General features: G+C 39.8%; 1 protein-coding gene across 1 annotated transcript; it reads left to right on the top strand.

Moving 5' to 3' along the window:
* Positions 1–30199: 30199 nt before the first annotated feature.
* LOC145107246 (uncharacterized) lies at positions 30200–50347 on the top strand. The gene is made up of 2 exons (XM_079044090.1): positions 30200–31013; positions 49627–50347. The coding sequence occupies exons 1-2, from the start codon at positions 30335–30337 to the stop codon at positions 50268–50270; spliced, it is 1323 nt and encodes a 440-aa protein (XP_078900216.1). The 5' UTR covers positions 30200–30334; the 3' UTR covers positions 50271–50347.
* The last annotated feature ends 21742 nt before the right edge of the window (positions 50348–72089 follow it).

Here is a 72089-nt window from a genome sequence, read left to right as displayed (position 1 = left end):
ATGCTAAGTCACATGTGGCACAGACTGGATGATCTTAGAGTGATGGACTTGGCCGTATTGCGCAACTCTCGTCTGAGTCCAACCGTTCTAGGATTGAGTCTTTTACTCGAAGGATTATCTGATCTCTATTGCATGTGACTATATTCATGAGGTAGCTAGTTGACATTAATGGGAATCCTTCATCAGCTGAGGGTCGGGCGAGGTCGGGAACCTAGGAGAGCCTAGGATGTGCTTCAGCGAGTGTAGTGGTGTGGTTTAGTGAGTTTTGGTGCTTTTGTTGAGAAACTGACTTGGAGGATTTGGGATGATTGTTGAGGAAAGTATGGATAGATGTGGAAGGTAGTATTGGGCCCGTACTACTGAAAGCACATGATCCATACTCGAATTAGTGAGAGTCTTGGAGAATCTAAGAAGCTTATGGGAGAAGGATCCTTGGCTATGTTTAGATTATTGGCATGTCGTATTTCAGTTGGAGATGAGCGCTCAGGGAGGCGGTTCTGGTTCTGTTTTTGGTTCTGGTTCGGGTTCTGGCTCCGGTGCGGATGCAGAGCCGATTAGAAAGCGGTTGCGGGAATTCATCTCATCAGAGATTTATCACTGTGTTTCGGAGTTTTGGATGAGCGCTTGGGAGCGCTCCGTACGGAGGTTAAGGCTATCATAGGAGCTCGCACTTTGTCCTTTCGGGAGTTTCGTGCTTGTGGAGCTCCTTCTTGCCATAGGGAGAGGGACCCCATTGTTAGTATAAGGTGGTTAGAGGATGTGGCTAACGCGTTCAGGACGAGTTTCTTCCCCGGGGAGGCGAATGTCAGATATGCTTCCTGCTTGTTGAAGGATCGGGCATGTGATTGGTGGGAAGGGGTTGATAGTGATGTTGATGTTCATGCTATATCATGGGAAGACTTCTGACCAACGTTCGAGAGGCCAGCAGGGCCGGAGTCAGTGCAGCACATGCGGGAAACGGCATGATGGAGTTTATCGTTCCAGTGGTATGGGTTGCTACAAGTGTGGCAGGGTTGATAATGTCAGCAGGGATTGTCCTAGGGGGCAAGCCCATTATGTTTTCACTGCGGTCAGGTGGGCCACAAGGAGGCCGGCTGTCTGATGTTTAGGGGACGATCAATGAGCGCGCCTGCTCCGACTACTTTGAGGATCACCGATAGATGATAGGGTATGTCAAGAGCCCCAGCGGAGAGGAGTCGGACTTTGCAGTGATAGTCAAAGGAGATCGGGACTCCATCATGTAATGTTGCGGGTATGTCTCTTTTGCTTCTTTTTCGGTTCCATCTGTATTTTATTGTTTTGCATCGGTTTCGGTAAGTGTATCTCCGATTTATTTCCTTGATTATATTTGGATTATATCTTCAAGTAGTGTCATATGCCTTTTGCATACCGTGAAATATTAGTGGGTAGTGAAAGGTTGTTTCCCTTTTTGCGGGTTGGAGTGTTTAATGTTATTCTGGGTTGTGGCCGAGGATCGGTTCAAGGGTGTTGTGTGGAAGGTCTGCGGTTAGGGTTCAGCGGGGGGTTATCCAGCATCGTCAGAGTTCGATGAGTTCAGTCTTTGTGCTTGGATTGGTTTTTCGAAGCGTCCAGGGAAGTGGTCTATTGCTGAGGTTTTGGTCAGAGCATAGGTTATTTCGAATTCAAGATTTGAGTGTGGTACCATTTCAAGGCATTTGGGGTTATCAGTTTCGCTAGGATTCGGTAAGTGTTCATCTAGTCTTTAGAGGTTGTGCAGTCTTTTGAGTTTGGCTGGTGATGGAGCATTAGCATTGGGAAGCGCATGATGTCAGCAGTTGGTTGTTAGAGGGTAAAAAGGATTGGGAATCCTTCAATTCTCAGGTGTTGTGAAGACTTAGTCGAAATCTAAGTGGGGGAGAATCGTTCAGGTGTTCAGGAGCATAAGCAGGTGCGAAACTAGGATGAGCCTCGCATACCCCATCAAGGGAAGGAAGGTGGCCAAGAGGCCGTCTGAATGGCGGATTACATGAGTTGGGAGTTTAGGAAACTTCCCAACATGGGTATCGTACCTCCTTGGCGTTTGATAGCAGGAGTTGGGGAACCAGGTTAGGGATTCCCGTCAGGACACGAGTTCAGTCGAAATGTTAGGCTGTGTGCGTGCTTGAATTTGGGTACGGTCGTATCGGTAAATTAGCGGTAAGGTTATGGCCGTTGGCTGAGATAGCGAGGGAAATTATTGTACGGCTGTGTCACACCCCCAAACAGGAACGGCGGAAACGTTCGGGGGCAGACGACGTCATGTTTAGTATCACAAGACATGCATCATAGTAATCAAAGTAACAAACAACCATTTCATTAGAAACAAAGTGTTTACAAAGTATGTGGTTCACATAAGATAGACTACAAAAGTAAATAACATAACAAGACATGAAGCTACTATGCTCCATCTTCTGAATCCCAGTGCGCGTACCTGTCTACTAGTTTCCTGAGAATACAAGTTATTTTGAAAGATTAGATCAACATTTAAGCTGGTGAGTTCATAAGTATCTTAGTGTCATTTTTTGTATAAGTTTGTAAGTGTTTGATGTAAAAGTTCGCCTGTTCCTCCACAAAATCCTATATTTCCTAATATGATGAAAGATAAGTAAAAAATGACTCTACAATCCCTTTTATGAGTACTAAATGGATACAAGTTATATAAAATCCAGAGTAAACAAACAATCGATTGTGTGTATCTGCCCTAAGCCCACAACCAAACAAGGAACAGGAAATGAGGCGAAAGTCACACATCCCATTGATTGTTAGATCTTCGTTGTATATAACCCTGGTGTATTCACTTGGTGCTCACGGAGTTAACTGTAATAGTTCCTTTATATTTGATGAAAACATTATTTAAGAAAAACCCTTATTTCCTTTAGTAAAAATGGTAACCACAATATCTCCTTCTATAATCACTTAGTTTATACTAGCTATATATAATCTAATATCGAACGGATAGTTAATTGTGTGAATCTGCCATAATCCCATAACCAAACAAGGAACAGGAAGCAAGGCAGAAAGCACACATCCAACTATCTATCGGATATTAATTAGATATAACCATGATGTATAAACTAAGGTATTATAGAATTAACCACTAAAGGTCCTTTAAGTTATACTGGTTTAATAAAATGGATTAAACCCTTTTACTGGTAAGTTTCTAGTTTTGTCTACCAAACGTTCTACTTGAAAAATATGTTTTGTACTAGAAAACGGTGTATTGAATTAGTATACTATGACCTGACCCATACCTGGTACTCCTTATGATTACTTGGTGTATACAGAATATATATAGCTAAGATCGAATAGATAGTAGACTGGGTGAATCTGCTCTAAGCCCACAATCAAACAAGGAACGGGAAATGAAGCGGAAAGCACACATCCTACTACATGTCGGATCCGATTAATATATATCCCTGATGTATCTACCGAGGAATCATAAAGTTAGCATTATAGGCCCCCTTCTAACTGAATGTACTAAGACTTGACTCTTCTGTTTGTCGCTTGTAATGATGTAAGTTTTCCCTAGTTTATAACTATCTTTACTCGAAAATAGTTTGCATTACCTTTTATGTGAGAATACCACAATATTAATGTAATGGGAAAATTAAAGTATGCAGTAGTCTTTTAAAATGACTACTGAAGTACTGACTACCTTAAAATCAGTTTGTTTAATTAAGGTTATAATGTGATGTGGTTGTAACCATACTAATTACGCTCTCCCTCCAGGAGACTCTGGTTACAAAATGCGACTTCAACAAACGAATTGCTAAGCCGTGAAGTAGTCTCACATTAATGTTATCTTGTTATTGTTTTAATATGTTCCGCCCTGTTCTAGTGTATAGTATGTTATCTCTGTTCTAGTGTATAGTGTTTTCTCTCTGTTATAGTGTATAGTATGTTCTCTCTGTTACAGTGTAGTATGTTCCTCCTTGTATTAGTTATAGTATGAACTGAACCCCTAAACTATACCTATTATAGTTTACTAGTATCTTTACTTTGAACTGTTACTGACTTGAAAATACTCATTTATCTACTGAGTTATGATTGTACTTTAAAAACGGAGTTTTATAAACTATAAAGTAACATAAATTTAAAAGAGTTTTTGAAATGATTTTATCACTTATAAGCACATAAGCAATCCTTTAAAATGATGTTTATCACAAAACATTTACACAATTATCATTGTGTTCAACTTGTATTCCCCCCCTTAAAAGCATTTAAAACCATTAAAAGATTGATTATAGGGTTATGAATTCACCTTATGTGGGTGATTCAATCGAATATGCGCGTAAGGATGAGAAGTTCCATGAATGAAGTCCCGAGACACAAACGAGTCCTAAATGACATATAATGGCATATATAGGCATGTTATTACTGTTTAAAAGCAACTAACATGCAAGGAAACTACCTTAGGGACTAGGAAACACTTGGAATGAAGTGTTACAATCACATGTGATTGACTAAAGGGAGTTTACGGCCAAAGGAAGGTGTGTTTACGACCTAGATGTGTTCACGGCCAAGGTGTTCACGACCATGGGTGTTCACGGCCTAAGATGATCTTGAGAAGGGTTTATGGCCAAGGGTGATTGCATGGCCGTAAACTTTCCAAAATGATGCCATTTGGATCTTTATCTATGTTTATAAGGTGTTGGTTTCATGAGGCTTCAATAGTTTCTAATGAATAACAAGATTATGGAAGAAATACTCACTTTTGGAAAGCTTTAGGGAGTTCACGGCCCAAGAACTAGTAGGTGTTCTTGGTGTTCTTGGTGGAAAGGTGAAGACTTGAAGATCTCGAAGGAAAAGTGATGAACTTAAGGATGTTATCACAAGATCAAGAAAGATATCATGAAACAAATGGAAGAATCACTTACAATATGAAAGAAAATGGAAGTGTTCTTGATGATACTTGAGAGAGAATGGAGGGTTTGCGGCTAGGACTTGGAGAAATGAAGGAAAATGAAGCAAACTCTCCTAAATGGGGGATAGTTCACGGCCACCAAGAGATTACGGCCGTAATCTCTAGTTTACGGTCGTAAACTCCAAGTGATAGAGTTTCCGGCTCGATTGCAACTTGAAGAACTTAAGCTGACACATCCATACACTCAATCCTTAAGTGTACTAGGCTTAAAACTCATTAGAATGACCTTTAACATGGCTAGAAGGCAATAGATATGAGTCTGACTTTTGGTTGATTGGATTGACTTTACAAGATAGAAATTTTCGGGTTGTCACAGACTGCGGGGCAGTCGTAGCGTTCTCTATGCAGCCAGATAGTATGGGAAAGTGTTGTAAGACTGCAGAATAAACCGTACATTCACAAATTCTTTCAGATGAGTTAGGCCAGGGTGGGTCAGTTGTTGAGATTGTGAAAAGGCCACAACATGATTCGAACCTAGAAAAGGTTAGCCGTTGGGGTTCGAGGTGGAGCTGGGTCTGTGTAGCCCTTGGTAGGTAGGACCCGTGGGCATGGCTGCTCCGTGGTATGGTTTGGGTAGGACCCGTAGGAGAGGCGTGTGTGCTTATAGCAGTGCAGGTGGGACCTGGAAGAGACCGTTGGGTCGAGGTATGGGATTTATGGAGCCAGGAGCGACGGCATGGATGGGGTAGTTTTCGATAGCTGAAGTTTTCTTCGGAAGTCGCAGGGAGCGACTGTGAGGGTGTTCTTTGGCTCAAAACCCGGGTGGGAATCCAGTATTCCAGATAGTTGGTAGATAAGTTGGGACCTGGGAGGTCTCGGTTCATTGGAAAGTGGATAAGAGGCAGCATGATGTTTCGGGTAAAAGTAGTGATGTGAGGATTCTTGTGTGTGGAGTAGCTTGCTGATCGAAAGTGCTAAGTCACTTACATTTGGATTAAATAATCTCAGAGTAATTGATTTGACCCTGTTGCGCAGATCTCGTCTGAGTCTAACCGTTGTAGGGATGAATCTTCTACTCGAAGGATTATCTGAGCCTTCTATCGAATATAATTGTTCTGCACATGGCTATTGTTAGTGGCTTTGTTTTGGTAGATTGCATCAGTATATTCAGGATTGGAAGTAGTATGGTTGGTCAGTTATTCGATGAGGTTTTTGCATGATAATATTTCAGCATGGGCGGTCTCTCGGGGAGACAGACCATTATAGATTTCAGATTTCGGATAGGCAGAAGTGTTTTCGTGAGAGCTTAAGGTTTGTTTCCTTTAGGATGGGATTTCGGATTGGGTTTCGGGTATATCGGGAAGGTTGTCTTATACGATGAATCTTCGGTTGCGTTGCTCAAATTGTTTGTTTTTTATATGGGTGTTAGTAAGGAGAGATTTTGAGGATGAAGTCTAATTTAAGTGGGGGAGAGTTGTAACACTCGGTTTCAGATTTACTTTGTTGCTGGGGCTGCGCCACAGTCGTCAGTTGTCACAAGGATTAGGGCTTCGAGAAAGGAAGGATTTAGCCAACTTCGGGTGTAGTTGCCATGATATAAGTGATCCATGTATTCGATTGTGTGTTCGGAAGCCAAGGGTATAATTTGATATCTCGGTCTTTTATGGGTTTAAGGTTTTGTTCAGGAGGTTTTAAGGCTTGGGTGTGGTTAGGAGCCTAGGGCTTCTCACAACCTTTTCGTGGATATAAGGTTCGTTGGAAACATACCTAGGATGAGGGAGTTATAATACTTTGAAGTTATTGGCAGATTTGGTGCTTGGTGGAAAAAGCTTGCATTTCAGCCAATGCATGCAAAGGTGGCTTGTGCATGAGTACGCCCAATGTAGGTTGGGGTACGCCTAACGTAGGAATGGAAAAGTGGAACGTTGGCTTTGAAGTTGTACACCCAGCGTACAGGAAGTACGCCCAACATATGTTCAGGATCCCAAAACCCTAATTTTAAGGGTTGGCTCATTATTTAAGCACCTTAAGTCCTAGGTGTGAGCCTCTCTTTCATCCTCCAGTGTCTTAAACCCTAAATCTCGAGCTATAGCTTCATCTAAGAGTGTTGTGAGCTTTGTATGTGCTTTTTTGGTGGATTTAAGTGTATTTCAAGAACTAGTGGCTTGGTGCAACGTGGTGGTGCAAGGAAAAGCTTGTGGATCTGGACTCCTTGCTTCATTTTCAGCTCATTGAAGGTAAAAAGTTCTTGGCTTGATCATTAGAAATTGAGATCTATGATTTTATGGTTTTGGTCCCATTTTGACCTCATGAGCAAGATCTGGTGGTTGGACACCATTTTAGAAGCTTTGAGTTGCCACTCTTGGCGGATTTAAGGTGATAAGTTCATAAAAATGCTTGATTGATGCTTAGATATGGTCCATGCATGTTCTTATTGGGTTTTATTGGATTAAAATGATTATTGGGTCTCTTTGAGTCATGTAAATGCATAAAGGTGCCGACTTTATGCATTAGGAGCTTAGTTGGAAGGTATTCTGAGGTTATGATGGAAGAACTTAAGGGATTAAGTCATGAAATAAGTCTTGGAGAGTTTGAGGATTACGCCCCACGTACTAAGGCCTTCGTGGTACGCCCTGCGTACCACTGTGTACGCCCAACGTAAGTGACCCAATATCATGTTGCGCTTTGCGGGCCGAATGGGCTTAAGCCTTGTGGAACCTTTGGGTTTTCTGAGATTTTTTTTTGGACTAGTAATTGTTGGGCTCTTGGGTAAGGCCACATGGAGTTGGGCCCAATTTGGAAAATTGGGCCATTAATGGGCTTTTATGGATCTTATAGTTTTCGGCCTTGTTTATGAGTCTTGATGGACCAGGGGTAAAATGGTCATTTTACCCCCAAGTTTGGCTTATGGATCATGGTTTGGAATTCAGTTGCTGATTGGATGTTGTTTTGGTAATTGTTAGTTGGGAAATCGCCAGGGCTGCAGCTAGGGATTTCGTTCAGTGAGCTTCACCAATCGAGGTGAGTTTCCTCCTAGATTGAACGGGTCGAAGGCACCAATACCGGCCCGTGTTTATGATTGTATGCTTTCTGGATTTCGGTCCGATGTCCGGCGGTGGCCGATGAATATTTATATGCTTTCCAGATTTTGGTCCGATGTCGGGCGGTGCCCGATGAATATGTATATGTTTTCTGGATTTCGGTCCGATGTCGGGCGGTGCCCGATGAATATTTATATGCCTTCCGAATTTCGGTCCGATGTCGGGCAGTTACCGATGAATATTTATTTGCTTTTCGGATTTCGGTCCGATGTCGGGCGGTGCCCGATGAATATTTATATGCCTTCCGGATTTCAGTCTGATGTTGGGCGGTGCCCGATGAATATTTATATGCTTTCCGGATTTCGGTCCGTTGCCAGGCTATGCCCGATGAATATTTATATGCTTTTCGGATTTCGGTCCGATGCCGGGCAGGGCCCGAGTAATAGTTGTATGTTTTATGTCTTCGTGACTCTTGCATGTGTCTATACTTGTATGTTTCGAGACTAAGGTTCGATGTCGGGCGGGGCCGATGAATATTTGTATGCTATGTATCTGTGTGATTAATGCATGTGTATGTGTTATTTGATATATGTTATTGTATGTTGGGTGGGGCCCATTCTATCAAGCTCAGCTCGATGCCGGGCGGGGCCCGATGTCGGACGATGTCCGATGTCGGGTGGGACCCGATGCCAGATATAGTCCGATGTGGGGTCGGGCCTGATGATAGGGCGGGGCCCACTATATGTGATTATATGTTTGGTATGTGGTATTTGGGGAACTCACTAAACTTTGTGCTTACGGTTTTCAGTTTTTGTTTCAGGTACTCCAGTTTTCAAATGAAAAAGCTCGTGACGATGGCAGTGCATACAACCATCTTTTCCGCATTATGTGATCTTTGGGATTAGACTCTGATATTTTTTTAATTGAAATGTTTTTCAATGTCTTGAACAAAGTTACATTAGTGTTTTGGTTATAATAAAAATGAAAATTTTATCTTGGATTTTTGGGTCGTTACACTGGAATTAGTCACGTTGTGACAACGAACCCGATCTTATTTGCACTCGACCTCACCTGAACTGGTCAACTCAATCAATGAAACCACCTGAGTTGGCATCACGACGTGAGCACCTATTCTCACGTCGTGAGCTTCAAGGGTTCTAACAGAAACGGGACCGCTCCGATTCTTACGTCGTGGGATCTAACACCTCACGCCGTGACCATTGTTTGTGGCTAAGGGTCACCATTTGAAGTCCTTATGCGATTAAGTCTTTGAGTCCACTTCATCAAGAAGATAAAGGGGAACCCTAAGGTCCATAAAAATGTTTCCTCTATTATTGTTGGGTCTAAAATATTGGTTTATACTTTACTTTTCTAGGAAAATGTATTTTCAGTCATTTAATAGGTATTTGCGGTTGTGTTTACGGCCGTGAACAGGTTCACAGCCGTGAACCCATTCACGGCCCATGTGTCATATATATAGATGTTAGGTGGGTGAGGAGTGTACAGCTAGATGAGCTTAACTGTATGAAACTCAATGTGTCTTTTAGAGAGAGAAAGTGAATCTTGTGTAAGGAGCCTCATTCCATTCTAATCAAATCATACAAGATTCATATTATTATTCTTCTTCTTCTCTTCTATTTTGATCTGGCATCATCTGTTTGGTTGGGATTCCGCACCATCAAACGGATCTGATTGATACACAAGCAGATTTGGGACTTACAATTGGTATCAGAGCTTGGATTGTATCAATCAATTTTTGCAGATCTGGAGCGTCTTTGATCTTATTTTTGAAGGATTTTTGCGTTTTTGGATAGATCTTGGCAAAATAAGGGAGGTTTTTTCTTTGCATTTTTCCTAAAAACGAGTTTTGGATCGAGTTTTGGAACAAAAAGGGTGAAAAACGTCGTTTTTTTCGTATCTGAAGCAGTGTTCACGGCCCGGAAGAAGGGTTCACAGCCATTGAAGCTTTCTCGGCCGTAATCAGTTTGTGGCTAGGGTTTCTCGGCGGTGGCCGTAATCAGTTTACGACTAGGGTTTCTCGGCGGTGGCCGTAATCACGAATTAGGGTTTCTCAGACGTTTATGGCTCACGAGAGTTTGCTGTCATCGGATAGTTCACGGCCCAACACGTGTTCGGCCCACTTTCTTTCAGCATTTAGCAGCCTCATTCAACATTTAGCAGCAGCCTCTGTCTCGTTCAGCGCTTATTAAAAAAAGGAGGGATTTTTTGGAGCTGCTACTAATCGAACCCGGGTGCCTCGCTACAACATCCCACGCGTCTTACCAGTTGGGCCAGGGTGCCTCTTGCTTCAATCCTCCCAAATTTAATTCAAAAGAACTCGATTTCGAACCTAATTTCGCATTTTTCACACTTTTTGCCCAAAATTAAAATTTTTAAATCTTAAAATTCCATTTTCAACCCAAGTTTTTAACTTTTTAATTTTTGACTTTTATTTTTGACTTTTGACCTTAAAGAAATTGACTTTGACTTTCAAGTTTGAACTTTGACTTTCTCGTTTAACCTTCAAATTTTCAAATTTAGCTTTTCGGTTTGACTCTGAAGTTTGACTTTTAAGTTTGACTTTTTAAAATTGACTTTTAAGGTTGACTTTCTCGGTTTTTAGTCAAATGGCATATTTAAAAAAACAACAACAATGAACTCCTCAAACATTTCGGTCAATGAAGTTTCATGCTCTCAAACTTGCATTAAAACTGTTAAATTTTTACGTGAACAAATTGAATTGATAAAGAGAGAGAACGAAGACCTAAAATATGAGAAGTATGAACTTAAGAAAGACCAGAGATCATTAAAAGAGAAATTAGAGGCTAAAATCAAGGACTTTCGAACACTTCAAGAACAATATAGCAACAAATGTGAAAATTATAACTATATTAAGAGACAACTTGCCTCTGTGACTGCCGAGCTTGACACATTGAAAAACAAATTTGAAAATGTAGATTTTAATTTTAGAAAATATGATGTGTCAAGTGAGGTGGTTGCCTCGAAGATTGTGAAGCAATTAAAATTTAAAGATAATCAATCTAAGGGGTTAGGGTATCACAGTGTTCCACCTTCCTTCAATGACAACTATATCGCACCCCTTAAAATTAATGAGGAAGAGACACCTGCTCAGTTTGGCCCACTCCCTGAACCAACTCTAGTTAAGACTGAACAATCAGGGCCAACTGAGGGTGTTGAGGTGAAGAATACTAATGTTTCTACTTCCTGTGCAGGTAAAGTAGCGGAAGATGAGAACAATGAGGACACTACTGAACTAACCAATGTCTCCTTGAACTCTGAATCTGTTGCTTCTAACTCAGTTACTTCTGATCAACCTGCTATTGGAAAATACATGCCACCAACACAAGCTAAACAGAGTGCCTGCTGCAAGTGTGCTTGTGGAAACAATCAGGGACGAGGCAAGGGTGTGTTTCCAGGGACAAGCAGAAACAACTTCCAAGTGAAGAAACAAACTTGTTTTCACTGTGGAACACTTGGACACATTGCCAAAAATTATCCAAATCGTGCATACGTTCCCTACTATACACAAGGCTGGCAGAACGCGCCAAGAGGGAGATACGCCAAGAGAAGCCCTTCAAGGCCACAATCGAGAAATGGTGACTGGAATGCAAAGAAGAGCAAGAAATCAAATCCCAAGGACAAGAAGGGAAAGTCAGCTAAGAAGCCAAGCTCAAGAGATGCTCCATTGAAGCCAAGACCGATTAGGTCAAAGCCATCTTGACGGCCGACTTCAAGCTCAAAAGCAAGCGATAAGGCACTCATCGGAGCGAGCAAGAAATGGGTTAAACCCGACTACAGATGGGTTCCGAAGGTTCACTCTCCCAAATCTTCAAATGATTCTAATATTTCTACATCTTCTAGTTGTGATAAGCAGGATATGTCATGGGAGAAAGTACCCTGCATGGATGAAAAAGGTCAGCGCGGTTTCAAAATGGACTGGGTTCCTAAGACCAACTGATCCCGCCCTGTGTCGGAGCAGCTATGGAGGCATATCATCAGACTTCGGTTTATTGGTAGTGGCTATTCCAGGCACATGATAGGAGGCATCTCTCAACTGTACAATACTCAGAACTTTGTTTGAGAGTATATGCCCTTTGCGGGAAACGAAGAAAGGAAGGGATCACACATGGGGTTAGTGCTTAATGACATGAAGAATTTTTGGATCTATTCTGAGATTATGCGTGCTGTTCTCAGACCTTCTGGATGCAAATTCAATCGGTGACTTACGGTTTGAGTTTTCTTCTCGGCACTCCTGATTTTATCTTATATTGATTCGTTTTGAAGACAATTTTTTAGACAATTTTTATTTTCTTATATGTTTATAGGGAAGTGATATCAAGATAAAGTGATAACGGGCAGTTTAAAACATGTGTAAGGGACTGAATCTGAATTGTCTAGACTCTATGTTCAATGTGCTGGTAGGCACGAAGGATTTAACAGTGTGGATTTAGATATTATTGTTTGGACTGACCATACGACGCTCGGGTAGATTGAGCAGTGAGATAAACACGGGAACCCACGGGATACACTAAATTAATACACATCTAGAACCGTGGCTTAACTTTTCCTTGATGTACAGACTTATGTCCTTAATTCTGGTTCTGATAGGGCGACTGGGGGGTTCTGATAAAGTAGGTATGTAGGAAAGTATGTTCTTGTTTTCTATCTATCAGTCATATGTTGCTTACTTTGCGTGATTGGAAGAGATCCGACCTGGAATGCAACATATGCAACTCTATTTCTACGCATCTCCTTATCTATGAAATTCTTTCTATATGTTAGCCATATGATGTCCCCTCTGCGTGATCGGAAGATCCGACCTGGGACACAGCATATGCACCCTATTATCTCTATAACCCTCTATCTCTGTTACTCATATGTTGTCCCCTCTGCATGATTGAAAGAGATCCGACCTGGGACACAATAAATGCACTTATCTCTAAATCTGTCTTCCTCCTTAATAGTTGTTTACTCACCTAAAGTAATGAGTTCTTTGGAAGTTCTTGATAACCAGAGTATATCGGGAAGTGGGGAACACGTTCTAGTGCAACTAAAATTGAACCATTTAAGAGGTTGATTGTAGATCTCGCTGCTTAATCTAAGTGGACAACAATACCCGTGGTCGTCGTCAGCTGAATGGTATATTTGGAAAAGTTTGTCAATATTCTTCGTGTTTAAGTGGACAACAATACCGGCAATTGACCAGATTTATTCATGAAGGTGAAGGTAGTGATAAACAAAGTTAAGATTGTCTCACAACTTTAATCCCAAATATTTTTGTTTTTGTTAAATTTGTTCATAGTTTTCCTCTATGCACAAATTTAGGGGGAGAATTAAAAAAAATTCAAAAATCAAACAAAAATAAGAAAATTAAAAAATAAACAAAAATCAGAAAATTAAAAATCCAAAAATAGTGTTATTTCTGTTTTATTTCTTTTTCAGAAAAATCAAAAATCCAAAAATATTATGTGCTAAGTTTTCTTTTAGTTTTGTTTTGTCTTGAAAAGTAAATTCATATATATATGAGACTCATGGAGACTGTATCGAGAATTTCTGATCCAAGGCTTCGTCCGTGATCATCGAAGAATTCTCATTCGAAGGAGCAAGAAATGAAGATTATTCTTTAAACATTCAATCCTTCAACCCCAGAAGCAAGGTGAAGTTGCACTTGAAGATCATGTGATAGATTGCATAGAAGCCTCCTCAATTAATTTGTTGTTATTTATGAACCGGGTGAAGTGATCCAGAAGATTAGATCTCTCTGTTGTTCTCTCTGAAGATTCTCAAGCTGAAAGCGCTATCTTTCAAGAATCTTATCAAGAAGCCTCCTCACCTAATGTGCGTTCAGAGTCAATTTTTGAAGAAAATCCCAAGTGCTCAAGATGAAGTCATTTATTGAAGATTCATCATGTTCATCTTCGAGATGTGAATAAATCGAAGATAAATGCTGAAGCCAAGCTCAAAATGAAGATTGACAAGAAAAGGCAGCTACATTTTAGGGGGAGCTTGTTGGGTCAATTAGAAAAGAAAGCTATAAACCAAGGGGGATATTGTTGGGTCTAAAATATTGGTTTATACTTTACTTTTCTAGGAAAATGTATTTTTCAGTCATGTAATATGTGTTTGCGGTTGTGTTTACGGCCGTGAACCCATTCACGGCCCATGTGTCATATATATAGATGTTAGGTGGGTGAGGAGTGTACAGCTAGAGGAGCTTAAGTGTGTGAAACTCAAGGTGTGTTTTACAGAGAGAAAGTGAATCTTGTGTAAGGAGCATCATTCCATTCTAATCAAATCATACAAGATTCATATTATTCTTCTTCTCCTTCTTCTTCATCAGATCTGGCATCATCCGCTTGATCGGGATTCCGCACCATCAAGTGGATCTGATTGATACACAAGCAGATTTGGGGACTTACAATTGGTATCAAAGCTATAAACCAAGGGGGAGATTGTTGGGTCCAAAATATGGTTTATACTTTACTTTTCTACGCGTTAATAGTTTTTGGTCATGTAATATGTTTTTGTAGTTGTGTTTACGCCCATGATGGGTGTTTACGGCCGTGAACTGGTTCACGACCCATGTTCCCCATATATATATATATATATATATATATATATATATATATATATATATATATGTGTGTGTGTGTGTGTGTGTTAGGGGTGAGGAGTGGGGGATAAGCATAAGGCTAGGAGAGAGAGAAAGGAGAATAAGTGTGTGTAAGTGTGTGAATCTTGTGTAAGGGAACTTCATTCTAATCAATTCAAACAAGATTCATATTATTCTTCTTCTCCTTCTTCTTCATTAGATCTGGCATCATCCTCTTGATCGGGATTCCGCACCATCAAGCGGATATGATTGATACACAAGCAGATTTGGGGACTTACAATTACCATGCATGCACCAAACATGAACACCCATTCTTTAGGTCAAAAGGGAAGAAATGAGCTTCAAAGTTGCATGCATGTCTCAAATCTATACCAACTGGAATTGGTAAATCGTCATATACCTACCTTCATAATAATTTACGATTAGATTACGACATCCCTCTTCTAATTATGAGTTATTGTGTTGGAATCTAGCCTTGATATTTCATTTGGGTGTTATATTAAGGAATTCATATCTACTTAAAACTTGTTCTTCTTTTCAGATGTCTGGCCCAAACAACGCTTCTGGCTCAAACTCCAACTCCTCCAACAACTCCTTAAACTCACTCTCGCTCCTTAACATTTGTGGGAGGGTCACATTTGATGGATCCAACTTCAATGATTGGATTAGAAACATCAGAATGGCCCTATGATACGAGGATAAAGAAGATATTCTCGACAAGGAACTTGTCGAGGTAAATAAAGAAACTGCTACTGCTCAAGGAAGCGGCCAAATGCAAGGAAGTGGCAAAAGTGTCGTGCATTATGGTGGCCACTATGACTCCCAACTCCAGCAATTCTATGAAGATTTTTGGCCTTACAAGATGTGCCAAGACTTGATGGAAAAGTACCATCAAAGAGCACATCAAGAGAGGTACGAAATTGTCACCTCATTCATAACAACCAATATGAAAGATGGAGAGTCCATCACGACCCGCCTACAAAGGATGCAGAGGTATGTGGACCGTTTGCTCAAGTTGAATGTCAACTTTGATGTAGAGCTGGCTATGGACATAGTCCTACACTCTCTGCCTCCCTGCTATGATCAGTTTAAGATGGCGTATCATCTGAGCAAGGATGAAGTATCTTTGATCAAACTTCAAGGTTTGTTAAGAACTGCTGAAAGTGGAATGAAAGGAAAAGTTGTCGACTCCACTCCTGTTGCTGTCCTAGTCCTGGCTATTGGACATGAGAAAGGGAAAAAGAGGAAAGCTCCCTCGAAAAACTGGAAAGGAAATTCTAATGATGGATCTTCTTCAAGTGAATCCAAAGCAAAAACCAGTTCTACCACTCCCACCTTCGACCCAAAAGAATCCACTCCTGCTGCTGTCCTAGTCCTGGCTATTGGACATGAGAAAGGGAAAAAGAGGAAAGCTCCCTCGAAAAACTGGAAAGGAAAGTCTAATGATGGATCTTCTTCAAGTGAATCCAAAGCAAAAACCAGTTCTACCACTCCCACCTTCGATCCAAAAGAAACAACGTGCTTCTACTGCCATGAGAAGGGGCATTGGAAGAGAAGCTGCCCGAAATACTTGCAGGATATAAGGGATGGGAAGATAAAGCCATCTTTTGTAGGTATTTATACTATTCTATCCAATAACTCATCACATGCTAGTTCTTGGGTCCTTGATATAGGATGTGGTTTTCATATTTGTTCTGATTTGTAGGGGCTAAGAAGAAGTAGGGATGTGGAGCATGGGAAAATGAACCTGATAATGGGGAATAGGAAATCGTCGCCTGTCACAAAGATTGATTTTATTTGGTTTGATTTGTATTTTTTGTGTTTATTTCTTTAATTTTTTTTCAATGTTATTGAACTTTAAGTTTATGCACTATAGTTGTTTGATGAAATGCTCCAGAGAGTTTTTTCATAAATTTTGATCTCAAATATAGTGATTTCTAAACGATTTTGATATAATTTTGTTTGATTTGTACTTTTTTTCAATTATTCATGTTTTTAATAATTATTTAACTTAGATTTTATGCACATGAATTGTTTGATTAAATACTCCATAGAGTGATGTCAATATAGTTTTATATATTATTCACATGTGAATAATACATAACAGTTCATATTTATTTTCTTATTTTAATAAACATATATTGATTCACATATGAATATATTATTTCTTTATATTGTATATTACATTTGAATATTACATCATATTTTATGGTATATTCACGTATGGAGGTATATTTACATGTGAATATTTAATAAAATTTATATTCATAAATATAACATGAAATATTCACATATGAATAAACCATTTAATATTCACATATAAATATACCAATAATATTCATATGTGAATATAACAATAATATCCACATGTGGATATACCAGTAACATATATTGATAAAAGTTGTATTTACTTTTTAATCTTAATAAACAAATATTGATTCATATACAAATGTATATTTTCTTTATATGACATAATTACATATGAATATTACCTTATATCTTTTGTCAACATGGTATAATCACATATAAATATTATATGATATATTCCTTTTATGTGGTATATTCATGTGTAAAATTTTATTCACATGTAATATTTATCTCGTAACATTCACATATAAATAAACATGTAATATTCACATGTGAAGTCACATGGCTTATTCATATGTGAATATTATATGTACTTATTCGAATATGAATAAATAATTATTATTATGAACTAACAATATACGTGTATTAACATTTTTATTAGTATTTACATGTTAATCAGGGTATGGTTATACTTCAACACATGAATAACATTTCATCAATGTTTGGTTAATGTCACAAGCGTGATGGTTGGCTGGTCCAAAAGATAAGTCATTATTAGGAGAAGACAATATAGTTATCTTCACATGTGAATGTTGTATAATTTTATATATTTATCAATTTTTATCATGTTATATTCACATGTGAATGGTTTTCATAAACCAATATATGTAGTCTATCCTAGTATAATGTTTAATTTACACGTAACATACTATATTTAGACGATGTAAAATAATTCACAAACCAATGTGTCTTCTTCTCATGTTTAACATGTAAATACATATAAAACTTATTAATAATCATAATTTAATCATATATGAATGTAACTATTAATCATATATCAATTGATTCACATGTGAAGGCATACTCACACATAAATATCATATAGTATATTCACATGTGGTAATTGTATTGTATATTCACGTGTGAATATTATATGTTATATTCACATGTGAATATTACATGTTATATTCACATGTGAATATTACATGTTATATTCACATGTGATAATATACCTTATATGTTATTCACATATGAATATTATATATTGATAATTAAAAGTTTATTTACATTAACATTTATATATTGATATACATTCCCATGTAAGTATATGTTTACAATATACGAAATTTGAGGTATTCACATGCTAATCTCATATAAAAAATAAGTTTACACTTTGATTCATAAATGGAAATTTAATGTATTTTACTATTATACTCGCATGTTATTGACAAGTTCTTTACACTTGAATTCAAATGTAATTGTGAAATAAAAAATATATTTACACATATATTCACAACTACGAATTTCATGTACTTTACAGTTATATTCACATGTGATTATCAACTTTTTTACAATTATATTCACATGTTATTCATATATGAATAACAAGTTGTGTTCATATGTTAATATTATACCTCATTTCTTAATTGTTGTAAAATATAATGCATTTTTATAAAGAAACAAAAAAAATGAGATAAACATGTAAAACGAATCATCACAAGTGAATGAAATTTAAACTTTAGCAAAAATACATATTATTCACAAATAAATAGGTTGTAAAAAATCTACATATCATTTTTTATCTCTCACAAAATCTAGACAAGATTCAAAATTGAATAATATTTCATCAACTAATATGGTAATATCAATATCTCTTTCATCAAATTTGGTAATATCAATATCTCCATCACCTTAGAATATATTGTTGAGGTATTTCCTTGAAATCTTTTCTCATAAATATTTTAAAAGCATGTATGTATAATATACAAATACGATTAAACTGTTCACAACTGCATTTGATGTATTTTTCAAGAAGATTATTTCAACTTGTTACAATACAAAATCCCAAATAAATAAGTAGTAGTAATGCTTAATCACATGTGAATATCCCTAACACATATCAACATTTACCTATAATCATATTGAACATTCGTATTAACATATGAAAATTAAAAGGTTTGTATGCAATCACAGGTGATTATAACACTTGAATATACACATATGAATATGTATATATTGACAGGTAAAGATTCACATGTTTGTGTATAATCAGATGTGAAAATATATATTCACATGTGAATATGTATTGACATGTTGTTACAATCACATATGATATAAATAAACATACCAATATTCACATATGTATATTTAACATCGTAACATATATATTCACATGAAATAATTATTTTATGTTTCATTCAAATTTGAATAAAAAATCATTGACATGTAGATAAATAATTATATTTATATTCATATATGGTTTGAATAATATGTGAATATACATCAACAAATACAAATATGAATATTGAAAATTTTTATATATTCATATACGATTATAACAACATATGAACATATATAAGCACATACACGATCAATATGAATTCATCACCAGAACATATATATTCACATGTAAATAATCATCGAATTTCATATATAATATAACAAAACTCACTGTTTATTCACACGTAAATAAATATAGATTTACTTATGTGAATACAATAAAATATTGATTTCTTACTATTCACATATCAATACAAAGTATTAAAATATTATTTACCAGAAATACTATAATTTTGGTTCTGATGACTTGAAATTTCATCATCTTTATCATAATCTTCAAATGTAGAAGCAAAAAAAAAATAGTATCTTGAATATGTAAATGAATTAACATTATCACTTGCAAACGAAATTATCAAACAATAAAACCTATGATTAACAATAAAAAACAAACAAAATACACAACATTTTTATTCACATATGAATAACATTTAAACAAATTATATTTTATAACATTCACATTTGAACATGCCTTCTCACATGAATCAATATACGCTTACTAAGAGAATAAAAAAAATATACAATACTATATGTTATTCACGTATGAATAATATATAAAACTTATAATCCTAACTTTATGGAGTATTTCATAAAATAGTTTAAGTGCATAAAAGTTAACTTACATAAACATATTAACAAAAAAACAAACAAAACTAAATCAAAACACAAATATACTTAGGAAAAAAACAACAAACCCAAACCAAAAGCTAATTCTTGAGAAAAAAAAACTCTATGAAATATTTTATCAAACAGTTCAAGTGCAAAAAAATTGCCTTATATAAATATGGAAAATCTTCACATGAGATACAAAATCAAAAGCAAAAGATTAACAGTTATTAGACAGTCGTGATGACAACTTTGGATTAAAAGAATTGTAACGATAAAAACATGAATTTCATTAAAAATCAAAAAATTGAAGACTAAATCAATAAATTTACAATACCTGATGAGTTTTCACTGAGTTTTTGATGTTCTTGATTATGCTCAACTATATAAAGTTGGGATTGAGTGTCATTGCTTAAACTCAAATCAAATAATCTCGATTTTTTTAATCAAAAGAATCAACGATTTATAAAATATATTCCATCAAAATCTCAACAAAGTAGCTCCAGTTCAATAATTGCTTACTCGTTAACGAATCGATGAACAAAAGTTGAATCACAATCAGGTGTTAGAAGAGATTAATTATAAATTGAAAGAGTTTGAAAACAAAATCTTTAACATCGATTGCATCGAAGCCTACAATCTTTCTAATCTGGATGATTGGATTCAGATGAGTGTTTGCAAAAAACATTTGTTCCAATTTTACAAAAATACCCCTGAGTACCAAAAAAAATGACGTTTTTTTTTTCTTATTAGAATTAGTGGCTGAGATTTGTTCTTGCATTCTCAATTTGATAACTATTCTCATTAGAACCTAAGTCTATATATATATATATATATATATATATATATATATATATATATATATATATATATATATATATATATATATATATATATATATATGGTCCGCTTCCGGTGAGGACACCAAAAAAAAAAATTTTAAAAAAAAATTTTAAAAAAAAAAAAAAATACAAATCATAAACTCGAGCATAATATTACACGGCAGAGAAAAAAAATGAAAAAAAAATGGATAACTAAAATTGAATCATGGATCATAAGAAGTGAATCATGGACCATAAAAATGATCCATGCTTCGATTTTAACGATTCAAAAAAAAATTTCCAATTTTTTTGAGGTGTCCACACGAGTCATCACCGGAAAAAGAGTCCTCACCCGAAATATATATATATATATATATATATATATATATATATATATATATATATATATATATATATATATATATATATATATATATATATATCAGATTTTGCCACATGTCATTCTCTCATTCAATTTGTCAAATGTCATTATGTCATTGAGATATATTTATTTTCCACTTCTCATTTACTTCAATTTTCATTTGCAATCTATCATTAATTTAGTTTCCATAAATTAAATCTACCATAATGACTATTACTTTCAAATTTTAAATTTTAAATTTCAATTTCAAATAAATTTGCAGTTTAAACATTTCTATTTAACGTTTTGTTATAATTAACACGTTTAGTATACGAGTCTGACAAATAAACACATAATTTAAAATGTCTTTATTTTTCGAATGTTTTTTTCTCAAAATTTTCACTTATTTCAGATTTCAAATTCAAATAAACTTTCCATTTAATATGTAACAACGTAAATTTTCAAAACAATTTTTCATTTTTAAACACATACTTTTAATCACAAAGTAATATCAAAACATAATGTATCCAATGTTATCATAACAAAACATATCCCAGAATCTCAAAACATAGACTCCATGAGTGTGTACGAATCATGCCAGCGCCTTCCCGCGATCCTCGCTAGTACCTGAAACACATAACACAACAACTGTAAGCATTACTACTTAGTGAGTTCCCCAAAATACCAGCTACGCACATACGCCACTCAAGGCTATAAGACCTTCCGGTCGCTGTGTCTCAGAGGACTTCCGTCCCACAACCCTGGTAGACCTTCCGGTCCTACCCGTAATGACCTTCCGGTCCATATCATCTTGACCTTCCGGTCCATATCACAATGACCTTCCGGTCCTTAGCATAATGACCTTCCGGTCCTTAGCATTCATAACATACATAACACATCCATATCATATAACAACATACATCTCATAGCATATAAGACCTTCTAGTCACACATAGGCACCACTCTAGATACAGTATAGTGAGAAGACTCACCTCGTACGATGTCGGATAACCTCTTGTGCTCGATAACCCGACCTAGCTTCCTCCTATTAACATAATAACACTACTAATCAATACTTTCTCATAGACTCATCTCTAAAGATTGGGTAGAAGGCCATTCTACCCCTCCCTGAACTCTCCTGAATCAGCTTGACCAAAACCCTAAGGTCAACTAAAGTCAACGGTCAAACTTTGACCCGACTCGTCGAGTGCACATGGGCGACTCGGCTAGTCCATGCGGGTCCTCTGAATCCTTCTAGCCTCACTTGGCACGTCCAGTCATCCCTTCACTTGATGGGTTACACCTGTCACGAATCGCGGGGCAACCCCGACTCGACTCGTCGAGTGCACTAATGGACTCGGCGAGTTCCTTCCATGGAAACACTCAAATGACCTTCTGAGGTCAGATCTGTTTCTCTAACCTATAGATCTGACCTTACCATACCCAAAAATCACGTAAAGGTCCGACCTTTACACTCATGCAACGTCCAAAAAGCTTCTTTTGGTGAAATAGCCTCAAAAATGGCAACATAGGTTCATATCTCAAATGGAATAGCATAAAGCAAGATAGATAGGACTCTCTGGACCTCTTAAGGTCCAGATCTAAGAAGAACTCCACCTTGGGACCTCACATACTTCGAATCCAAGCTAAAGAATGCATAAGAAAACCCTAGATTCAAGTAGATCACCAAATACACGAGATTGAGCACAGATTAATACCTCTACCGGCCTCTTCTGATCAAATGGTGGTAGATCTGAGCTCCTCAATCTTCCTTGCTTGCCCTCCTTCCTTCTTTCTTGCAAAAACACACTTAAAATGATGAAAATGGCTTCTTCTCTCTCTCACAAAGCTCTCAGGTGCTCTGGTGCTCTCAAGGGTGAAGGTGGCCGCAACTAAGGGCCATAAGGTCCCTTAAATAGGGCACAGGCCCGGGGATTTAGGGTTTCCACCCACAGTGCCTACTTGGCGAGTCTACTCTTGGACTCGTCAAGTAGTTCATTAAATTTACGTGGCCACCCCGCTCCTACTCGACGAGTTATAGCACCAACTCGTCGAGTAGATCAAAGATTCTCAAAAATAAATAATTAAAATAATATACCTGGAAATCCGGGTGTTACATAATCGTTCTTATTTAACATTTTATTTTAATCAACTCATACAGTATATGGGTCTCACAACTATTATCTTTATATATATTATAAGAGAAACGTGATGACATCACCTTCAACAATCATGACCCTTGATTGTGTTTCATTTATTAATTTTACACCTTTAGATCAATTTGCTGAATTTGCTTACGTCACCAAATAAGAAGTCACCCCGTTTCTTTTGAAGACTTACCCGACTCCTTAATTATTTTAAAGTTTCCAAAATCAGATTTCAATACCTAAAGTGACCAATTTTCTTAACCCTAATTCGACTCCACCGTTCCATGAGACCGGCCATGCCTTCCCTGCCGACGAACTCTATCACTAAACTTTCAAAAGTTGCATCGATCAGACACTCGTGAAGTATGCTTCAAAGAATATTTGAGGTCTTATTGGAAAGCAAGAGTGGTGGATTTCGACTTACTGCACAAATCATTGATCACTGCAAGTTGATGGATTTCGACTTACTATACATGAGTATGTCTCCCTCTCTTTCTATGTTATCTATCTTTCTCTCTTCTCTGTTATCTTTCTTTTGTTTCTTCTCTAGTGAACAGATCGAGAAAGACACACGCTACAAACATAGGGTTGGCTACACCTTTCTGGTTTAACAAAGTTTGAGGTAAGAATTATTCAAGTTGAACTACTTGCTCGTGATTATTTCGAACCAATTTTAGAACAAATAAAGTCTTAATTATTAGAAGTTTCTAGGGAAAGTCTTAATTATTGGAAATTTGGATTGATGTAGCGTTTGGGTTGCACTCCGACTTCAATTGTTTATGTTTTCTTCTCTAAAACTGTGAACCCAAATTATGCCAATTTTTCTTTTCCCCTGTGCTCTTTCTTCATTGAATCTGGTAGAACAAATTCCCTTTTTTTAATCAAATTTAGCTCATATAATGGATATGCAAGATTTTCCTTTCTTATCAAATTTAGTTGATATAATGGAAGTTTAAAAATTTAAGTTTTGTTGCAGCTACCTGAATCACGACTATTGATTTGAATCAGGTTTTGCTTTCTGTTAGCTACCATGAATTGTGACTTTTAGTTTTACCATCTATGATTTTTGATCAATAACCAAGAAGGAATTTTACTGTTCTTTTGGGTATTTTTCTTTTCAAAGTGCAGGTCAAAGAAGGCAAAATCTGTGAAACTAGATCTACATTTAGACAATGAGCATAACAAATGTAGTGGTTTAGTACTTGTTAAAATAAACTATTGTTACCGGTTCTGCTTTACTGATCTTTTGACTACTTGGTTTAGTTTGGTATAATCAAATACAAGAAAATTACTGAGAGTATTGGTTTAGAGATTAAGGGGGTGTTTGGCAAAAACGCTTATTGCTTATTAGCTTATAACTTATTAGCTTATTAGCTTATAAGCTAATAAGTAAGTGTGGGGTAACTTATGAAAAAATGACTTATTAGAGATTCCCCACCGGAATAAGTTATTTTTCATCCAAAACACTTTTTAAAATTAAAAAGTAATTCATTATTTGTTCCAGACTATGAGATTCATTATTGAATCTTGATAGTTATGGTATGCATTTTGTGTAATCAGTAATCACATAGTGTAATTTGACTTTTTTTTTGCCTCATTTGTCACTGCTTCGCTCTCTTGCGTCACTTGGTCTCTAAATCATTTTTCAATGGATTTATCTATATATAAAAAGGAAAAAAATATCATACTTATTATTTCCCATTCATAGGTTCAAAATGCAATTGAGTATCTCAAGATTATTGGTGCTTTATATTAGAACGAAGATCTAACTGTACTTGGTACATTTTTTTTATATTCCAAAACTCTTATAATAAAGTTTTGGAAACCTACATTTTATAGGTTGTTATTTGACAATGCTTCATGTGGAGCACAAACTTGGAAAAATGCTAATTTTGGGAGAAATTCTTATTTGCCACGATCCAATACTCATAGTTGTTGCAATGTCAGAGATCATTTTTTAGCGCCTTTAGATAAAAAAGATGTAAGTCATTTTTTATAATAATAATTTATATTTTATGAAAATAATGGGTCTTTTTGTACAGCTAGCAGAGGCGGCGAAAGCACAATTTTTGCGAGATCATAGTGACCATTTTGCCCTTGTTAGGGCGTATGAGGGTTGGAAAGTTGTTGAACATGCATTTGGTAGATATGAATATTGTTGGAAGAATTTTCTGTCTGCTCTGTCCATGAAAGCTATTGATTCTTTGAGAAGAGTGTGACAACCCGAAAATTTCTACCTAGTAAGTCAATCCAATAAACCAAAAGTTAGACTAGTTTCTATTGCCTTTTAGCCTTGTTAAGGCTCATTCTAATGAGTTCTAAGCCCAGTACACTTATGGATTGGATGTTGAGAAGTGTTAACTTAGGATTAGAGGAATGAAATCGATCCGGAAACCCATCAAAGGGTGTTCATGGCCGTGAACCCAAGGGTGGCCGTGAACCCCTCCCATATATATACCTTTCTTCCATGTATTCCTCATTTCTCAACCCTTGGCCGCAAACACTCCATTTCTCTCTCAAAGTATCATAGTTCAAGAACACCATTTTCACTCTTTTCACCCTCTTTCCTTTGTATCTCCTTAGAATACAACTTAGGATCTTCAAACACTAGCCAAAACACAAAGATCTTCAAGTGTTCTTCATCTTTTTGGGTCGTGAACCACTCACCTTTGGGCCGTGAACATCAAGTTGGGTCGTGAACCATCATCTTGTGCCGTGAACCACCCATCATCTTGGGCCGTGAACCTTGTTGGGTCGTGAACACTTCATGTGTTCTTGGTCCGTGATCACACCATAGGGCCGTGAACACTCCTTTAATCTACTAACTTGCTTCTAGCACTTATTTGGACTCGTTTGTGTCTCGGAACTTCTCATCCTTACGCGAATCTTCAATTGAATCACCCACATAAGGTGTGTTCATACCCCTATAATCAATTTTTTAAATGTTTTTAAGGGGGGGAATACAAGTTGAACACAATGAATATTGTGTAAATGTTATTTGTGATAAACATCATTTTAAAGGATTGCTTATGTGTTTATAAGTGATCAAATCATTTCAAAAACTCTTTTAAAGTTATGTTACTTTATTGTTTATAAAACTCTGTTTTTAAAGTACAATTATAACTCAGTGGATAATCGAGTCTTTTCTTCAAATCAGATACAGTTCAAGTAAACACACTAGTAAACAATAATGGGTATAGTTTAGGGTTTCAGTTCATACTATAACAAGTTCAGGGAGGAACATACTATAATTAGTACAGGGAGGAACATACTATAACTAGTACAGGGAGGAACATACTATAACAAGTTCAGGGAGGAACATACTATAACAAGAACAAGATAACAATAATGTGAAACCACTACTTCACGGCTTAGCAATACACTTGTTATGTCGCGTTTTGTAACCAGAGTCTCCTGGAGGGAGAGCGTGAGTTTGTGTATAGATCTATACAGGATTGACACCCCACACCTTGCTGGTAGCTACAGTAGGACTTGCAAGTCTACGGGTGACAAATGTCATACCATTTTCGATGTCTTTCGAGCGTCGTGTTTTATACTAGTCAAATCGAGTATGGTTATAACCTCATCACATTTTAAACCTTAATTTACAAACTGGTTTTAAGGTAGTCAGTACTTCAGTAGCTATTTTATACAATACTATTGTATACTTTCATTTTCCCATTACATTCATATAGTGATATTCTCACATAAAAGGTAATGCAAACTATATTCTAGTAAAGATAGTTATAAACTAGGGAAAACTTACATCATTACAAATGACAAACAGAACAGTCGAGTCTTAGTACATTCAGTTAGAAGGGGCCTATAATGCTAACTTTATGATTCCTTGATGGATGCATCAAGGATATATATTAATTGGATCTGACAGGCAGTAGGATGTGTGCTTTCCGCTTCATTTCATGTTCCTTGTTTGGTTGTAGGCTTAGAGCAGATTCACACAATCTACTATCTATTCGATCTTAGCTAGATATATATTCTGTATACACCAAGTAATCATAAGGAGTAACAAGTACGGGTTAGGTCATAGCATACAAATTCAGTAAACTGTTTTCTAGTACAAAACATACTTTTCAAATAGAACATTTGGTAGAAAAAACTAGAAACTTATCCGTAAAAGGGTTTAATCCATTTTATTAAACCAGTATAACTTAAAGGACCTTTAATGGTTAATTCTATAATACCTTAGTTTATACAACAGGGTTATATATAATTAATATCATATAAGTAGTTGGATGTGTGCTTTCCGCCTTACTTCCTATTCCTTGTTTGGTTGTGGGCTTAGGGCAGATTCACCCAGTTAATTGTCTGTTCGATATTAGGCTATATATAGCTAGTATAAACTAAGTGATTATAGAAGGAACTATTGTGGTTACCATTTTTACTAAAGGAAATATGGGTTTTTCGTAAAGAATCTTTTCATCAAATATAAAGGAACTATTACAGTTAACTCCGTGAGTATCAAATGAATATGCCAAGGTTATATACAACGAAGATCTAACAAACAATGGGATGTGTGACTTCCGCCTCATTTCATGTTCCTTGTTTGGTTGTGGGCTTAGGGCAAATTCACACAATCGATTGTCTGTTTACTCTGGGTTTTATATAACTTGTATCCATTTGGTACTCATAGAAGGGATTGTAGAGCCATTTTTACTTATCTTTCATCATATCAGAAAATATAGAATTTTCTGGAGGAACATGCGAACTTTTCTAAAGGAACTTACAACTTACTTTACATCACTAAAATACTTATGAACTCACCAGCTTAAATGTTGATCTACTCTTTCAAAATAACTTGTATTCTCAGGAAACTAGTAGACAGGTACGCGCACTGGGATTCAAAAGATGGAGCATAGTAGCTTCATGTCTTGTTTTGTTATTTACTTTTGGAGTCTATCTTTTGTGAACCACATACTTTGTAAACACTTTAATATTAATGCAATGGTTGTTTGTTGCTATGATTACTATGATGCATGTGTTGTGATACTAAACATGACGTCCTCCGCCCTCGAACGTTTCCGTCATTCCGGTTTGGGGGTGTGACAAAGAGCGTTTTTATCTTTGCTTAAAGATACTGGTCTTGTCGAGGGTAATATGGTCATTTTCAATGTTTGGAGTTATGACAAAAATCTCATTCATGCAGTTATCTGCTACGGCTTGTATCCCAGAATTTCCTCCGTTATCGTAAGTTTTTTTTAATTAATTTCTTTATAAATGATAACTTGCTTTTGCTGACATCAGCATAACAAAAAGTCATTCTCGCTGAAAACCATGGAGGATGGTCAGGTTCTTTTACACTCGGTAGGTTCGTTTATCTAAATTCTAATACTTTTTTTAATATTATATATATATTTTTATTTTTATAATATGAATTTGTTTTTTTTTATTGCTATAGAACTCGGTTAATTCCAAGGATTTGAGAATTCCATTCTCGTGGTTGGTATTTAATGAAAAGATTAAAGCGAACTCTGTTTTTATCCAGGATGCGACTGTTGTTTCCGATTCCGTCTTGCTACTGTTTGTTGGAAGCATCTCAAAAGGTGATATGGTGAGTCTATTACCTTTCCTCATTACCTTTTCTTATTCCATTCGTTTATGATTCCATTCCATTCCATGATATGAAACACGATGGTCACTTGAAAATGTTGGGATGATACTTGGAGTTCTTCATGGATCATTGAAAAAGATGATTTTGAGACTGAAAATGTTGTGAAGTCAATGGCTTTTCTGTTAATTTTTTTTGAGATGATTGGAAAAGATGATATTGAGACTGAATCTAATGTTAGTAAAGCTATGGTTTATTATTTTTTGTCTACAAGCAAAACCCATGTTGATATTTTTATAATATTTCATTTTTCTATATATATATATATATATATATATATATATATATATATATATATATATATATATATATATATATATATTACAGTATGTTTAGTCAGTAGGTTATTATTTGATTGAATAGTTTTGAATAGCTTCCTATGTCATATATATATATATATATATATATATATATATATATATATATATATATATATATAAACTACATTGTTGTTTACTTTTAACATGTTATTAACATTTAAAAAAATGAATGAATTTTTAAATGATATCAATATACATTTTGTTTACTTTTAATATGTTAATAGGGACAATTTATGTTAAGTTTTAAAAAAACACTAGGACACTATATAACAATGTACTTTGAAAGTACATTGCTGTAAATTATGTTACTTAAGAAAAAACTTTACAACTTTACAAAAAACAACTTTACAACTTATAACAATAAACTTTCAAAGTACATTGCTATTTACTTTTATTACTTTTGAAAAAACAGGAACCATACTGAATATTACTGTCATTTATTAAAAAAAATATTGTCTGTAAAGAGGTCCTTCAACGATATCAGATATCCAGACATTTCATTTTATTTTTTCAACTTTTCAATATAATCAATAACGCGAAGTTTGTTTTTGTTATTTTATCTTTTTTTTTTAAATTATTGTATCATTTTTTTATGACTTATATGTATTTTTTTATACGTTCCCCGCGTTTTACGCGGGTCATAATCTAGTTACTCTAATAAATGAAGATTTTTTGTCACATATCACACTCTCATTCAATTTGCTAAATGTAATTTTGTAGTGATTAAAAATTAATTTTTTTCACATGTCATTTTATGGGTTTTCTTATTTTATTAAATTTCATATAATATTTTTAATGTAATAATAAATGGATATCAATTTCATTATTGGACCTAACTTCTAATTTCAAATTTTTCAAAATAAAGTTGATTAGATTCTTTTGTTTATTTATTTAAATTATTTGTTTAAATTTAAAGAATAAAAAAAACATTTCAATTTTAATAATTCATTATTTTTTTTATTTGTATTAAGTCGAAAGTTCTTAGATATTTAGAGCTTAATATTTAACTTTACTTTTTTAAATTAACACATTTAATACATGGGTCTCACAGGTGTGGATATATATATATATATATATATATATATATATATATATATATATATATATATATATGCCATGGGTTGCTTATATAGATTAGGTCAAAGAGTAGACTTTTTCTATGTCATGAAGTGCAACCGATCATAGATGGGTCTCATATGGTTTTGATTTGTCTACAAATTAAGTCTGAAACCTTAACTTTCCTGAAGACCAAATACATACACACATAGAGATGCCTGCTGTTTGGTTTGCGTTAAGGAAGTCATTGCACTGCCAATCAGGACCTGCAGATGTTCATGATCCAAATTTTCAGGGGAAGAATCTTAGCAAAATAGTAACGAAAACAAAAAAATCATCAACATCAACAGGAGGGAAATCAGGGTGTTCAAGATCTTTAGCAAATCTTAAGGATGTCATCCATGGAAGCAAGAGACACATGGAGGAAAAACCATCAACAATGGCAACCACAACAACAAATGCTAGTCCTAGGTCCATTGGAAGTTCAGAACTTTTAAACCCAATTGCCCATGAAGTTGTTTTGTCGAATTCAAATTGTGAACTGAAGATCACAGGCTTTGGTTCTTTGCAAGATGGAAACGGTGTTGGTGGTGATGGTGAGAGCGTGTCCTCACCATTTGAGGGTACCCTAAAACCTGGGACGCCTGGCCCTCACCATTATCATCATCATCACAAGCTAACAAGCTCACCGATGACTAATCGAAGAAACTCTAATGGATTTTCAAGGGCTAGTAGAGGTTTAGGCTCTGGATTTGGTGCTATTAATGCTTCAAAGGCTAGAGCTTCTTTTGAAGGTGAAGGCCATGGGATATTTAGCTTGGCTTGTCATAAATGTGGTGAGCAATTTGTGAAATGGGAAGCTCTTGAAAATCATCATCTCTCTAAACATGCTGGTAAGAAAAGATTCTTGCTTCTTTCCTTTTTATTATTATTATTTTTTTTTTATTTTAAGAAAATCAATCTATATTAGATTAAATATAGTAAATCCATCTCTAGGTTTTATTTACATTAATATATAAGCACGAATTCCATGCTACCGAGAATCCAGGATATATATATGTCTAACATCACTCTTTGATATTCTTTCTTTGTTTTTAAGTTTTAGGTGTCAGAGCTTCATATTTTTACCAAATAGTTATTACTTTTAAATTTTTTACGGTCTTGTCCTTTATAAGTTATTTAGAAAAAATATTTTTTATTTAAAAAAATCAATTTACCTTCTTCCCTGAATGATGTCATCGCCTTCAGCCGCCCTCCTTTCGTCTTCTGGTTCCGTTTTGTTACCCTCGTCAACTACATTGTGCCTGTCGGATATAAAACCTTCTGTCACCATTATCGAACCAATCATAAGTAGTATCCTCCTGCACTCGTATATTCTACAATCTCATTTGGTTTGAATGACAACTCCCAAGTGACCCACATGCTCCTTCACCCTCATTATTTTGATGGTCAAATTGGGATTTAAGTCGTGGACCAACTGTAAACGAGATCAAATGTGAAGGGAATGGTAGCGAAGGGCACCATAAACACCGCAGTATGAGAGTTGTGGTTGCTGCAATTGGCATCGGTGGCAGGAAAACAGTGTAAATTAAACATTGTAACCATGGGTGATGATGTTTTAAGTCATCGCCATTTAGCTTATACAAACACTCCGGGCAGTGTAGATGTTGCCAAGACACTAACGAAAACTTTATCACCATAAACAAAGTAACAAACCCATGTCAAGTCCGACTTAACATGTCCTCTTGCAAATTCATTAATACTTAAGAATAATAAATTATCCGTAATAACAATTAATTCCGTTGTTAGGAAGTAAAAGAGGTTGATTATCCAAAACACCTTAGATCTGGTGGTGATATAGATGAAGCTGGAAAATTTATGCTGTCAATGATCATGCGATGCTTTAGATTCCAAAAAGGGCGGTATCAAGAGTGGGACAGAAAGGTATTTGGGAAAATTACCACCGCGTTTTTTTTTGGCAATAAAACCTAGAAAAAAGAAATCCGCCTAGACTGGAGGATTATGTCTTCGAGGTTCTCGTTTGAGATAAATTAGATAATAGTAGTGAAATCAACTAAGATTTGTAGTTTGTAGCTTTTATAATTATTTACCAAACCATGGCAACTATGATCGAACCCTAAATTTATTTATGAAAGATACTTCCCCGACCAAGTGCTCCCCCCTTGGAATCTAAATTTATGTTTGGCATGTTATATGAAAATCTAACTTTTAGTTATAAGCTAATTTATATGCTATTTTAATGGTCTCGTTGGCGCATTAATATTCAACATCTTTTACTTTCTTACGAAGGAAGTAATGTTTAGTATAAATATTTATTTTAGTTTTGAGTATTAATGAATAATCAAGAGGATATGTTAAGTGGTGACGTTGGCTGTTTACGGTGACAATGTTTTCATTGTAGCGAACTGAAAAAATACTAAAAAATCTAGAGTCCATATATCATTTTTATATGGTTGTGCAACATTACTTATGTTGGAGGATATTTGAGTAGGGTGATGGTGGAAATATGGATTCCTTATGGATCGTGTATTTTCACATTCCGAACAGATATTTCCATCCTATACTTGGGTCATAGGAAATCTAGTCTAAAATAATCCAAAATGACACTTGTATATCTAGGCACAGAAACACAAATTAAATCTTTACAGAATTATGAGATCTTTTAGAAAGAAAAGAGCTGAGAAAAATGTTTTGTTTACAGCTCAAAAGAAGAGTTGTATAAATACATAACATATTAGGGTTAATCTTCTAAATTAGTTATGCAAATCTCGAAATTAATGGCATAATAAATGGTTACGAAAACTGACAAGATTTTGCAATCTTACCATAATCACCCACTAGAATTCGGATTTTTCATAAAGAAACTAATTCAATCTTACCATAATTACCTCCAGGGGCTCTGCCCCTTGGACCCCGCTAGCGGCGGTGCTCCTAGGACCCTGCAAGGGGGCGCGGCCCCCTTGACCCCTGTCATTCTGTCGTATCGGCTTATAATTCGATCTTATATATGCAAGCCCTCCGCATTCATCAAACATATAACATAAAGTATAAACGATAAGTCTCTTAGCTCACATGTCAGTTCTAATTATACAAAATGTCGGGTGACACTAAAATCACCAACAATCATCCCCCATTTTAGTGTAACCCATGAATTAACATAAAACTATCTAAAGAAACCAAACCAGTACATAAATAAAACTGTCGAAACGATTGAATTCCCATTTTAGTATGAAAAAATTCAAATACTCGAGAATCATGGTGGTCTAAGAATTGAACCCTTCAACCCAACTGAATGAATTGAAGTATAACACATACTAGTTTATTAAACTTTTCTAACATCCCAAAAATTTCAGACAAAAATTTCATTTTTAGTTCTTTTCAAAACATCCAATAGTCATGTCAAAAGAACAGAAAGTGTATCATAGTGAAATAACATCAGAGTACAAATCCCAAAATCACATAATGCGGAAAACATGGGCGGATGCGGTGCGATCAAGTCGGACCCTTCCCCTTCGAGCTGAAAGTACCTGAAACATAAACTGAAAACTGTAAGCGCAAAGCTTAATGAGCTTCTCATTCGGTCTAGGTCTATTTCACCCCTTTCGGTCTCTTTCAACCGGTACTGGGTATATTTCAACCCATTCGGTCTCTTTCAACCGATATCGAGTCTATTTCATCCCCTACTGTTGGCATATAATCAAAACAATAAGAGTCATAGAGATTATTGAGAGAAAAACTTTGAGACACACTTGAACAAACCTTAGAACAAGTATATTGTGGAATAGTTAATCTCGAAGGATCTAAAAGCTCAACAATAATATTAATAAGTTAGAGTTAGATAGTTAGAGAGTTAGTTGCGGAAGGTAAAGAAATGGAAATGACAACAATTGTTATATCAAGAATACACATAAGTTGATTCATAACGAGGAATGCATTCAAGCCAAGTTAATAAGTGAGATCAAACTTAGTGATTAAGTCACAATAGACTTGCTCCGAAGAGAGATTGTAATCAGTTATGTTCTAGTAAGGTTGAGAGTAAGAAGAGGTGCGTGATAAGATAGAGAGATAGAAAAGATATCTTCAGAGATGTGTATTCAGACTGATAGATTGATAATAAGTGAGAATGAGCTCTATTTATAGAGACTCAAGAAGTTACATTTGAATCACTCTCTAAGAGTAGCCATGCAAGGCATACTGGACAATAGAGAGTATTACATAAAGACAAATAAACTAAGTAGAGTAAGAATGGCTGCGGTTGACTAGATGACTTCGGATGCGGTTGCTGAAGAGGGAGCTTGACTGCGGTATCTTGTAGGATGCGGTAGCTGAAGTTCAAGAGGGTCACTTTTAATGATTCAACAATTTCCCCCTAAGTGACCTCTTTAACTTTTCTTTAGCTATCAAGTTTAAGAAACTTGATCAGGATCCACCAAAACTTCCTGATGTTTTCCAACCAAATGATCCTCCTTAAAATCTCGAACTTTACTTCGACGGTTGTGTGCTTTGATCTTTCAACTGCGGTTCGACAGATTTCAAGTTGCTTCCTGGTGAGGCGATGCATGGCAGTCATAGGAATGAAGTATTTGACTCTATCGATCTTCCTTGTGAAAATGACTCCGAGTTCAGGGAAGTTGGTTGCATTTAAGGATCTTTCTTGATAGCCTTTGGTAGGCATTGGTGCAGGATCGAGTGGTGGCAGATCGAACTTTTTGGCAATTGTGGGGTAGATATCTGCGTCGATTTTAGCAAAATCACAGACAGTTTCCTTCAAAAACGTGCTAGCCCTTTCAAGCGCTATCTTCATCTTCGGGTGCTTCTCCGACTTGTTCTGGAACACCTTAGCTATGAGAAAGACTTCTTCAGGATTCATGCAGGGGAAGTCAGCTTGGGTGCGGACATAGTCGTGTTCCCTTCTAGTGAGAGTGTATTGGATGAAGTCAGCCTTCATGAACTTCCGAAGCTTGTAGTTTTTGACTGCGGATGGTCTATCGTTAGACCATATTTTCTCAATGGGAGAGGCATGCTTTGCATAAAAATGGTTAAGTCTCTCGAATTCCATTGGCAGTCTTTTGTGATCTGGAAGGCTGCGGTCAAACTGCTCAAACACTGTGAAGTATTTAACGTTTGCGGAGATTGGAACATCCCAGTAGCCATCCGAAGGGGGTTCAACATATGTGAGATATGGTTTGTAGTCGTCATCCAGCAGTATACGGTGGGGGTTGATCCAAGAGTTTATCAAGGATTCATCCATGATAGTGTCAAAACCGCATTCTCTCCATATGAGCTCAGCAAGTTTAGCTGCTTTCCAATCTTTTTTCTTTTGGGTGGTGGCAGGGGAGTCATTTGAGCTTAGAGAGGACATGTGATCCACCAGATTTTTGAAGTGAGGGGGAGTCTCTGGTTTCTCAGGAGTCATCTCTTTTTATGGTGGAGTCTGATGAGATGGTGGAGGTGAAGGTTGCGGTGTAGGAATTCTTTCTGTAATGATGGAGGGACTTTGATGTTGTGAGATGTTGTTGGAGTGATTGGAGTGATGGACTTCTTCTTCACTTCCCCCTCTTGAGGAATGCAACCCAGGAGCTTCCTCAAGCCATTGTTTTAGGCCATCAACTTTGGCATAAACTTCTTGAAATTGGGCTTTAAGGGCATCCGCCAGTTGTTGATTGTTGGGGATGGTGGGGTTGAAGAGCAGCCGGTGAATCTCCTTGGTGAGCTGAAGAATTTCAGGACCGTGGAAGTTGGTTGACAGAGATCGTTGCAATCGGTTGATAGTAGCTTGAAGAACTGAGATAGTGGACTCATATGCAGTGTGAGTCTCAGCTATCAGCTTTTGAGATTGGATGGCTTTGTCCGCAATGGCTGCTTGTAAGTCTTTCTTGATTGTGGTCACCTCAGAGATGAGGCGTTCCGCAGCAGCCATGAATGCATTGTGATCTGCTTGACGATTGTTATCCAGGAACCGAATTCCCATTTCTACCTTGAGAGAAATTCTTTCTGCAGCCAATCTCTCACGAGTTTCCAGGCGTTCGATCATTTCGATCAACGACTGCGGTCCGGGCATGTCTTCTAGTTGCGGTTGAGTTGGCTTGACCGCAGCGAGAATTTGATCGACCTTTGCTTGCAGGCTCAAAAATTCTTTCCTTGTTACAACATTCTTCTTCTTTTTCTTCTTCTCTTTGGGCTTGGAAGTTGAATGGTGAGAGCTACTGGATTCTTCTTCTTTATCAAACATCATAAGATCATCATCAGAGGGAGAGGGTTGATTTACCTCCTAAAGATCAACATCATCAAAACCGAAGGTGGGAGCAGAGCTGACTTCTATTGTGGTTCCTTCGTCTTGTGATTCTTGAACAGTTGGAGTTGGGATTGGATTTGGAGTTGGAGTTGGAGTTGGAGGTACTTTGGAGGGACCTGCACCTTCACCAGTGGATTGAGCTTTTAGGATCGTCTCAGCCATTTCTGTCATCCAATCTTGAACCTTCAGTATGGTGGCTATGGTATTGGCATTATTAATTGCGTCTGCCCAATACTTAGCTACTGATTGGATTTCATGTTCCTTCTGTTGCTGTTGCTTGATTTGCTGTTCTTTGCGTGCTTGGAATGCCCTACGGAAAGCGGCATATTTCTTGATATCTGACTCGGACACCGGAGTTTAGTGTAACCATGAGTCGTTTGATTCTTCACCGTCAAATCCTTGGTATCGCACATAAGTGTCCTTCGGGTCCACGGATCCTTGCACATTTGTGCTCACCGTGCCTAAACCACCTGTTACTGATGTAAGCAGAGTAGGATTTCCTGAGCTTCCTCGGTCTCCTTGACCCATAGTCAAGTTTGGCCTCGGCTCAGTTCTGGCAAGGGCGGAAGAAATGCCCTGCGGTTGGGAAGGTGTTTGTAGTGTTTGGGTTACGTTCAAGAGGATGGAATTCAACTCCTCGGGAGAAAAGAAATGAAGTCGGGAAGCCCTTGAGACCTTAGGGCGTGAACCAGTGTCATCCCCTTGGGAGTGAATTTGGGGGGGGGGGGGGGGAGTCTCCACGATGCGGTGAATCAGACTCACTTTCTGAGTCTGATTGGAAGAGGATAGTGGTGTTGAATGGGTCTGCGGCCACCCCAAGGACTACCGAAGCCTTTTGAGAGGCTGAGGTATCAGTCCGGTCACGCATTTGGCCAGTGGAATTGGTTTTTCTTTTCTTAAGGATGGCAATTGGTTGCGCATCCTCATCAGAGTCACTATCATTTGTGGGTGCGGTTGGTTTGGTTTTGTGTTTCTTTGAGGGTGCAGTTGGTTTGGGAGCATCTTTCTTTGGGGTTCTTTGTTTCTTGGAGACATTGCGGGGGCCTTAATGGGTTGAGGCTAGTTTCTTTCTTCTTTGAGAAAGATTGGAGAGACTAGTGGAAGATGGGACTGTGGTACTTCCAGGGGTAATGATTGCGGATGGGGTTGGAAGAGGCGGGGTAGGAGGGTATGGGGCAATACCTTCCGTAGCCTCAATATGATCTGAGACATCAGCAGTCTCAAGACCAAGAGTGGTGAGAATGTGGGTTGGAAGTCTTCTAATAGGTCCAAAAACAGATTGATCAGATGAGGGATTGTACCTTTTGAGATCCTTGGTAACAAAGAAGTTGATGTCGTTGCCCATGTTGATTCTTGCGTCAGCATGGAGGTCTGAAATGCAGAGGGACCAGAATCTTGCAAATGTAAGTTCGGTAGGGTTTTCCCTTGGGCTCTCCTTGGGAATGTATTGCAGAAAATCATCCCATAGAATCTGGCCGTAATTGACATCATGGCCAGTGAAGATATTCCATACTAACTCTAGGAGTTTGAGTCCCATATTATCCGTGCCTCCGGTTCTGCCGGATAGACTGCGGATGACAAAATGGCGAACGAATTGCCAGACCGCAGGCAGTTGGTTTTTCTTGAATTCCCCAATGCCTTTGATTTTCTTCTGATATCCCATCTGGTAAAGTGAAGAAGTGATGTCCGCCATGGATGGAGTAAAAATCTTGATTGAGGGATGAAGAAGAAGGTTAATGGCAGATAGAAACTTTTCTTTAGACAGGATGACCAAAGAATCGTTAACAAGGTTAAGATGCACTTCTTGTGGGTTCTCGAGTGGTCGATAAGCTGAAAAGGCACATTTAAATAGGGTTGAAAGTGGGAAAACGTCTGTGAATGAATCGAAGGGGCCAAACAGGGGGTGATTTTTCAGAAACTTGATCATCAGCTTGATCGGAGCATTGTAGGATGAATGATCTTCGAACACGGCTCTGAAATTGCTTGAGGCAATCGTGGGAGTGGGATGTCTTGAAGCAGAGTCTGAACCAGTAGGGTTCACTGATCCAGAAGCTTTGGATTGTTTCTTGGATACACCAGATTTTACCATTGTAGCAGTTTGAGAGAAAGTGAAGAAACAGAGTACGAAAATGGAGAAAGGATTCAAAGTTCAGAGAGCGTAAACTGTTCTTGGGGAAGAAGAAAGGTTTTTATAGGGGCTTATGGGAGCGGGAAACGTTTTTTTTACCCTAGGTGAAAAAGGATAAGGTAAAAAAAATTGGGGGTTCTTTTGATTTTGGGAGGTGAAATCTCAGCCACAAAATATGAAACGGTTTAAATTTTTGAGATTTTACCAAAAAGGGGTTTTCATTTAATGAAATGTCAGACGTACAACATCACGTCTGGTGATCGTGTGGTGAGGGTTTGTTTGATCTATTGTGCAAAAATAAGTTGTAACGGATTGGATATGCTGGGTAAGATGAAAAGACAGATTAAGGATTTGTTTATGGAAAAACGTTCTTTTTGTCATCATACCTAAAATAGGTCTGACACAAGGTTTATTCAAAAAGAAGAGGGGACAGTTTCTCAAGGAATGTTTTTATTTAATGTTTTATTTAATGAAGGATCATTAAATAGCACACCATGATTCAAAGATTAATGAAACAGTTGAGAAATTTTTAATGTGATTGCGGATGGAAACTTCATTGCGGATGGATCCTTTGCCATTGCGGATGGATCATTTATTGCGGATTGGTAGACGTATGACTGCAGTAGAAGAACTGAGAAGAGCACTTGTACAAGAAGTTAGTAACAACAAACAATAAGGACCAGTGAAGGATAAATATGATATATGGTTGCGGTACATAGACTGCGGTACACAGGATATACCAAAACCATCTATCATAAGTAACTTCAGTTAGGACCGCAACAGAGACCAAGGATGGTCTGCGGTACCTATCAATTCAAGAAGAATCGTGGGTCCGGATTCATCATTCCTAACATTTGTAAGAAAGTGTTGAGCTTTGTAGAGTCAAGTGCCTTTGTGAACACATCAGCAATCTCTTCATGAGTATGGACAAAGATAAGTTCAATGTTACCTTTCAAAATGTGGTCTTTGATGAAGTGATACCGTAGTTCAATATGCTTGGTCTTGGAGTGCTGAATAGGATTGTGAGAAATTGCTATGGCACTTTTAGAGTCACAGTAAATCGGTATCCACAGCATTATGTACCCATAGTCCATAAGTTGTGTTTTCATCCATAGTACTTGTGAACAACAGCTGGCTGCGGCCACATATTCAGCTTCTGCGGTGGACAGAGAAACACAATTTTGTTTCCTTGAAGACCAGCTGACGAGTCTTCCACCCAGAAATTGACATCCCCCTGAGGTGCTTTTTCGATCTAGTCTGCATCCAGTGTGATCCGCATCTGTGAATGCTTGAAGGCTGAAGTCATTGCCTGCGGGGTACCATAATCCAAGAGACTTGCTTCCTTTCAGGTACCGTAGTATTTGTTTGGCTGCGGTCATATGTGACACTTTTGGGTCAGCCTGATACCTTGCGCATACACCAGTTGCAAAGACAATGTCTGGCCGGCTTGCGGTGAGGTACATCAAAGAGCCTATGATACCTCTAAGTCTTGTGATCCACAGATTCGCCTAAGGGATCAGCAGAGATCTTATATCCGAAGGTCATGGGGACCTTAGCCGAAGAACATTTGTCCATAGAATATTTCTTTAACAGTTCAGTGGTGTATTTCTCCTGATGAATGAATATCCCTTGCGGAACTTGTTTCACTTGAAGTCCTAGAAACAAGTTAATCTCTCTATTCATGCTCATTTGGAACTTGTTGTTCATGAGCTTAGCAAATTCATCCACCATTCCTTGATCAGTTGATCCAAAGATGATATCATCCACATATATTTGTATAAGCATGAGGTGATCACCATTTGCTTTTCTAAATAAAGTGGGATCAATCACTCATCTTTTGTATCCGGATGAGACAAGAAATTCAGAGAGAGTCTCGTACCACGCTCTTGGGAATTGCTTCAGACCATAGACTGCTTTTTCAAGTTTGTAGCAGTAGTCTGGGAATTCAATACTTTCAAAACCAGGAGGTTGCTGAAGATAAACCTCTTCTTTTAATTTCCCATTGAGAAATGCACTCTTTACGTCTATTTGGTGTACCTTGATGTTTTTGTGGGCTGCGTATGCTAAGAAGATTCGGATGGCTTCCATTCGTGCCACCGGAGCATACGTTTCATCATAGTCAATACCTTCAAGTTGACGATAGCCCTTTGCAACTAACCTTGCTTTGTTTCTGACTACCGCACCAGATTCATCCAACTTGTTTTTGAATACCCATCTAGTACCAACAATGGTGTGACCATGTGGTTTCGGGATGAGCTGCCACACTTTGTTTCTTTTGAATTCTTCTAGCTCTTCTTGCATTACGGATATCCAATCAGGTTCTAGTAATGCTTCTTTGATCGTTCGGGGCTCGATCGAGGACATAAATGCTGCGTAGTGACAATGATCAGATAAGTCCTTGGAAGATCGAGTCTGGATACCTGCGGATGGGTTGCCAATGATTTGACCTGGTGGGTGGTCCTTCGTCCATACGTGTAGACGGGGTTGTAGATGCTCAGCAGCTGCGGTAGAGGGAATGTCTTCGATATCAGAAGACTCTGAGGTTGGAGATGGCAGTTCCCCCTGGACTTGAGAACATTCTGCGGAATCATCTTGGATTGTTGGAGCGAGAATGGAATTTTCTTGAGCAGTTGGAAGAGGTTCCCCCTGGATTGCTGATGGGAGTTCCTCTGGAACCTGAGAAGGTTCCCCCTGGACTGCGGATGGAAGAGTGATAATCCTAGAGTCTGTTCTTGTGTCAATGTTTTCTATGTTTTCATCATCCGAGTCGGAAGAAACGTTGGATGGTAACGATTCTCTACGGATGGGAACTTGAGCTGCATCAAGTACTGGAACCTCGATGGTTGTTGCTTGATCCGGAGTAGAGCTTTCTCCCTCAACCGGCGAGGTGGAAGTATTGAGAGATGCTACTTCGGATAGTGATAGACCAGATACATCAGCGTGCTGCTGTTGAGCTTCTTGAGACACAAGAACTTCGGATAATTTGGCTGTTTCTATAGGGTCGAAGAGATCGTCATAGTTGACTTCAACTAAGTGTAATGGACCCGAAGAGGCAGGAATATCACTTTCTAGGATTGATGTGGTTTTAGTGGATGGAGGGGTGTTACGGATGTGATAATCATCAAATTTTACATCGAAACTTTCAATGATCAACCTTGTGCGTCTAATGAGAACTTGATAAGCAACCTTGTTAGTGGAGTAGCCAAGGAAGATGCCTTCATCAGACTTCGGTGCAAACTTGTTAAGATGATTTATGTTGTTGATCACAAAACATCTACACCCAAAGATATGAAAGAAGCGAACATTTGGCTTGCGGTTGTTAAGGCCCTCATATGGTGTTTTGTTGAGACGTTTGCACATAATGCTTCGGTTTTGAACAAAGCATGCGGTGGCTACTGCTTCAGCCCAAAAGTAGAGAGGAAGGTGTATGAAGTTTAGCATGGATCTTGCTGCTTCTACTAGATTGCGGTTCCTTCTCTCTACTACCCCATTTTGTTGCGGTGTATAGGGAGCTGAGAAGTTGTGAGTGATGCCTTTGGACACCAAGAAACTGTTGAGGAGATGATTAGTAAACTCGGTTCCATTATCACTGCGGATACGTCGCACTGGTAGCTTGATCTGAAGCTCTATTTCCTTGATGAAATTGATGAGAATCTGCGGTGTTTCTGACTTGAGTCTAAGGAAGAAGACCCATGTGAAGCGTGTAAAGTCATCTACAATAACCAGTATGTACTTCTTGTGATGGAGACTGGCTACGGTGGATGGACCACAAAGATCAATGTGCAAGAGCTCTAGCGGTTCAGAAATTGAAGAGTCAATCACCATGGGGTGACTTGCTTTGGATTGCTTTCCACATTCACATGCAGGACAGAGAGTATCATTGCTGAATTTGAGAATAGGGAGTCCTCTGACTAGTTCTCCGGTGACCAAATTGTTGATGTACCTGAAGTTGAGATGAGCTAGCTTGCGGTGTCATAGCCAGCTGACTTCAGATACTACTTTGGATAGGAAACATAACTGCGGTTTGCCTATGATCAGAGAGACATCCAGAGGATACATAGTACCTTCGGATCGAGATTTGATTAAACATGTGTTCCTATCACATGTCATTACATAGCAAAATTGATCATCAAATTCAACTCGATGGCCTGCTTTACATAGTTGACCAACACTGATGAGATTGTGTTTAAGGCTTTCAATATAAGCAACCTTTTGAATAGAGAAGTTCCCCGTAGTGAGAACACCATAACCTCGGATCACCCCATTCGCATTGTTGCCGAATGTGACATTTCCACCGTTGCAAATTGGCCTGAAATCTCGAAGGTATTCTAACCTTCCAGTCATGTGCAAGGAGCAGGCACTGTCGATTAACCATTCATCTTCTTGTTCCTCCTTGCACAAAGCCTGAGAATTACACGATTAGTTTAGGCATCCAAACTAGTTTGGAGCCTGGGGCAATTGGTGAATTTCTGAATGATGCATGGACCGAGGTTGCAGGGACAGGTTTCTTGTCAACTCTTAATCCTAGTCCTGGATGTTTGTGCAGTTTTGGAGTGTTGTGTATTTTTGAAAAATTACGAGGTTTCTGACTCCGACTAGATTTGACATAGGATAAATCTTTTTGACAATTACACTGACATTTACAGATTGTGATTTTGTCTTTTGTTCCGACACCATGCTTGGTCAGCGGTCTAGAGGATGAATTGGACTTGTGACCGGTCCGAGGTTGGTAATATCTGACATGAGTGTTGTTGGGTTTTGAAAAAGTTTGTTTTTGAAAAGGTTTAGCACGTGTAGATCTTTGAGTCCTTTCTGGTGGATTTGGTAGAATACCCTTCCACTTGTTAAAATTTTAACATGACTTTGAAAGTGTTGGAGTGGGTAAGATACCTTTCCATTTTGGATCATCTGAGGAATAGACTTGAAAACCATTGTTTCAAAAAGACTTTACACTCTTTTGGGTTGTGTCAGATGAATTAGGAGTGACTGTTGAAACTGGACATTCCTTTTTGTATGTTTTCTTGATGGGAGAGTTTTTCGAAAAGTAGTGTGAGAAAACAAATTTTTCTGGACTCTTGGACTTTGGAAATCTGACATGCTTCTTGTTTTTCGAAAAGGTTTGTCTTTTTGTGCCTCGGGATCGAATTTCCTCTTTGAAAGCCTTTTTAGCTAAGGATTTTGGGGAACCGCAGTCTTTGTTGTTCAACTGCGGTTTCCTGGAACCCTTTGAAAATTTATGTAAACGAGGGCTTGAGTCATCAGAACTTGAAGATTCAGGGATTTGAGAACATTGACCCACTTCAAAGTTTTCTATGGGTAATTTGTGATGAATCGGTTGAAGAGTCGCAGAACTTTTGTTCGAGGACTACGGTAAGGATGATTTGACTACTGTAGAGTATGTCTGAGATGGGACTTCAGTGGGACTTTTGTGGGACTTCTGACTACAGTGAGAGACACTGCGGTCTGAGGGCAGAGATGGGAAGTTTTTCGAGACTTCGGGGTCCTCAATGACAATTTCTTCATCAACTACGGATGAGGTTTGAGAATTTGGGTAAATGGTGCCACAGATAGGAATTTGATCACATGTGTGACCCGAAACCTCAGGCACAATTTCTTCAATGACACTGTTATTGCTTAGATTATGAAGTCTACCGAAGTGTGTTTTGATGTCTTCGGGAAAGGTCTTGCTATTGACTGGGAAATGAAATTCTCGGTCTGGAGGGACATACAGTCTGTCTTTGTTGAACCGGGGTGAGGAATCCATTGCGGTAGGATATCCATTTGACCAACCCCAATTGTATGTATTGTCCACGGTTCCATTATTTACCAAATTTTCAATAGCTTCACTTTCATTGAACAATTTTTCGATTAAAAGATTTAAGCGTACAATTTCACTCTGAGCTAAATCTCTCTGGTTCAAAGCTATCTCTAATTGTGTTTCACTCAACATTCTTGCATCCTTTTCTAACTCTAAGTCCTTTTCTAACATAGCCATTTTGAGTCTTTTGTTATCCAGTCGTCCTCTCACATGGAACATCTCTTGGGATGCAATGTTCTTCTCATCTAAGGCTTTGTTATAGTCTGTAAGGACGGCATCACACGTGTCATTAAGATCATTTATGAAGGGTTGACAGTCATGCATGCTATAGTTTAGAGTTTGGATCATGAGTTTTACCTGTTCGACGATGCTTAGAGTTCCATCCTTTGCCATGTAGCAGTAGTTCTTTGCCAGCTTTGTAGACCCATCATCATCCGCAGTTGCAACATGCAAATTTTCCCTTTTCTTTTGACACTGCTGATGGCTTCATCTTCATCTCTGGATGACCAAACTTGATGGACTCTTTTGACATGGGCTACGTATGCCCTTGCCTTTTCCTTATCTTCCAATTCTTGAGCCATTCTAAGGTAGAATGCTCTTTCTTTTACTACATTAGCCTTACAATCTCTTGCAAAATGATTCTCCTTGTTGCACTTGTGGCAAATCACATCATCAGTCTTGTCTTCTGAGGGAGTACTGGAGTCAGTGGTTTGAATAGACTGCGGTGCTTCCATTGTTTGAGTATTTTGAGATTGCGGTTGTGGAAGAGAACTTTTGGGATATCGAGGATGGTTATTCTGTGGATTGAAGTTACGGTTGAATGGAGGTTTGTTGAACTGTTGATTCTTGCGGAAGGAAGGAGGGGGTAGACGGTTGAACTTTTGGCTAACCAGAGCAATAGCCTTCTGAAATTCTTCTTCATCATCATACTCTGAATCAGCTTCGTATGACTGCAGTGGAGTGTCATACGAGGGAGAGTAAGATTGATTGTGTGGAGCTTGTGCTATGAGAGCAAGTGGTCCTCCGAAGTCTGCACAGTCTTTGAGCACGGTGGATTCTTGTGCTTGCAGTTCTCCATAGAGCTTGTAGAGTGACAAGGAATGAATTTTTCTATCGCCTTGGACTATCATCTTAGCCGTAGTCCAATGTCTTCCCAAACCATTAAGAAACTGAAGATTTGTTTCATGGTTACTTCGGATGGTGCCCGCATTGGATAACTTGGTAACTATCAAGTTGAACCTTTTGAAGGAGTCTTCCAAGCTATCGCCAGTATGAGCTTTGAAGTTGTTGAACTCATTGAGTGCGGTTGTAAGCTTCTTGTCTTGTGCTTGTTCTGAGCCTTCGTACAAATTCTTGAGAACTTCCCAGATCTCTTTTGCTGATTTGCAATTTATGATAATATCGAAGTTGTCAGGAGCAACTCCACAAGAGATTTCATAAAAAGCAACATCATCATTTTCCATTTTATCGAGATCATCCTTGGTGGGACGGTTCATGACTGGTTGACCTCCTCCTAGTCTGGTTGTAGCGCCGTCAGTTTGGATTGGTGTAAGAACTGGGACATGTGGTCCTTCTTCTACGGATCGCCATACATCTCTACCAAGTCTCCTTAAGTATCTTTCCATTATCTGGGACCAGTGATGATATTCATTTGCTACCAGTATTGGGGCTCGATTAGAACCACCAACACTGTTGGAAACATTCAGAGATAACGATTGTGCTATATTTTTTGTTGAAAAGTTTTTTTTTAAGAAATGAGCTTCAGTGGTATAGAAGGCCCTTTGAAAATCAGAGTTCCGTTTTTCAAAAAGCAACCACTATGGCTCTGATACCAATTGTTGAGAGAAAAACTTTGAGACACACTTGAACAAACGTTAGAACAAGTATATTGCGGAATAGTTAATCTCGAAGGATCTAAAAGCTCAACAATAATATTAATAAGTTAGAGTTAGATAGTTAGAGAGTTAGTTGCGGAAAGTAAAGAAATGGAAATGACAACAATTGTTTTATCAAGAATACACATAAGTTGATTCATAACGAGGAATGCATTCAAGCCAAGTCAACAAGTGAGATCAAACTTAGTGATTAAGTCACAATAGACTTGCTCCGAAGAGAGATTGTAATCAGTTATGTTCTAGTAAGGTTGAGAGTAAGAAGAGGTGCGTGATAAGATAGAGAGATAGAAAAGATATCTTCAGAGATGTGTATTCATACTGATAGATTGATAATAAGTGAGAATGAACTCTATTTATAGAGACTCAAGAAGTTACATTTGAATCACTCTCTAAGAGTAGTCATGCAAGGCATACTAGACAATAGAGAGTATTACAGAAAGACAAATAAACTAAGTAGAGTAAGAATGGCTGCGGTTGACTAGATGACTTCTGATGCGGTTGCTGAAGAGGGAGCTTGACTGCGGTAGCTTGTAGGCTACGGTAGCTGAAGTTCAAGAGGGTCACTTTTCATGATTCAACAGAGACAACAAGCATATACAGGCATAACAGGAAATTATCACGAAGACAATTATCATCCTACAACCTAATCTAGTGGGCCGACATTGGTGCCTTCGACCCATGAGTATAGGGAAGGGAACTCACCTCACTTTGAAGATAACCAATCACTCTCGGGCTGCCGAATCGTAAAATCCTCTCACTAAATAACAAATCATAAAACCTTAATTAGCAATTAGGTTATTAACCCATCCCGAGAGTCCAAATCCTAAATCCAGACTTCAAGGGTAAAAAGGCGGCTTTACCCTTCCCTTATTAGGCCTAACATATCATGGTCCAATTCCAACTAACCCAAAGTCCAAAAGACACATAAAGCCTAATATGGGCCCAAATCCAAAAAGTCTCGATGCCTAACAATGGCCCAATTCAGAAAGCTTGCGGCCTAACAAAGCCCAAAACCCTAGAGTCCAAAGTGGACCATAATCTAAAGCCCAATAACTCCCTGGTGAGTACGCTAAGCGTACCACCAGTACGCCCGGCGTACTCAAGTGCTACACACGGATCGTGATCACGGGTATGTACGCTTAGTGTATGCCTTCGTACGCCCGACGTACACCCCAGTTGGCCAAAGTCCCATTTTAAGGTCTTAATCTGCTAAGACCTAACGTCTCACTTCAGATCTAGCTCTCTTGGAACGTCCTAAACAATAAAGTTGGCAACTTTACGTTTTTGCATGTCTTAATGGGACTCAAGCCATAGATTTAGCATTATACTTTCCTTAAGTGGTTACTAACTCATGCATGGTTGAAATTTAACTTCCAAGATCCGATTTTTATGACTCCATGCACTCCTAAGTGTTCAAAATATCAGCTCAAATGTTCTGGAGTATTCCATACTCCATAAGATCAAAGTCATGGGACCAAAAGCTGCTAAATCTACCAATAAATGAGATCCTAGCAAGGAATCATCAAGGTAAGAACTTTATATCTCCAAAAGCTTGCAATGAAGAAGATAGCTTTGGATCTTAAAACTCCAACTCCAACAATGCACCACCACCAAGTCTCTTCTTCTTCAAAAGCACAAAAGAACACCAAAACTCTCAAAAAATGCTCAAGAACACACTAAAGATGGCTAAGGTTTCGAGGTGTAGCTCACAAGAGGCATTGGAGGCTGATAAGGTGAAAATTTTGGGACTTCATTTGTTTAAATAGGATGCAAACCCTAAAAATTAGGGTTTTCCCCTGACTAACATACGCCCTGCATACACATGGGTACGCCCAGTGTACCAGGGGGACACCCCGTCTCATGCATGCTTTCGATTACGCCCAACGTATCTTATGTACGCCCAGCGTAGTCAGGTCCAAGTGTCCAAATGAAAAGAAATTAATTAATTAACATTTAACTGACATATCGAGCGTTAACTTTCTAGCGAAATACAACTTGACAGTATTATAAAGTCGTGTGTCATAATCGTCTCATGATTATATCAAGGCCAAGTCCCAAACCTCTTGAATGTGGCTACACTTCACAATCACGTAGGTAATTCCTTTACTTCATGTATATGTATATACAATTTATCAAATGAATTATTAAGAAGTTATACTTCAACCTAGTTAACTTGAAGAACCGGACACATACTTGAGATGTATAGTTCATGTGTTCCAATCGATAAGTGTGAGCTTTCCACATTGAATTCAACTCCTAATTTCATATTAGAGGGAATTGGATGTGTCACCATTTCAGAATTGAATGGACTTTAATCTCATCCCTATACAGACTTGTGCACTAAGTCTAGCTCTTGGTAGACCTTTAGTCAAGTGATCTGCCAAAATTTGTTGCGATTTTACAAACTCTACTGAATCACATTATTGATGATTAGTTCTCTAATCATACTGTGTCTAACACCTACGTGTCTAAACTTTCCATTATAAACCTGACTGTAAGCCTTAGCCAAAGTAGCTGGATTATAAAAAAGGATAGATATAGGTGCTACCGGCTTTGACCACAAAGCAATCTCATAGACTAAATTCCTTAGCCATTCTGCTTCTTTTCCAACAGCAGCTAACCTCCCCCAAGCAAGAACATTCAACCAGTTGTTAAGGAATGGTCATCCATGTTGGTTATCCAACTTGCATCTGCTAGGGGCGCTGCCCTTATGACCCTGCAAAGGGGAGCGACCTCCTTGACCCCCGTCATTTTATCGTACCAGCTTATAATTCGATTTTATATATACATACACTCCGCATTCACCAAACATATAACATAGAGTACAAACAATAAGCTATTAGCTTACATGTCAGTTCCAATTACACAAAATGTCAGGTGACACTAAAATCACCAACAACGTATATAATAATAGAAATAAAAAAATACGGATTTAATATCTAATATTGGAATTAAAAATGAAAAAAAAAGTTAGTCCGATTAATAGAGCTTTAAATGTTAAATATAAGGGAGTCAAGTAATTGAACATATTATTGAACAAAATGGGTTAATTTTACTAAACATTAAACTCAAAAAAACTATTTAGTTAAATAAAAGTGGTTTGTATTATTGACCAAAAAAAAAAGAAATCACTCCGATAGTAAAAAAAAAAATGTTTTTCGTTAATTATTAGTATTTGAATCGTGTCAAAAAAATAAAATAAAATAAACCTTGCTATTATAAAGTACAAGATTTGGTAAATATAATTTTTCATACTATTACTATTTAGTAAAAACCTCTAAAATAAAGATTCTTGTACCCATGGATTAATTTTCTAGGATGTAATTCGTTGGTTTTTTTGATTTGACAGTTACTGAGCTCATTGAAGGAGATTCATCCAGGAAAATCGTAGAATTAATCTACAAAACTAGTTGGTCAAAATGCCACACCAATTCTGGAGGAATAGAAAGGATCTTGAAGGTCCATAACATGCAAAAAACACTATCTGAATTTGAAGAACATCGAGAAACTGTGAAAGTCAGAGCTAGCAAGCTCCAAAAGAAACACCCTCGATGTCTTGCCGATGGCAATGAGTTACTAAGGTTTCACGGAACCCTAGTTGAATGCAATCTTGGCCTCAACGGCTCGTCCAGTCTTTGCCAATCAAATAACTGCAAAGTTTGTCAAATTCTACGACATGGGTTTATAATTAAGAAAAATGGGAACAACAAAAATGTAGTTGGAGGTGTTTTCACAACTTCAACAAGTCAAAGGGCATTTGAAGCTATTGATGTCAACAATGGTTCGTGTTTGAGGAAAGCTCTGATAGTTTGTAGAGTGATTGCTGGGAGAGTTCATAAGCCATTGGAGAACATTCAAGAACTTGCTAATCAATCTGGATTTGATTCATTGGCTGGAAAAGTAGGTATTTATTCAAATATTGAAGAACTTTATTTGCTAAATCCTAGAGCACTTCTCCCTTGCTTTGTAATAATTTGCAAGCCACAAACGTAACTAAATTGTATACAATTAGCATAGTCTTGTTTGTTTTTATCTTTCTTTGAGAAAAATATAGTATTTATTTGTCAAATATTTCTTTTTACTATAAATATAGACATATTTGACGATCAGTTTTTATTACCTTAATATTTAGAGATTTTAGCTGAATATGTTTTAAGTCTACAAAGCATTCGACATGTACATTAATGCAGGGGTCAAAAACAACTTGTATTTAACAGGTTAAGTTGTAAATGAACTAATGTTATATTCCTAAAACAATTTGTTTTATATTATCTTCGACTTTTGGAACAGTAAATTTGATACTTGTAGCACCCTCGATTTGAGGCTAATAGTTTTATTCCTTAAATGTATAACTCATAAATATAAATTCAGTTTTAGATGAAAGCAATTTTGATTAAAATTTCAGATTTTGTTTATTTAAAATAATTAAATAATTTTTTTATTAAATAGTGAAGTAGAAATTAAAGTAAAAAAAAAAAAAAATTAAGATTGGAAGTTGACTTTCCAACCATGAGAATTAAGGTATGACTTTCGACCTAACCAAATTAAATAGGTTTTGGGCTTACATTGGAAAAATATATAATTGAGGGGTTAATCTTCACAAATGTTTAAAGATTGGATCAAAGAGCCCCCCACTCTCCCCGTATCCTACATCTTAACGATTGAAAGAATGGAATTGATAGGGAAACTGATTTTTAAGAGGGAATTTGAAATTGAAGTTTAATTAAAGTTATAGCACTAAATCATGACGGTAAAGTTTGTAACGTACTTAATTCATCTGATTCTTAGTCATTTAAATATCTAACAAGTCTGAATCATTTCATGATTATTTTAAGTGTATTGTTGAATTCTAAGTTTAGAGCCGTTAGTCGCCGTTGATCAGGTGGATTAGAGAACAGAGAGCATTTGTTTGTATGCATTATATATATATATATATATATATATATATATATATATATATATATATATATATATATATATATATATATATTGTAGTATGTGGTAATTTAAGAAACTCATTAAGCTTTATGCTTATAATTATGGATTAAATGGTGTTCAGCTACTTTTGTTCTTAAATTGAAGAGTACAGCTTGATTGTACCGCAAGCCCATCACCGTTAATTAGACTTCCGTTGTTTTTATAATGATTCTAATACTTTTATAATATGGTCTGATGATGTCATAACAACTCATTACCATTTTATTAAAAAATATTTTAGAAATTCTGTTCATGTCTTTTTGAAAATGAAAATTATGGTTTAAATTTTGGGACGTTACACCAATCGCATTTATTTGTCTACTTATTGACCAATTTTTGGATGTTACACCAATCACATTTTTTTGGTTTAAATCTTGTGACATTGATTTTGAATATTGGCTACCAAATGCCTAAAAATATTAGTGTAGTGAGCTAATTAATATAGAAATGTTAGGTGAATAACATATCTAACTTAAAGATTGTACACATGCATGATCACTCGACACACATATCACATAACTAAGTTGTAACGTCCTAAAAATCATAAATAAAAATTTCATTTTTAATTCAACCAAAACACATCAAATATTAATATTAAACCATTCAGATGTATGTGAAAGTAAAAATATTTATCATAGTACAATCCCAAAATCATAAAAGTACGGAAACATGGGTGGATGCGTTGCGATCAAGCTGGGCCCTTCCCCTTCGAACCGGAAGTACCTGAAACATAAACTTAAACTGTAAGCACAAAGCTTAGCGAGTTTTCCCCAAATACCACATACCATACATACAATGGGCTTCGCCCGACATTGGGCCCCACCAAGTACAAATTTGTCTGTAACATGCGATGGTCCCCGCCCAACACCCTCATCAGGCCTCACCTGACATCAAGCCTCGTCCGGTATACGAATAAACACATACGATACATGCAAGAGTCACACAGACGGCTAGCATTCTAATAACAATAATCAATGGGTCGGCATTGGTGCCTTCGACCTGGCGAAACACTATGAGAAGCCTCACCTCAATCAAATGATGAACAGTCGCACACACAGGCTGTTGCTACGATGGCTCCTCATATGAACACATTCAAACTAACCTTAATAAATAATCAGGGTAATAACCCATAGAAAATGGCCCAGATTATCATCTAACATACTAAGGGTAAATGACCATTTTACCCTTTTCTCAATTGACCATCTAATCATTGCCCAAGCCCAAAAAGACCTAGGGCCCAAAATGTTCCAAACCCATAAAGACCCAGGGACCAAATAATGACCCAAAGGTCTTATGGTGAGTATGTTGTGCGTACCACCCAGCTATGCGTCGCGTACAAGCTCTAACAGCAGGGAAAAATAGGGCTGCCTCGCATTACATTAAGCGTACGCCAACTTATGCCCAAGGTACTCCTTGATGACTAAAATTCACATTAAGTACTTAATGCCTTAAGTCCAACATCCAAATCACAGATCTTACATTGGGAAACGTCTTAAATGATAAATTCATCTACTTGATGCCTTTGCATGGCTCCAAGAGGCACAACATCCATTTTTATCATTGTAACTCCATAATATCAACATCAACAATTTCATGGTTGAGTTAAATCCATCAAGAAGCCGTTTTTATGAATAAGGGACCTCAAAAACACCAAGATCTACTATTCTAAGCTTCTGGAGTAACTTATACTCACATTAATCAACACAAGGGACCAAAATATGCCAAAAACCCCTAACTATTCTAGATCTAAATAAAGAATCACCAAGATTGGGGCTTTATACCTTCTGGAAGATGATAAAGGTGAATAGATTATGGATCTACAAGCTTCAAGCCAACAAATGCTTCTCTAAAGGGTTCTTCTTTCTTCAAGATGCACCAAAAACACACCAAGACACACGAAATGCTCAAAACTCTCTAAAAAGGGATTAGGGATTTGTGGGAATTGCTTTGGGACGAAGGAGGCTGATGATAGAAGAGGCCTTGGGGTTATAAAGTGATTAAATAAGGTTCAGACTCTAAGTTTTAGGGTTTTCCCTTAACTCGAGTACGCCCAGTGTACGCTAGGTACGCCCAGCTTACCAGGGGGAAAACCTCGTGCCCAAGATTCGTCAACGTACGCCCAACGTACCTTAATTACGATCAACATAATAGGCCACCATGCAAAATAAATAAACACTTAGAGTTTTAATAAATTTACCTGAAAACCGAGCATTACAAATCTCCTCCACTTGAATCAGACTTCGTCCTCGAAGTACGCCTCTGCAAAGAACTCTGGGTAGTGCTCTCTCATCTCTTCCTTAGGCTCCCATTTCCATTATGAACCCTTCCGGTGCTACCATTGCACCTTCACTAGACCGACAACCTTGTTTCGTAAAGTCTTTGTCTTCTTGTCTAGGATCGCAACCGGCCTCTCTATGCAATTCAGGTGCTCTTCCACCTGAATATTGTAACATCCGGATATCCAGGTATGATAAAATGAGATTATTTTCTAAGTTATGAGGAGTGACTCGACGAGTTGGCGTCCTAACTCGTCGAGTAGGATCGCGACTTGGTGACGTGGAAAATGAATGGACTCGACGAGTCGACAAGCTGACTCGCCGAGTCAGCGCTGTTGGCAGAAACCCTAATTCTTTCGGGCTTGGGCCTATTTAAAGGCACTTATAGCTTCGTTGGCCCTCCCCACCAGTGTCTTCGTCCCTTGAGAGAAACCCTAGAGTTATTGTGAGTTAGAGAGGAAAGAGGCTAATTGGAGGTCATTTCTTTGAAGAAGAAGGTCAAGAGTGTTGCAAGGATCTCAGAGGAGAGTTGGTGGATCAGCTTCATCTTCATTCAAGCTTCAGATCTGGTACAAGCTCTTGTCTCTCTAGTGTTTGAATAGATTTTCTTTGGTTGTTGAGTTAGGGCTTGTATCACCTTTTGGATGGGGTTTTGGGTACATCCAAACCCTTTTTCTAATTGTTTTGTAGATCTGGACCTTGTGAGGTCCAGAGAACCAGAGAGTAAGTAACTTTGAGTGAGTAACTTTGGAACCATGAAGCTATGAAGCTTCAATGGAGTCATAATGGTGTATAGAGCAAAATACACCATGCATGAGCCCCAAGTTCAGACCTTTACGTGACTTTTGGGTGTTAGAAGGCCAGATCTATAAGTTAGAGAAACAGATCTGACCTCATAAGGTCAAATGAGTATTGCCATGGAGGAAACTCGCCAAGTCCATAAGGGGACTCGACGAGTCGGATCGGGTTGCCCCGCGATTCGTGATCAGTGGTAACCCGTCGAATGAAAGGCTAACTCGACGAGTCGAGTGAGGCCTTATGAGGATTTAGAGGACATGCATGGACTCGCCGAGTCACCCGAGTGCACTCGACGAGTCTGGTCAAGTTGGACCGTTTATTGGAGTTCACTTTTGTTGACTTTTAGGGTTTGGTCAACTATTGGACATGTGGACCATTGGAGGGGTAAAATGGTCTTTTCCCCTTCTATGAGATTATAGGAAGGGATTAGTATAGACTTGAGAATCGTTGTTAATTAGAGGTAAATTACCTTACGTGATTAGGTGGAGGCTAGAGTAGTACTTCGAGTTCGAGACTTACCAAGATTACCCGAGGTGAGTCTTCTCACTATACATTACCTAGAGTGGTAACTATGTGCAGACAGGAGGGTCTTATATGTTATGTGTATGTTTGAGTTTATGTGCATTGTGATATATGTATGTTATGTGTTATATAGACCAGACCGGAGGGTCCTACAATTTAGACCGGACCAGAGGGTCCAACGAGCTAGACCGGACTGGAGGGTCCAACGAGCTACGAGACTGGAGGGTCCCGCTGAGACACATTGACCAGAGGGTCATACCGAGTTATAGCCTCGAGTGGCTTATGTGTGGTATGTGGCATTTTGGGGAACTCACTAAGCATTTATGCTTACCGTGTTATGTGATATGTGTTTCAGGTACCAGCGAGGATCGCGGGAAGGCGTCGGCATGATTTGTAAATACTGGTAGAGGATTATGTGTTGAGATTCTGGGATATGTTTTATTGTGATGACATTTGATACATGAGATTTTGAGAATATTATATGAGTTTTATTATGTTTGAAAAATAAAAAATTGTTTTAAAATTTACGTCGTTACAAGTTGGTATCAGAGCCTTGGTTTAAGGGATTCGGATGCACCTTCGGGCGTATCTGAACTCAAACTGAGGATTTGAGAAAAATTTTCATAAAAGAAACAATTTTTCTAAAAAAAAAGAGTAAAAGATTTTTGAGAAAAGCATAACGGAGCAGTGTGTACGATCAGCCAGCGCCCGAACGGTGATTTTCCAAAATACCCTTACATTATGTGTTATGAGATATTATGTGATATGCTATGCATGCTAGGGTAGGCTAGGTATTCATATCTAGGACTAGAGTGGCCTGATTTGTGATGCCTTAGCCTAGGAGATTACTACTACTATGAGTTACTTCGAGAGTGAGTAGGTAGCAGCGAGGAGCTTATGAGTGGTCTACTGGAAGGTAGCATGTGTTCAGCGAGATATAGGGTACTTGTGATCTGGGATCCTAGGAAGAGGACTTGGGGTGAATACTAATGCGGTGTGGAAGGTAGTATAGGGCCCGTACTACTGGAAACACCAGATCAGTGAGCAGTCCAAGTAAGAATCCTTAGGATCCTAAGGAACGAGTAGGGTTGAGTTATCGAGTGCGAGTATACTCGAGCGAGTCTCTGATTTCTTTTGTGTTGTGTTTAAGAGACATTATGGTGGGTACGCGCCACACTCCAGAGAGCAGCGATGTTAGTGATGATGAGATTCGCAGGATGATTCATGATGAGGTGGCAGCAGCCATTCGTGCTGAGATACCAGAGATGTTTGGGTCTATCAAGACCACTCTGATTGAGACATTTGACGAGCGGTATGCTGCTCTTACCGATGCTGCTGTTGCTGCGGCCACCGCAGCCGTTGCCGCTGCTAGGCCACAGGGTGGTGATTCGTTGCTGTACCGGGAATTCAGCAACACGAAGCCACCAGAGTTTTATGGGACTCGGGATCCGATAGCCGCGATGAGATGGATCTCTGACATTAAGGGGTGTTTTTACACATGTTCTTGCCCTGAGCATCTGAGGGTACGGTTCGCGCTGAACCAGCTTCGCTTGGGAGATTTAAGGACTGGTGGAAGTTTGTGACGGCAGACTTCACTCCTGCAGAGATTACAGCGGTGACTTGGGAGAGGTTCACCACCATGTTCCGAGATGAGTATGTTCCCCCGGTGGATAGGGAACGCTTGGCATAGGAGTTCTTGTCCCTCAAGCAGGGGATGGAGTCCGTGACTGTGATTACACGGATGTTTCATGACAGGGCGTTGTTTTGCCCTGAGCACGTGTCTACCGAGCAGGCCCGTATGAGCCGATATCTGAGCATACTGAGGAGGGACATTTGTGAGTTTGTGGAGAACTCGACATACCGGACATTTGCTGAGCTCCAGGCGAATGCCCGGAAGAGGAAGATTGAGCTAGAGACTCAGGCCAGGGAGGAGGCCGAGTCTCAGAGGAGGGATAGGCGGCCGGTACAGTCTCAGCCGGCAGCCAAGCGGGCAAAGCCCGCTGATTCGAGATCTGGAGGTCCGAAGGGCCGCACTTGCGGGAACTGCGGCAAGAGCCATGAGGGGGTGTGCAGTGCGGGGGTGTGCTACAAGTGTGGTAAGGAGGGACATTTCACGAGGGATTACCCCAAGGGGTTTGCAGTTTGCTTTCACTGCAACCAGACTGGCCATCGGAAGGCCGAGTGCCCACAGCTACTTCAGGGATCAGCACAGGGATCTGCTCCTACTGCTAGAGCTACCGAGGTCCGGCCAAAGAAGGCCGAGGCACCGAAGACTCGCGGGAGAGCCTTTCAGTTGACAGCGGAGGAGGTCCGCGTAGCGCCCGATGTCGTGGCTGGTATGTATTCTTTTATTTACTTATACTGAGTTGAGATATTATGCTTATACTGTGGTATGAATAGGTAGTTTTCTTGTGAGTTCTGTACCTGCTTTGGTGTTATTTGACTCGGGTGTGAGTCGATCTTTTGTGTCATTAGCGTTTAGCCAGCACATCAGTACCCGGCGAGAGGCGTTGAGTCGACCTCTATGAGTTTCTATAGCTGACGAGCTAGCGGTTTATGCTACTGATGTGATTCGAGTATGTGTACTCGAGATTTTCGGTGTTGAGTTCCCGATAGATCTGGTACCGATTGCGATGGGGGATGTCTGTGTCATCGTGGGCATGGACTGGTTGAGCCGATTTGGAGCGGTTATAGACTGCGAGCGACAGTTGGTGACCATACGAGACCCTAGTGGGGGAGTACTTACGGTGTATGGCGAGGGTACCCGATCTGGGTCAGCATTTTGTTCGGCTGCCAGAGCAAGACAGAGTCTACAGCTTGGCTGTAGGGGGTTTGTAGCCTATGTGATGGATACACGAGATGACGTAGAGAGGTCGAGTTCTGTCGGTGAGGTACCGATAGTGCGAGAATTCCCGGATGTTTTCCCTGAGGAGTTGCTGGGTGTGCCTCCCGAGAGGCAGGTGGAGTTTCGCATCGATTTGGTTCCGGGGGCGGCGCCTATTGCCAAGGCACCCTATCGCCTTGCGCCACAAAGATGCAGGAGTTATCCTCGCAGCTACAGGAGTTGTTGGGGAAGGGATTCATCCGACTGAGTAGCTCTCCGTGGGGAGCGCCGATCGTTTTTGTCAAGAAAAAGGATGGTTCACACCGGATGTGCATCGATTACCGGGAGTTGAACAAGTTGACGGTCAAGAACCGTTATCCACTACCGAGGATCGACGATCTATTCGATCAGTTGCAGGGAGCGTCTTGGTTTTCCAAGATAGACTTGAGGTCTGGATATCACCAGATGAGGGTGCGTGATGAGGATATCCAGAAGACGGCGTTCAGGACTCGTTATGGGCATTACGAGTTCGTGGTGATGCCTTTTGGGCTCACCAATGCACCAGCGGCGTTCATGGATCTCATGAACCGAGTATGCAGGCCGATGTTGCATCGATCGGTGATTGTGTTCATCGATGACATTCTAGTGTATTCGAGATCCAGAGAGCAGCATGAGGAGCATCTGAGGGAGGTCCTTGGAGTTTTGAGATCGGAGAGGCTTTATGCCAAATTCTCCAAGTTTGATTTCTGGTTACGAGAGGTCCAATTCCTGGGGCACCTCGTTAATCAGAATGGGATACTTGTCGATCCGGCCACGATTGAGGCTGTTATGAGTTGGGAGGTGCCGAGATCCCCCACTGAGATCAGGAATTTTCTCCAAGATTGTCGTTCCCCTCACCAGATTGACCCGGAAAGGTGTTGCTTTTATTTGGGGTCCTGAGCAGCAGACCTCGTTTGAGACTCTTCGCCAGAGATTATGCGAAGCCCCAGTGTTAGCCCTTCCGGAGGGAATGGAGGATTTCGTGGTGTATTGTGATGCGTCTATATCGGGGTTGGGTGCGGTGCTTATGAAGAGAAGGCACGTGATAGCATGCGCATCGAGGCAGCTGAAGCCTCATGAGATGAGGTATCCCACCCACGATTTGGAGTTGGGGGCAGTGGTGTTCACCCTCAAGATATGGCGCCATTATTTGTATGGGGTTCAGTGTACCATATACACGGACCACAAGAGTTTGAAGTATCTGATGGATCAGCCCAACCTGAATATGCGCCAGAGGAGATGGTTGGATGTGGTAAGGGATTACGACTGTGAGATCCTGTACCACCCGGGCAAGGCTAACGTAGTAGCCGATGCCCTGATCCGCAGGGCGGAGAGTGCCCCGATTCGAGATATATGTAGGATGACGGTGATGATTCTGGTATTGGATACCATTCGAGAGGCCCAGGCAGAGGCTGTGAGACCGGAGAACCGCAAGAGGGAGCGGGTGATTGGACAGGTGTCCGAGTTTGTGATGGATAGTCGGGGGCTTATGACTTTTCGTGGCCAGATTTGGGTGTCGTATATGGGCGGGGCACGTAGCACTCTGTTGGAGGAGGCGCATAGATCGAGATTTTCGATCCATCCCGGGGCCACTAAGATGTATTTGGACCTGAAGAGAGACTACTGGTGGCCCTGTATGAAGAGGGATGTTGCATGGGTAGTAGAGAGGTGCTTGACCTGTCGCCGAGTTAAGGCCGAGCACCAGCGTCCGCATGGCAAGTTGCAGCCATTAGAGGTTCCCCAGTGGAAGTGGGAACAAATTTCTATGGATTTTATCACCAAATTGCCGAGGACCGCGAGGGGTGTTGATGCAATTTGGGTGATTATGGACCGACTGACGAAGAGCACTCACTTCCTTGCTATCAGTGAGAGCTCTTCTGCGGAGAGGCTGGCAAAAACATATGTGCGAGAGGTGGTGTCGCGGCATGGAGTGCCGATATCCATTGTGTCAGACCTGGTTGTACGTTTCACTTCCAGGTTCTAGAAGAAGTTCCATGAGGAGTTGGGTACGAGATTGCACTTCAGTACTGCTTATCACCCACACACGGATGGCCAGAGTGAGCGAACGATTTAGATGCTCGAGGACATGCTTCGGGCATGTGTTATGGACTTCGGGGGAAGTTGGGACACATACCTACCTTTGGCTGAGTTTTCTTACAAACATAGCCACCATTCGAGTATTGGTATGCCTCCTTTTGAGCTTTTGTATGGGAGGAGGTGTCGGACTCCCATCTGTTGGGGAGAGGTAGGACAGCGAGTGATGGGTAGCACTGAGATAGTGCTTAAGACGACTGAGCAGATACAGCAGGTCAGACAGAGGTTACTGACAGCCCAGAGCTGCCAGAAGAGTTATGCCGATAGGCGGGGATCCGAACTCGAGTTCCAGGTTGGAGACCTTGTACTCCTGAAAGTGTCTCCTTGGAAAGGAGTGATCCGATTCAGGAAGAGGGGCAAGCTGGGGCCCCGATACATTGGTCCTTTCAGGGTGATCGCCAGAGTGGGCAAGGTAGCATACCGTTTAGAGCTACCCGAGGAGTTGAGTCGGATCCATGATACCTTCCACGTATCCCAGTTGAGGAAGTGTATAGCGGATGAGACGACGGTAGTGCCGCTAGAGGATATTCAGGTGGATGCGAGCCTGAATTACATTGAGAGGCCGATCGCGATCTTGGATCGGAAGATCAAGGTTCTGAGGAACAAAGAGGTGCCCCTGGTTCAGGTCCAGTGGCAACATCGGAGAGGATCCGAGCTGACTTGGGAGCCGGAGACGGAGATGCGGGATCAGCATCCAGAGTTGTTTGCAGAGTGAGACATTGAGGGCGAATTCTGATTCTAGTGTGGGAGAATTGTAACATCCGGATTTCCAGGTATAATAAAATGAGATTATTTTCTAAGTTATGAGGAGTGACTCGACGAGTTGGCGTCCTATCTCGTCGAGTAGGATCGCGACTTGGTGACGTGGAAAATGAATGGACTCGACGAGTCGACAAGCTGACTCGCCGAGTCAGCGCTGTTGGCAGAAACCCTAATTTTTTCGGGCTTGGGCCTATTTAAAGGCACTTATAGCCTCCTTGGCCCTCCCCACCAGTGTCTTTCTACCTTGAGAGAAACCCTAGAGTTATTGTGAGTTAGAGAGGAAAGAGGCTAATTGGAGGTCATTTCTTTGAAGAAGAAGGTCAAGAGTGTTGCAAGGATCTCAGAAGAGAGTTGGTGGATCAACTTCATCTTCATTCAAGCTTCAGATCTGGTACAAGCTCTTGTCTCTCTAGTGTTTGAATATATTTCCTTTGGTTGTTGAGTTAGGGCTTGTATCACCTTTTGGATGGGGTTTTGGGTGCATCCAAACCCTTTTTCTAATTGTTTTGTAGATATGGACCTTGTGAGGTCTAGAGAACCAGAGATTAAGTAACTTTGAGTGAGTAACTTTGGAACCATGAAGCTATGAAGCTTCAATGGAGTCATAATGGTGTATAGAGCAAAATACACCATGCATGAGCCCCAAGTTCAGACCTTTACGTGACTTTTGGGTGTTAGAAGGCCAGATCTATAAGTTAGAGAAACAGATCTGACCTCAGAAGGTCAAATGAGTATTGTCATGGAGGAAACTCGCTGAGTCCATAAGGGGACTCGACGAGTCGGATCGGGTTGCCCCGCGATTCGTGATCAGTGGTAACCCGTCGAATGAAAGGCTAACTCGACGAGTCGAGTGAGGCCTTATGAGGATTTAGAGGACATGCATGGACTCGCCGAGTCACCCGAGTGCACTCGACGAGTCTGGTCAAGTTGGACCGTTTATTGGAGTTCACTTTTGTTGACTTTTAGGGTTTGGTCAACTATTGGACATGTGGACCATTGGAGGGGTAAAATGGTCTTTTCCCCTTCTATGAGATTATAGGAAGGGATTAGTATAGACTTGAGAATCGTTGTTAATTAGAGGTAAATTACCTTACGTGATTAGGTGGAGGCTAGAGTAGTACTTCGAGTTCGAGACTTACCAAGATTACCCGAGGTGAGTCTTCTCACTATACATTATCTAGAGTGGTAATTATGTGCAGACCGGAGGGTCTTATGTGTTATGTGTATGTTTGAGTTTATGTGCATTGTGATATATGTATGTTATGTGTTATATAGACCGGACCGGAGGGTCCTACGATTTAGACCGGACCAGAGGGTCCAACGAGCTAGACCGGACTGGAGGGTCCAACGAGCTACGGGACTGGAGGGTCCCGCTGAGACACATTGACTAGAGGGTCATATCGAGTTATAGCCTCGAGTGGCTTATGTGTGGTATGTGGTATTTTGGGGAACTCACTAAGCATTTATGCTTACCGTGTTATGTGATATGTGTTTCAGGTACCAGCGAGGATCGCGGGAAGGCGTCGACATGATTTGTACACACTGGCAGAGGATTATGTGTTGAGATTCTGGGATATGTTTTATTGTGATGACATTTGATACATGAGATTTTGAGAATACTATATGAGTTTTATTATGTTTGAAAAATGAAAAATTATTTTAAAATTTACGTCGTTACAAATATCCTCCAAAGGAACCGCTCCAGAATCCTCAACCAAACACTTCTGCAGCTGAGAGACGTAAAAAGTGCTATGAATTTGAATGAGCTCCTCGGGTATGTAACATCCCGAGATTCAGGTACTTCTAAATTCATCCCTAAGGTTTTATCATATGGCATTTCAGTCCTTAAATCCATGAGAATGAGCCATGAAGCCTTGTGGCATTTTGGTAGTTTGAGCAGGATGAGTACGCTAAGCGTACATGAGGGTATGCTGAGCGTACTAGGGTGTGCCCTAGTATGTTGTTCGTACACTTATGTACACGGGGAGTACTCTTGTCAGGAGAAAACCCCAATTTTTAGGGTTTGGGTGGAATATAGGCATCATTATGGCTCATTTAATCCCACCGTTCAGCCTCCATAGAGTTGTCTTTGGCAAACCCTAATCCTTAGTGAGTGTGTTTTGAGCTAAAGAGTGTGTTGTTGGTGTGTTTAAGGAAGAAGAAGTTGCATCAAGGAGCTTGGAAGCTTAAAGCAAGGCTTGGATCTGGAAGTTTTGCCCTTTTCTCCATCATTCCAAGGTATAAAGTTCATACCTTGATGGCTTGTTTGCTAGATCTCTTTATAGGGTGTTTTTATGCTACTTTTTGGTCCCAAATGCTCCATCTTGAGCATGGCATGTTCTGGATGTTTTGAGTTGTCCGTTCAGACCCTTAGAGGGGTCCTTAGTAATAAAAATGAGGTCCAAATGGCTAGAAGTGTCTCATGCATCTTCAGTATTGGCTTAACGAATTAAGACCATGTATTAAGGACTTTTTGGACGTGTAAATTCATAAAGTTTGAGACTTTATGACTCTAGGGTGCATTTGGACCATGGATCTGAAGTTTGGGCTTAAGTTCTTAAGCCATTAAGCACCTAATGAAGTTATGGGTTTTGCGAGGGTATGCCCCGTGTACTCGGTTAACCACCCTGTAACCTGGTCAATGGGAGGCCTTGCATATACTAAGCGTACTTCTGGGAATGCCCTGTGTACTCACATGGGTCAGCCCATATTGAGTTAACTCGGTAGTGTTGACTCGGCTGGATTGACTCGGTGGGCTGATGGACCTTGACCAGTAAACTTTAAGTTTGAACATGTTTGACCAAGTTTAACTTTTGAGGGTATTTTGGGTATTGTTGGGATTTTGATGAAATTGGTCACTTGGTGGTTGTAGGCTTTTTAGTTGAGAGCTGAGATTCGGATTCAAGCCTTATCAATTCTGTTCAGCTTGTGAGGTGAGTTTTCCTCAATGTTCTTGCGGGTCGAAGGCACCAATGCTGACCCATTGGATTGATATCCTATTATGCATGCTTTTTGTGCTGTTGTGATCTGTTAGATCGGTATCCTGGTAGATAGGATGTTGTTATGCTTAGTGATCTGTAGATCTGTTTGACTACCTGTAGACTGTTATATGATTATCTGTTATATGTGCACATGTTTGGTTGGTGGTTGAGGCTTCACTGCTTTGTGTGTAAGCCAACAGGCCGGGGAATTCCAACCCGATGGTTGAGGGCCTAGGGTATTCCATCCCAAGGATGATTGGACCCATAGTATGTTGGCATTCCAACCGGATGGTTGAGGGGCCTGGGGTATTCAAACCCAATGATTGATTGGACCCATAGTATGTTGGCATTCCAACCTGATGGTTGAGGGACCTGGGGTATTCTAACCCGATAGTTGATTGGACCCATAGTATGCTGTTATTGTATATGTGTTATTTGTTGTGTTGGTACTTTGGGGAAAACTCACTAAGCTTTGGGCTTACCGTTTTAGGTTATGTTTCAGGTATCTCAGATGATCATGGGAATGCAAAGGCTTGAATGTGCACCTCCCCATGCTGTGTCTTCTGATTTTGGGAAAAGGCAGATATTAAACATGTTTTGAAAACTACAATGTAAACAATTATGAGTTTTCGTTGGTTTGAAAAAGTTTAAATTTTTATGAAATTTTATGGATGTTACAAGTTGGTATCAAATCTTTGGTTTGAGTGAACTGGAGGAACACTTGTGTGAATCCAGTCTCAAACTAAGGAAAAAGATTTTCAAAACAATTTTCAAATTAGTTTTCTAAATGGTCGAGGAGGAAGCCAGGTGTACGATCAGCCGGAGCCAGTAAGTAGACCCCAAAATACTACATTGTTATTGATATCGTGATATGTTAGAACATCATGCTAGTGATAGGCTAGGGATCTTCAGGAATTGCATGATAGAATTGCCTGATTATATGATGTCTGATAGCCTATGATCTTTTTTATGGAATTGACATCATTATTGTAGTTGCTTAGTGTATGTATCATGGTCATGCATAACTAAGATCCTATAGCCCGAGAATGTTTGGTTTGGCCTTATTTCTTGTTCTTGTTTGATGAAGGGCTTAGGGTAGGATCAGATATTTGAATGTCTATGGGGTCCAGTGTTATGTATGGCTAGCATACACGAGTATTTCAGGGTTAGTGGAAGTTTCATGGATGAGTTGTGTGGGGTCAGCCGGCCAGTTTTGAGATGTTTAGCTTTTCCTCTAGGGAGTGAGGATTGAGTGTATGGTTATGCTAGTGAGTATTTTTAGGGTGTTGTGATGATCGTCTGAGATAAATACGGGTAGGTGTGGAAGGCAGTATGTGCCCGCACTACTGAAATCACAGGACACTTACGTGTAGCAAGGAAGTCACAACCCCTAGGGCTTTGTTGGGAGTTGGTTCCTCTGTTATGATATGCATGTTATCTGATATCCTCCTGTTTTATTTTCAGTATGGTGACTACGCGTCGAGTTGAGGCTGGGTCCGGTTCTGGATCAGGAGCTGGCCGTCAGTGTGAGTCAGCTGTGTTGGATGACAGGATCAGGGAGATCCTATAAGAGGAGGTTGTTGCTTATTCTCGAGCTCAGTTGCCAGAGATGTTTGGGTCTATCAAAGCCGCCATGCTTGATTACTTTGATGAGTGTTATGCTGCTTTGTCTGAGACTGCTGCTGTTGCAACCACTGCAGCCATTGCGGCTGCAGGGGTTAGATCGGGTCGGTTTTTCAGTATCGGGACTTCGACAATACGAAGCCCCTGACTTTCGATGGGGTACAGGACCCGATAATCGCCATGAGTTGGCTATCTGATTTGGAGGGTAGTTTCTTCACTTGTTCTTGCCCAGCTGACCAGAAGATTAGGTGCGCTCTGAACCTTATGAATACCGGAGCGAAGGATTGGTGGAGGCTTGCTACTAGTTCATATTTTGTTGAGCAGAGAGCTGCTGTGACTTGAGAGCAGTACTCTGAGATGTTCCGCTCTAGGTATGTGCCGCTGGTGGAGTGTGAGAGGTTGGCCCAGGAGTACCTGAATTTGAGGCAGGGTTCGGAGACGGTGACGGGGATCACCAAGATGTTCACAGAGAGGGCTATGTTTTGTCCTTAGTTTGTTGCATCTCAGCTGGCTCAGATGACCCGTTAGTTGAGCATACTTAAGACGGAGATCAGACAGTTTGTTTCCACCCAGCGCTATGGTACTTTGTTGAGATGCAGGAGGCCGCCAAGCGGCGTGATATTGAGATTGACTTACAGAAGAGGGAGCAGAGATCAGCCCTGGCGCAGTCACAGCCTGCGTCGAAGCGGTTTAGGGACGCTGACTCTAGGTCGGGGAGTCAGAGAGGCCACGCTTCTGGGAAGTACGGTAAGGTGCATGATGCAGCTTGTCGATCTTCTTTGGGATGCCACAAATGTGGCAAGCAGGACCACATTACGAGGGACTGTCGGTAGCAGACTCCAGCTTCTGGCATCAGACTTTGCTACCATTCTAATCAGGTGAGCCATATGAAGGCCCAGTGTCCCTTGCTTGCTGCCAGGCCAGCTACTTCGAGGATCACAGACAGGAGTCAGGGTAGGGTGGAGCCCTAGAGGGCTCAAGGTCATGCTTTCTAGCGTCCTGTCGAGGAGGCCAAAGTAGCTCCAGATGTTGTGAATGGTATGTTCTATCCCTTATTCTGTTGATTATGTTTTTTGTTATGCTTATGTTTATACCTCTGTTAGGTACGTTCCTAGTGAACTCTTTGCCTGCTCTAGTGTTGCTTGACTCGGGTGCGATTCGGTCTTTTGTATCTCGATCGTTCAGTAGGGAGTTTGATATTCCGATTGGGTAGTTAGAGTGTCCATTGCGAGTTTCTATCGCCAACGAACACGGGGTTTCTGCATCATTAGTATATCAGGGTTGTATGCTGGAGATCTTCGGCGCGCCTTTTCCGATCGATTTGATCCCCATCCCGATGAGGGATGTCTGCGTGATTGTGGGTATGGACTGGCTGAGCCGTTTTGATGCTATAATTGATTGTGAGGGCCAACATGTGGTAGTTCGAACCACTTGTGGGGGAGAACTAGTTATCTACGGAGAAGGCACAAGATGGGTTCATGGTTTTGTTCTGCAGCCAGAGCCCGACAGTATATTCAGCACAGGTGTGCGGGTTATTTGGCTTATGTGATGGATACGCGTGTTGGCGATCAAGTTTCGGTTTCAGAGGTTCCAATTTTCAGGGAGTTTGCTGATGTGTTTCCGGAGGAGTTACCCGGTGTGCCTCCTGAGAGGCAGGTCGAGTTCAGGATTGACCTTGTGCCAGGTGCAATCCTGATTGCTAAGGCGTCGTACCGATTGGCACCACCTGAGATGTAGGAGTTGTCATCTCAACTGTAGGAACTGCTAATCAAGCAGTTCATCAGACCGAGCAGTTATCCGTGAGGAGCACCGATTTTGTTCGTCAAGAATAAGGATGGTTCACACCGGAAGTGCATTGATTACCGAGAGTTGAACAAGTTAATGGTGAAGAACCGTTATCCCAATCTGCAGATTGATGACCTCTTTAATCAATTGCAGGGTGCATCTTGGTTCTCTAAGATAAATCTGAGGTCTGGATATCATCAGGTTAGGGTGAGAGAGGAGGACGTGGAGAAGACCGCGTTTCAGACTCGTTATGGGCATAACGAATTCGTGGTGATGCTATTTAGGCTCACCAATGCGCATGCGGTATTTATGGATTTTATGAAACGAATGCAATTCGATGCTCGGTCGTTCGGTTATCGTATTTATTGATGATATCTTGGTACATTCCAAGACTAGAGAGCAGCATGAGGAGCATATTCGAGCGCTTATGGGGGTTTTGGGGTGAGAATGGCTTTATGCTAAGTTCTCTAAGTGTGAGTTGTGGTTACGAGAGGTTCAGTTCCTTGGACACCTCGTTAATCAGGATGGGATATTGGTTGATCCGACAAAGATCGAGGTTGTGATGCAGTGGGAGGTTCCGAAATCTCCCTCAGATATCAGGAGTTTCTTGGGTTTGTCAGGGTACTATCAAAGATTCATTCAAGATTTCTCCAAGATTGCAGTACCTCTCACTCATCTGACAGGGAATGGGGTGGATTTCCGGTGGGGCCCTGAGCAGCAATCAGCATTTGAGACCCTTCGATGAAGATTATGTGAGGCCCCGGTTTTGACCCTCCCTGAGGGAATTGAGGATTTTGTGGTATTCGGTGATGCATCCATTACTGGTTTGGGGGCGGTCCTCATGAAGAGAGGACGAGTGACAGTGTATGCTTCGCGGCAGCTGAAGCCACAGAAGACGAGGTACCCCACGCATGATCTGGAGTTGGGGGCAGTGGTTTTTGCCCTCAATATTTGGAGGCATTATCTTTATGGGGTTCGTTGTACTATCTACAGGGACCACAAGAGTTTGAGACATATTATGGATCATCCAAACCTGAACATGAGGCAGCGCATGTGGTTGGACGTAGTCAAGGATTATGATTGCGGGATCCTTTACCATCAGGGTAAAGAGAATGTGGTGCCAGATGCTTCGAGTCGCAAGTTGGCTAGGTCTTCAGACGGGGTATCATGAATGAGGATATAAGTGGATTCCCCACTTTTGGGATTAGTTAGGGAGGCTCAGGCCGATGGTGTTCGGGAATAGAACTGAAAGATAAAGAGGACCAGGGGTGAGATCCCAGATTTGTTCCAGATAGTCGTGGATTGTTGACCCTTTGTGGTCGGGTATTGGTTCCTATGTCTGGTGGGGTCAGACAGATTGTGTTGGAGGAGGCTCATAAGTCTCGTTTTTCTATCCTTTCGGGGGCCACCAAGATGTATCGAGATTTGAGATTGAGTTATTGGTGGCCGTGTATGAAAAGGGAGATAGCCTGGTACGTGGAGAGGTGCATGACCTGCAGGATGATCAAGGTTGAGGATCAGAGGCCGCATGGCAAGCTGCAGCCTCTAGAGGTTCCCATATGGAAATGGGAGGAGATTTCGATGGATTTCATCACCAAGACGGCAAAGGGTTTCGATGCTATCTGGGTTATCGTGGATTGATTAACCAAAAGTGCCCACTTCCTGGCGATTCGGGAGAGTTCTTCAGACGAGAAGTTGGCCGATGTGTATATTCGCGAGATCGTTGCTCGCCATGGTGTTCCGGTCTCCATTGTTTCAGACCGTGATGTTCGGTTCGCCTCCCATTTTTGGCAGAAGTTCCATGAGGAACTGGGCATGAGGTTGCACTTCAACACAACTTATCATCCGCATAATGACAGCCAGAGTGAGCAAACGATACAGACCGTTTAGGATATTTTGTGGGCCTGTGTTATTAATTTTGGTGGGAGTTGGGACTCCTACCTACCTCTTGTGAAGTTCTCCTACAACAACAATTATCACTCCAACATTGGTGCTCCACCTTTTGAGATCTTGTATGGGCGGAGATGTCGTACCTCGGTTTGTTGGGGGGAGGTTGGTCATAGGGGTATGGGGCGGACCGGAGTGGTCCTTCAGACTACAAAGATGATTTAGCAGATTAGGCAGAGATTCCAGACTGCTCAGAGTCGGCAGAAGTGCTATTCCGACAGGCGCTGATCCGAGTTGGAGTTTCAGGTTGATGAGACGGTGTTACTGAAAGTCTCACCTTGGAAAGGTGTGATTCACTTTAGTAAGATGGGGAAATTGGGTCCCCGATATATTTGGGTTATTTCTAGGGTTGGCAAGGTTGCTTACAGATTGGATCTTCCTGAGGAGCTCAGTCAGATTCACAACACTTTCCGTGTTTTGCAGCTGCAAAAGTGCGTGTTGGATGAGGATGCAATGGTTTCCTTGGATGATATTCAGGTTGATGAGCCCCTGAACTATGTTGATAGGCCAGTAGCTAGTATGGAAAGGAAGGTAAAGGTTTTGCATAGCAAGGAAGTACCTTTGGGGAAGGTACGGTGGCAGCACCGGAGGGGCTCCGAGTGGACCTAGGAGCCAGAGGCTGAGATATAGGAGCATTATCTAGATTTTTTCATTGCAGCAGACTTCGAGGAAGAAGTCTAGTTCCAATGGGGGAGATTTGTAACATCCTGAGATTCAGGTACTTATAAATTCATCCTTGTGGTTTTATCATATGGCATTTCAGTCCCTAAGTACATGAGAATGAGCCTTGAAGCCTTGTGGCATTTTGGTAATTTGTGCAGGATGAGTACATTAAGTGTACATGAGGGTACACTAAGCATACTAGGGTGCGCCCTAGTATGTTGGACGTACACTTATGTGTGCGGGGCGTACTCTCGTCAGAAGAAAACCCTAATTTTTAAGGTTTAGGTGGTATAAAAGCATCATTATGGCTCATTTCACCCTACCTTTTAAGCATCCATACCCTTTGAGTCGTCTTCGGCAAACCCTAACCCTTAGTGAGTGTGGTTTGAGCTAAAGAGTGTGTTCTTGGTGTGTTTAAGGAAGAAGAAGTTGCATCAAGGAGCTTGGAATACCTTGATGATTTGCTTGCTATATCTCTTTATGGGGTGTTTTTATGCTACTTTTTGGTCCCAAATGCTCCATCTTGAGCATGGCATGTTCTGGATGTTTTGAGCTATCTTTTCAGACCCTTGGAGGGGTCCTTAATTATAAAATGAGGTCCTAATGGCTAGAAGTGTCTCATGTATCTTGAGGAATGTCTTAATGAATTAAGACCATGTATTAAGGACTTTTTGGACGTATAAAGTCATAAAGTTGGAGACTTTATGAATCTAGGGTGCATTTGGACCATGGAGCTGAAGTTTGGGCTTAAGTGCTTAAGCCATTAAGCACTTAATGTAGTTATGGGTTTTGCGAAGGTTCGCCCTGCGTAGATGGGAGTACGCCTCGCGTACTCGGTTAGCCACCCCATAACCTGGTCAATGTGAGGCCTTGTGTACACTAAGCGTACTTCTGGGAACGCCCCGCGTACTTGCATGGGTCAGCCCGTGTTGAATTAACTCGGTAGGGTTGACTCGGCTGGATTGACTCAGTCGGCTTATGGACTTTGAACAGTTGAATTTAAGTTCGACCATGTTTGACCAAGTTTGACTTTTGAGTGAATTTTGGGTATTGTTGGGATTTTGATGGGATTGGTCACTTGGTGGTTGTAGGCTTTTTAGTTGAGAGTTGAGATTCGGGCCTTATCAGTTCTGTTCAACTTGTGAGGTGAGTTTTCTTCACTGTTCTTGCGGGTCGAAGGCACCAATGCCGACCCATTGGACTGATATTTTGTTATGCATGCCTTTTGTATTGTTGTCATCTGTTAGATCGGTATCCTGGTTTATAGGATGTTGCTATGCTTAGTGATCTGTAGATCTGTTTGACTAGTTGTATGCTGTTATATGATTATATGATATATGTGCACATGTTTGGTCGGTGGCTGAGGCTTCACTGCTTTGTGCGTAAGCGAATAAGACGGGGCATTCCAACCCGATGGTTGAGGGCCTAGGGTATTCTATCCCGAGGATGATTGGACCCATAGTATGTTGGCATTCCAAACCTATGGTTGAGGGGCCTGGGGTATTCCAACCCGATGATTGATTGGACCCATAGTATGTTGTCATTCCAACCGGATGGTTGAGGGGCCTGGGATATTCCAACCTGATGGTTGATTAGACCCATAGTATGTTGTTATTGTATATGTGTTATTTGTTGTGTTGGCAGTTTGGGGGAAACTCACTAAGCTTTGGGCTTAAAGTTTTGGGTTATGTTTCAGGTACCTCAGCTGATCGTGGGAAGGCAAAGGCTTGATTTTGCACCTCCTCATGTTGTGTCTAGTGATTTTCGGAAAACTCTGATATTAAAAATGTTTTTGAAAACTACAATGTAAAACTACAATGTAAAAATGTTTTTGAAAACTACAGTGATTTTCGGAAAACTCTGGTTTGAAAAAGTTTAAATTTTTATGAAATTTTATGGATGTTACAGGGTAGCTCCAAACGATAAGCAACTCTGCCTACCTGGGCAATAACCTTGAAAGGACCTATTTATCTGGGGGCCAACTTGCCCTTCTTCCTGAACCGGATGACACCTTTCCAAGATGACACCTTTAGGAGTACCATATCTCAAACCTGAAATTTCAAGTCTAACCGGTGTCTATCCGCATAACTCTTTTGTCGGATCTGTGCGGTCTGCAATCTCTCGCGCACCTGTTGGATCAACTCAGTAGTCCGGAGCACCACCTCCGTGCTACCCATAACTCATTGACCGATCTCACCCTAGCAAATCAGGGTCCGGGACATTCCTTGTAAAACATCTCAAAAGGAGGTCGATCGATACTGGCGTGGTAGCTCTTGTTGTAAGAAAACTCGGCCAATGGAAGATAAGTATCCCAACTACCACCAAACTCCAACACACATGCCCGAAGCATATGATCCAAGGTCTGAATAGTCTGCTTGCTTTGACCATCGGTCTGAGGATGAAAAGTTGTGCTAAAGTGCAATTGAGTACCCAACTCATGGAACCTCTTCCAAAACCTATACGTGAACCAAGCATCCAGATCTGAAACCATTGAGACGGAACCCCATGTCATGTTATAACC

The sequence above is a fragment of the Lactuca virosa genome, chromosome 4, assembly GCF_052849685.1.
Source record: "Lactuca virosa cultivar CGN04683 chromosome 4, Lactuca_virosa_CGN04683_v6, whole genome shotgun sequence".
In the NCBI taxonomy this organism is placed as follows: domain Eukaryota; kingdom Viridiplantae; phylum Streptophyta; class Magnoliopsida; order Asterales; family Asteraceae; genus Lactuca; species Lactuca virosa.
This window is presented reverse-complemented; position numbering and strand designations above follow the sequence as displayed.

Excerpts from the sequence above, each read along its gene's own strand:
- LOC145107246 (XM_079044090.1), top strand. The coding sequence starts at position 30,335 with ATGCCTGCTGTTTGGTTTGCGTTAAGGAAGTCATTGCACTGCCAATCA. Across the intron at positions 31,014-49,626 it reads TCATCTCTCTAAACATGCTG|TTACTGAGCTCATTGAAGGA; the intron begins GTAAGAAAAGAT and ends TTGATTTGACAG.